Raw genomic sequence first — 72,089 nt, 5'->3', positions numbered from 1 at the left:
TATTAGACCACGTTATGAGCTTAATGGAAGGAGACAAGATTTTTTCGCTAAGAAAATGTATAAGACTGTTGAGGTCACGTGGGAGGAAATAGTCCGCTTGTTGGAGCGTTGCTGTCTTACTCTATCACAGCCACTAATAAAAATCTGACACGGGGTGAGTCAGAATTGTCTGTCGGAGATGAGTTAGATCTGGCTCATGTTCGTACAGACATGAAAGCCAGGAACGAAGAAGGAGGCTTTGGAAGCCTGGGTGGAGGAGGCGGTGTGGTTCACTGCCATGAGCTAAGTGCCCAGGGCCACCGGCAGACATGCGGGCCTGTGTCCTTCCTTTGTTCTGGTGTCCCTCTTGCACCATGTGGTGAGGCTGGTGGCTGGGAGCAGCTCAGGACAGGTCCCGGTGGCATCTTACCTCTCCCACCTTCCTGTGGGCTCCAGTGGGCTCCAGTGGGTCCCAGGGGACAGCCTGCCTTCCTTGCAAAGCCCAGTAGCACTGGGAGCAGAAACTGGGACCAAAGAGTGAGCACCCTGTTTGACCAGCCACCTCTTCTTCAGATGCAGGGGGAGCCCTGGCGTGCTGACCCTTCCCTTTTCCCTTTCCCCTTTCCTCTCTTCCTTCCTTTTCCCTTCTCCTCTCTCCTTCCCTGGTGGTGCCCTTTCCCAATGCCCACTTCATCCCTTTTCCTTTCTTACATGCCTGTCTTCTAGATTTTCTTCTCTTTCCTCCCAATTACTTCCCTTCGTCTGAATCTCCTATTTGGTACCTCTGTCCCCGCTCTCTGCTCCTCCTCCCCTTCCCTGGCCCCTGTTCAGCTCCATCCCGACTGCAGGCAGAGCTGGACTAACACGCTCACTCGCTAGCTCAGCCACCCTCCAGAGAAGTCACTCTTCGGTGGCCACCTTCCTGACCCCCTGGTCCTTTCTCCACTTGTACAGCTATTGCTCTGAAGTCTGAGGAGGACAGAGCGGGGCTGCCGCAGAATCAGGCCAGAGGAGAAACCAAACCATGTGTCCACACTGTCCCCCAGCACTGCTGCTCTGAGAGCTTTCGGAGTCCTCAACAGGGTTAGGATTTAGGGGCTTCTTCAGAACCGGGAGTGAAAACAGCCATAGGTCAAAAGAAAAGCTATGGCCCCCACACAAAAATAATAATCACAAATGAAAACTAAGTTAACTCTGAAGTCCCAAATTCGAAGAATTGCCTTGAATCGGTCACTAGAAAGCACCCGAGGCCTCACTCTCTGGGTTCTGGGTGCCCTGGGAATGGCAGGAGGCTCTGACCGCCTTCCCTCTTCATTCACTCCCAAAGAACGTCCTCTGAGGTGGTCTTCAATCTTCCTCTGAGAAACTGTCTCTGGGAACTGTAGGCCCTCGGCTGCTGGGACGAATGAGGGTGACGTCAGGACCGGATGGGCAGCTTTACCAGGAGATTGTGGCTTCTGGATGCAGTCCGCAAGTCCCATGGTCTGGGTGAGATCTGGGTCTTTGAGTGGAGGAGGACAGATGAGATTTCAGATTTTGAGTTGATTCTGGAATGATTAGAGCTTTGGGGGGCATTGGGTGAAGGCATTTTGCACATGGGAAGGACACGAATTTGGGGGGCCAGAGAGTGGACTGTTAAGAGCTGACCTGCATTTCCCCCAGAAACTTTGCTGCTGTCCTTATCTCTGGTACCACAGAACACGACCTTATTTGGAACTAGAGTCCTTACAGATGAAATCACATTACAATTAGGTCCTTAGAGTGGGCCCTAATCTCCTGTAACTGACCTCCTTATGTAAAGGGAAAATCTGGACAGAGAGATGCCCCTACTCTCAGTGGTGGGCAGTGCGTGAACTTCTAGAACCCTGACAGTAGTGGAAAACAGACACAGGCTGGGAACTAGGTAAATGGGAGCTCTAGCGGAATTTCAAATGAAGATGCTGTGGACCTCGGCTTCCCATGTCATAGTGACGTTAGCCTGAAGATGCTCTTTTGACCCTGCGACCCCCGCTTTTTACCATTCACTGACTTTTAAAGCTGGAACGACTCGTGGAGGCTCTCTGTTCACCCCTGAATATTACAGATTAGGGTCAGGAGCCCAAGAGAAATAACTGACTGCACAGCCCGCCTAGTTGGCTCTCACCTGTGGTCTCCAAGAGCGAGGCTGGGTGCCCTCTCCAGGGACCACTGTGTGAGTTTACCCTGGGCCTTTCTCATGCCTTTTGAGAATTGTCCAGAAGATGTGCGTATAAATTAAACATCATTCTTTTTTTTTTTTTAATATCTGACTCACCAACAGGCAGTAATAGCTATGTCTATTTTTTTGCCCATCATAGTAGCCACAATACCTGATTTCTAATAGGTACCTCTTGTATATTTATTTATTTAAAAAATTTTTTTTAAAATTTATTTTCAGCATAATGGTATTCATTATTTTTGCACCACACCCAGTGCTCCATGCAATCCGTGCCCTCTATAATACCCAGCACCTGGTACCCCGACCTCCCACCCCCGCCCCTTCAAAACCCTCAGATTGTTTTTCAGAGTCCATAGTCTCTCATGGATCACCTCCCCTTCCAATATCCCCCAACTCCCTTCTCCTCTCTATCTCCCCATGTCCTCCATGCTATTTGTTATGCTCCACAAATAAGTGAAACCATATGATAATTGACTCTCTCTGCTTGACTTATTTCACTCAGCATCATTCTTGCTACCATCAGGGAGATCCTTGTTGGTTAGTTGCCAGCTAATTTGGGGTGGCCTGTGCCTTGTTTGGAGTCCCCAGTCCAGGAGAGGTGAGGTGGCTTTGGGAGGAAGGGACCTCCTGGGACAGTAGAGCCCTGCCTGCTGTTTCCTGGGGCCTGTAAAAATAAACATTTTAATGCTTCCAAATGATTTGACTTCAGACTTAATAATATTATACCGTGCAGCTCCAAGAGCTCTCAGAAATCCTTTAAGACAACTTCCTCCTTCCAGACCAGTATCAAATAACCAGGGTGAGCCCTCTTCCAAATGATCTGTTCGGTACACAGCCATCTGGGCCTCGAAAACAAAGGTGATTGAGTACGAACCACGAGGAAGGCGCAGGATCAGGCAGAGCACGTTGGGCACCACCTGGGTCTGGGTCGGTGAGCGAACTTGGCAATGATGCGCCTGGAAGAACTTCCTCCAGGGTCTGATCCCCACCAGAGGCTCCAGCAAACATGATTCAAAGTCCTGAAGGTGCCTCCCTGGCTGGTCACGAATCTGTTTCTTTCCCCAATTGCCCTTTGGCTTTGCGGCCGTGACTCAGAAAATGAGAAGCCGGAATTCATTGTCCCCTTCCCATCAGAACTTCCATCTATTATCAGAGATTTCAGACAAAGCGAGAAACTTTGGGTGGCCAGATAGGTGCTGTCGTTGGCTTGGCTCTTCCTGTTCGCCTGACAGGAGACATGCTCAGGTGTGATCCAGAGTGGGGTCAGGGTCAGAGGGTCAGAGCAGAGCGGATAGGGTTCCCACTCCCAGCCTCACCAGAACATCTATCCTAGGTCCCCTGGACTGCAGGTTACAGGGGAAGGAGGCTGAAGCAGCAAACACGTACGTGAGTCATCCAAGGTCACACTGCAGGCCTCATCCAAGGTCACACCCTTGGACTTGTTCAAGGTCAGACCGCTGCTCTCCACAGTGGCATGTCAGGGAGAGCCAAGGCCTTCTGCACCCAAGCCCACTGTGCCTTCCTTTTGACTTCCTTTTGACTCCAGCGCCCTCTGAATGCGCAGGCTTGGGTGGGTGGGACCGCAGATCAGTCCAGGGAGGAGGCAAGGGTGGCACCCAGGTGCCCCCGGTGCCTGAGGGCAGGCAAGACCTGCAGGGAGATCCCCATGGGACTGCTGGAGCTGCTGCAGGGCTTCAGGCTGCACTTGCGAGGCACCAGCCTGTGGACCCTGCCCTGCATCTGGCTCTTTCCTTAGCAGGGAGCCCTGTTTTCCCATCTCTCTCTCTGCCCGTCTTCTCCCTCCTTCTCCTCTCTGATTGTCAAAGTTATAATGAAAAACTTAAAAAAAACTCATCAAACAACCCACCATATTCTTGTCGTTCATTAGGACCCCATACGTCAAAATTTGATTTTTACTTCTTGAATGGAAGGATTTGGTTGACTGATTGACGGTTTTGACAGAAAGACAGAGACATTGAGAGAGAGAGCCCAGTTGGAGAGGGAGTACAAGCAGTTGAAGTGGGAGAGGGAGAAGCAGGCTTCCTACTGAGCAGAGAGCCCCAGGCAGGGCTTGATCCCAAGACCCTGGCATCAGGACTCCAGCAGAAAGCAGATGCTTCACAATGAAGCCACCCAAGTGCCCCACTCTGTGATTCAATCAGTTTTTCTTTATTCAGTCCCTTGGATTTAGCAACACTTCTTTGGGTCTGCCTTCTCTGTGCTAACCACTAACACATTTTGTTTTCCTTGGCTCTTTTGGGATCCCTGAGGAATCTTTTCATGTGTTTATTGGCTGATGGCTTTCTCCTTAGATACTGCTGTTCAAGGATTTTCATTGTTTGAAAGTGACCTACCTTTCTTTCTGGATTCCTAGTTATCCTATCTCAATTTGTATCCAGTTCCTTAGCTGGGATCTCGATAGAGCCTTTCATCGTTTTAGTCTTGTCATTTGGTGGGCAAGATCTTTGGTTCTTAAACTGGGAATGAGTAGAGTCCAACTTCCCAACCTTTCTTGTGCTTCCCGTTTTTGGTGTCCTGTTCCGCTCATCTCTGCCACCTCCCCCACATCCTAAAAATGTTTTCCTTTTGTATCTTCCAGAGAACTTCTGATGTCCTCTTTCGTATTTAGGCGACATCAGTCTGGAATAGCGTTTTAGTCTCTAAGGTTCCATGTGGATATTCACGCCGTTGAGCACCACTTGTGTGTGTGTGTGTGTGTGTGTGTGTATGCATATAAAATATCCCAGTCCTAAACACCAGCACCTGGTAGAGTGATGTTATTTGGAAATAGGGTCCCTGGAGTTGTAACTAGTGAGGATAAGGTCACATTTGAACAGACTAGGCCCCTCATTCAGGAAGACTTGTGTCCGTCGAAGATGGGAGACTGGGGACATACAGATACGCCCTGAGGGAGAAGGCCATGTGAAGAAGTCCAAAGCCAGGGCAAAACTTCAAGCTGGGAGAGGGGCTTGGAACAGATCCTTCCTTAATACCCGCAAGAAGAGCGTGGCCTACCAATATTATAGCCTTTAGAACTGTGAGACTCTCCACTTCTGTTGTTTCAGGCTCTAGGCTTGTGGTATCTTGTAAAAGCAACCTTAGGAAAATAATAGAAACCTGGTTAGAAGAAAAGAAACCCACCGGAAGCCCATGGGTATTGGAAAAGAAAAAAATATCTCTATCTCTCTATCTATCTACCTAAATTTTTAAAATATTGAAAATGAACGCACATTTGTGAAGCCTGTGAAAAGGAAACGCAGCAAAGACACAAACAAAAACACTGAGCCCCAGGACACACTCGGCTTTTCACCTTGGAGGAGTTCTGGATGGTGGGGATAGGGAGGAGATTCCAAGGAAAAGTGAGGAATCTCCCGGGTGTGAGGAAAGAGAGATTGGAATTCAGGAAGGCTGGAGTGAGGAAAAGGCCATGGGTTCCAGAAAGAAGGAAGTCAAGTAGAAAGCAAGCTCTTAGAAATACACCCTGGAGTCCTCTTGAGTCGTTGCTCAATAGGAAGCAGTGTGTGTCTAAGAAAATGCCCCAGGTTCTAACAGAGTGTCAAGGCAACTGATCCAGATGGTTGCCAAGACTCCTCCAAGGCTAGAGGTCATTGGAGTTAAAACCAGCCAGAGGGAAGAGTTCTTGTGGCTAAGTCAGAATCTTCAGTAGAGACCCGGTAAGGATTATGAGTTAGGAGCAGGATGAAATGGTCCCTCCAAGAAAGATTCCTCAACATATTCCCTAACCAAGTGGGAGAACAATTTGAGAAAGAATCAGTATTACCTACTAAGATCTCACTGCCTGTGGGACAGCCCATCCTAGAAGGCAGAGAGCAGCCTCCCAATGACTCAGGTCATCGAAAGGAAGGCAGTTCCAAAGGGAAGAAGGAATTGACGGGAACAAGAAAACATGAGTAGCAAGGTAGTAGACTTCAACTTCGACATTTCAGAAATTCCCTTCAGAGTGAATGACTAAAATGCTATTGAAAGAAAGACCTAAATATGTCAGTGAAAAATCAACTCCACATAGAAGGATGCAGAGGATAGTATAGATTTTGTGAAAAGAAAAAAACGATGAAAACGGCTAGACCGGACCCAAGCCAATCCTAAAAGGCTGATTTTCCTAGGTCTTGACAAGAGACAATGGAGAGACACCGGACAGAATGCAGAGAGAAAGAAGGCATTTCAGAACAACAAAGCATCCATTTAGAAAGCCATGACCATCCTCAAGGTGTGTGCATCTGATGGGAAAACTCATTGAGCTCAACCACATTCAAGCCCATCAAACAAGGCTCAAGACATTTGTTTGAAAGATTTTCTTTCTTTATTTGAGAGAGAATGAGTGAGAGAGAGCAGGAGAGAGGAGAAGGTCAGAGGAAGAAGCAGACTCCCCAAAGAGCTGGGAGCCAGAGGCGGGAGGAGATCCTGCAAGTCCGGGGTCATGACCTGAGCCTAAGGCAGTCGCTCCACCAATGGAGCCACGCCCGAGCCAGTCTCCGTAAATTGATCAACAACGGCTGAGGGGCACCTGGGCGGTATGCTCAGTGAAGTGCCCAACCCTTGGTCCTGGCTCAGGGGGTGATCTCAGGCTCTTGAGATTGAGCCCTGAGGCAAGCTCTGGGCTCAGGGCAGAGTCCACTAGGTCTCTCTCTTGGTCCTGGCCTTGCCACCTCCCCCAATCACGTGTGCTCTTTCCCTAAAACGAACAAGGAAAGCCCTTCACAGAAATGAACAATGGTTGAGAGTGGGAGGGGTGGGGAGAGAAGCAATGGGCCCCGAGGCGAGCGGGAGGAGCCAGAGATGCTGCCCGCCCTCGCAGGGCTGTTGCTCCCTCAGCCGCTGCCACCAGCCGCCGCTAGAGGGTGCAGCTAAGCCCCGGAGCCCTGGCGCTAGCTGCGAGTAGCGCCTCCAGCGCCCTCTGAGCGCACTCGCTTCGGGGGGTCTGGGCCGCAGACCAGTCCAGGGAGGAGTCGAGGGTTTCCCCCAGGTGCCCGCACGGGGGAGGGGCAGGCAGGATGTGCAGCGAGATCCCCATGGGACTGTAGGAGCTGCTGCAGTTCTTCAAGTTGGCGTAGCCAGCCACCAGCCTGCCCACCTAGCCCTGCCTCTGCCTCTTTGCTTAGCAGAGAGCCTCTTTTCCCCTCTCTGCCACCCTCTCTGCCCAACTGTAAAAGGAAGAAATAAAATCTTAAGAAAGAAAAGTTATTAAAACAACCCTCAATATTCTTATTGTTCCTTGGGACCCCATGGGTCAACATGGTATTTTTCCTTATGAATGGAAGGAATTGGTTGATTGATTGACAGATTTGACAGAAAGAGAGAGACAGTGATGACAAGCAGGTGAAGTGGGAGAGGGAGAAGCAGGCTTCCTGCTGAGCACAGAGCCCCAGGCAGGGCTTGATCCCAAGACCCTGGCATCAGGACCCCAGCAGAAAGCAGATGCTTCACAATGAAGCCACCCAAGTGTCCCACTCAGGGAATCAATCAGGCGCCCCTGGCGGTGGAGGGGCAGGCAAGACCTGCAGGGAGATCCCAAAGAGACTGTTGGAGCTGCTGCAGGGCTTCACGCTTCACTTGGCCAGGCACCAGCCAGCGGACCCTGCACTGCATCTGGCTCTTTCCTTAGCAGGGAGCCTGTTTGCCCTTCTCTCTCTGCCTGTCTCTCTCCCTCCTTCTCCTCTCTGTCTGTCAAGGGAAGAAAGAAAATCTTAAAAAAAATTCATCAAACAATCCTCCATAATCTTGTTCATTAGGACTCTATGCGTGAACATTTGATTTTTGCTTCTTGAATAGAAGGAATTAGTTGATTGATTGACGGATTGGACAGAAAGACAGAGACAGTGAGAGAGGGAGCCCAAATGGAGAGGGAGTACAAGGAGTGGAATTGGGAGAGGGAGAAGCAGGCTTCCTGCTGAGCAGAGAGCCACAGGCAGGGATTGAGCCAAAGTCCCTGGCCTCAGGACCCCAGCAGAAAGCAGCCATCCAAGTGCCCCACTCCATGATTACATCCATTTTTCAGGATTCAATCCGTTTGAATAAGCAACATTCTTTGGGGTCCTTCTCCTCTGGGTTAACACCAACACATTGTGTTTTCCTGGGCTCTTTTGTGATAACTGAGGATTTTAGGAATCTGTTCATGTGTTTCTTGGCTGATGGTTTTCTCCTTGGGACATTTCTGTTCAAGGATTTTCATTGTTTTGAAGTTACCTATTTGCAAATACCATTTGATAGTTACCTACCTATCCTTTTTGATTCCTAATCTGTAATATTCAGGGGTGAACAGAGAGCCTCCACGTGTCCTTCCAGCTTTAAAAGTCAGTGAATGGTAAAAAGCGGGGGTTGCAGGGTCAAAAGAGCATCTTCAGGCTAACGTCACTATGACATGGGAAGCCAAGGTCCACAGCATCTTCATCTGAAATTCCGCTAGAGCTCCCACTTACCTAGTGCCCAGCCTGTGTCTGTTTTCCACTACTGTCAGGGTTCTAGAAGTTCACGCACTGCCCACCACTGAGAGTAGGGGCATCTCTCTGTCCAGATTTTCCCTTTACATAAGGAGGTCAGTTACAGGAGATTAGGGACCACTCTAACGACCTCAATGTAATGTGATTGCATCTGTAAGGACTCTAGTTCCAAATAAGGTCACGTTCTGTGGTACCAGAGATAAGGACAGCAGCAAGGTTTCTGGGGGAAATGTAGGTCAGCTCTTAAGAGTCCACTCTCTGGCCCCCCAAATTCGTGTCCTTCCCATGTGCAAAATGCCTTCACCTAATGACCCCCAAAGCACTAATCATTCCAGAATCAACTCAAAATCTGAAATCTCATCTGTCCTCCTCCACTCAAAGACCCAGATCTCACCCAGACCATGGGACCTGAGGACTGCATCCAGAAGCCACAATCTCCTGGTAAAGCTGCCCATCAGGTCCTGACATCACCCTCATTAGTCCCAGTAGCCGAGGGCCTACAGTTCCCAGAGACAGTTTCTCAGAGGAAGTTTGAAGACCACCTCAGAGGATGTTCTTTGGGAGTGAATGAAGAGGGAAGGGGGTCAGAGCCCCCTGCCATTCCCAGGGCACCCAGAACCCAGAGAGTGAGGCCTCGGGTGCTTTCTAGTGACCGATTCAAGGCAATTCTTCGAATTTGGGACCTCAGAGTTAACTTAGTTTTCATTTGTGATTATTATTTTTGTGTGGGGGCCATAGCTTTTCTTTGGACCTATGGCTGTTTTCACTCCCGGTTCTGAAGAAGCCCCTAAATCCTTACCCTGTTGAGGACTCTGAAAGCTCTCAGAGCAGCAGTGCTGGGGGACAGTGTGGACACATGGTTTGGTTTCTCCTCTGGCCTGATTCTGCGGCAGCCCCGCTCTGTCCTCCTCAGACTTCAGAGCAATAGCTGAACAAGTGGAGAAAGGACCAGGGGGTCAGGAAGGTGGCCAACGAAGAGTGACTTCTCTGGAGGGTGGCTGAGCTAGCGAGTGAGCGTGTTAGTCCAGCTCTGCCTGCAGTCGGGATGGAGCTGAACAGGGGCCAGGGAAGGGGAGGAGGAGCAGAGAGCGGGGACAGAGGGACCAAAGAGGAGATTCAGATGAAGGGAAGTAATGGGGAGGAAAGAGAAGAAACTCTAGATGACAGGCATGTAGAAAGGAAAAGGGATGAAGTGGGCATTGGGAAAGGGCACCACCAGGGAAGGAGAGAGGGGAAGGGAAGAGGGAGAAAGAGAGGAAAGGGGAAAGAGAGAAGGGAGGAGTCAGCACACCAGGGCTCCCCCTGCATCTGAAGAAGAGGTGGCTGGTCCAGCTTGTCAAACAGGGTGCTCACTCTTTGGTCCCAGTTTCTGCTCCCAGTGCTACTGGGCTTTGCAAGGAAGGCAGGCTGTCCCCTGGGACCCACTGGAGCCCACTGGAGCCCACAGGAGGGTGGGAGAGGTAAGATGCCACCGGGTCCTGTCCTGAGCTGCTCCCAGCCACTAGCCTCACCACATGGTGCAAGAGGGACCCCAGAACAAAGGAAGGACACAGGCCCGCATGTCTGCCGGTGGCCCTGGGCACTTAGCTCATCGCAGTGAACCACACCGCCTCCTCCACCCAGGCTTCCAAAGCCTCCTTCTTCGTTCCTGGCTTTCATGTCTGTACGAACATGAGCCAGATCTAACTCATCTCCGACAGACAATTCTGACTCACCCCATGTCAGATTTTTATTAGTGGCTGTGATAGAGTAAGACAGCAACGCTCCAGCAAACGGACTATTTCCTCCCACGTGACCTCAACAGTCTTATACATTTTCTTAGCGAAAAAATCTTGTCTCCTTCCATTAAGCTCATAACGTGGTCTAATAGTATACATGTGCCTTCGTTAGATGTGAAGCGATACAGAGGTCCTTTTTTTTAAAATTTTACAAGGTAAAGTCAGTGAACACATCTAACTTGACGAATAGGTCTCTAAAGTGTCAATCCAGGCAAAGCTTTTTCTGCCTACAGTTTGAAGCCTACGTGGTGACATTATTAAAATGCTTTCAGTCCCTCAGTGAGGCTCTTAGAAGCTAGCCAGGGCTTACTACGTGCCAGGCACTGTATCAGGTGTTGGAGCTAAACGGACGGAGAGCTTGGAGGCTGGCTGGGGAGGGACATCCGTGACACAACCACAGCTAGAAACGGAGGCCAGTGCTAGAAAAAAGAGAGAGCAGGCTGCATGGAGAGTGTGTACCATGGGGCTTGTGAGCTCACGAATAAGTGGGAGTACCTGGAGTGGGGAGACGGGGGAGAGGAAGAGGGTCTTCCCATCAATGGGAATCACCTGTGCTTGGAGGCAGGTGCCATGAGGGGTCTCCACAGGAAGAGGGAGGCAGCGTGGTTGAAGGGCAGAGAGACGGGGCAGAACAGGCATCAGTCAGTTGGAGGGGTAGGAAGAGACGGATGGGAGGATTATGGATGCCTTTGGAGGACTGATAATTTGTTAGAAGATCAGTGCAGATTTCTATGGAGACAAATGCCAGGAACTGATAGGTCTTTGAAAGGTCACTCTGGCTGCCTTTTGGCAAAGCGGTTGGTAAAAGGCACGTGCAGGTGTGAACACACCAGGTGGGAGGTGAGTGCAGGAAATCAGGTGAGGGAGCATGGGAACTTGGTCCGGGGGTATATAAGGGAAAATAGCCTTTAACGAGTTCCACAAATTGGCACCAGCTGTGGCTTCATTACAGCGCTGGAAGGGGTAGGTGGGTGTGTCCTGGAGGTTACAGAAATTACATGAGAAAGGGAAGTCATTTTAGATCTTTTTTCCAACTAGAGGAACTCTCACCTCATTGATAGAATTCCAGAGTGGGAACGGATGGACATGAGAACATCTTAGAAATGTCTGAATATGTTCTTCGAAATCTTTGCAAGTGACGAGGAGACCTTGACCTTAGGAGCCCTCGGCCCTCATTGTAGCCAAAAAGATTTCACCTACAGATTGGGGTTCTCCCTTTTAAAGTCAAAGAGACAGTCCTTCCAAAGGACACCTCCTATCATTTTACCCTCTCATCATAGCTCACGTGCTGGGATCTCCATACCCCTCAGTTCCAGGTTGTGAGTATCCACTTTGGTGGGGCTGGTCCTGCCAAGAACACCACCACAGGAAATCTAGAGCCTATAGTGCTACTAATAAGATCATCTAAGACTGTATTTGCTGCCCTGATGGCCTGTTCCCACCATGACTCACTGAAGCTTTTTACACGTTGTATCCATTAAGCTATAGTTTCCAAAGCTCATCTTCTCTAGTGCCATTAATTTGTCGGGGACCAGGTCAGTAACTTTTCTCCCCACCCCCCCTCTCAACCATTGTTTATTTCTGTTAAGGCTTTTCCTAGTTGGTTTCAGGGCAAGAGCACTCTTCATGGGGAAGGGGGGAAAGGGCAGGACCCGAAGAGAGACCTAGTGGACTCTGCCCTGAGCCCAGAGCTAGCCTCAGGGCTCAATCTCAAGAGCCTGAGATCACCCCCTGAGCCAGAACCCAGAGTTGGGCACTTCACTGAGGGTGCCGCCCAGGTGCTCCTCAGCTGTTGTTGACCCATTTCTGGAGACGGGCGCCTGCGTGGCTCGGTTAGTTCAGCGACTGCCTTGGGCTTAGGTCATGACCCCGGACTGGCAGGATCTCGTCCCGCCTTGGGCTCCCAGCTCCTTGGGGAGTTGGCTTCTCCCACTGACCATCTCCTCTCTCATGCTCTCTCTCACTCATTCTCTCTCCATGAAAGAAAGACAAGCTTTCCAAAAAGTGTCTGCAGCCTTGTTGGATGGGCTTGAATGTGGTGGATCTCAGTGAGTTTTCTCATCGCATGCAGACACCTTGAGGATAGCCATGTCTTTCTAAAAGGATCCCTTGTTGTTCTGCAATGGTTTCTTGCTCTGTTCACGGATCGGGTGTCTTTCCATTGTCTCTTCTCAAGACCTCGGAAAAGCAGCCTTTGAGGATTCCTTTGGGTACGGTCTAGCCCTTTTCATCCTTTCTCTTCCCACAAAATCTATACTAGCCTCTGCATCCTCCTATGTAGAGTTTATTTTTCACTGACCTATCCAGGTCTTTTCTTTCAATAGAATTTCAGTCATTCATTCTGAAGGTCATTGTTGAAAAGTTAAAGGTGAAGTCTACTAACTCGCTAGGCGTATTTTCTTTTCCCCGTCTATTCCTTCCTCCCTTTCTATCTATACACATAGATATATATAGGAATACATATACACACACACTTGTGTGTGTGTGTGTGTGTGTGTGTGTGTGTTTATGCATATGAAGTATCCCAGTCCTAAACCCCAGCACCTGGGAGCATGACCTTATTTGGAAATAGGGTCCCTGGAGATGTCACTAGCTAGGATGAGGTCATATTTGAGTAGACTGGGCCCCTAATTCAGGAGGACTTGTGTGCTTCTAAGAAGGGAGAGTGCGGATACACAGATATGCACTGAGGGAGAAGGCCCGGTGAAGAAGTCCAAAGCCAGAGCAATACTTCAAGCTGGAAAAGGGGCCTGGAACAGATCCATCCACAATACCTACAAAAGGAGCATGTCCCTACCAACATCGTAGCCTCTAGAAATGTGACACTGTCCACTTCTGTGGTTTCAGCCTCCAGGCTTCTGGTATCTTGTAGTAGCAACCATAGAAAACTAGTATATATATATATATATATATATATATATGACCATGATTATATATATTATAATGTATATATATATATAATACATTCTTTTACCTAATAAAACATTTTTGTTCAGAATCTCAGTCTTCCTTCCTTTCAATAGAATGTGATTCTCATTCTTTTGGTGCCTCCTGAACAATTCGACCACGTCTACCTCTTCAATTTGCATGAAAGTTATTCTTACCTAAAGTCGTCTGCCATTTCTTTAAAAACAGTTGGCATCTTTTTGCAGTTTCCAGTGTTTTTGGTTTGAGTATCTGTTTATAGGCTGATGAAGGTAACTTTCATCCTACACTTTCCTTCTGAGTTTGTTTCTTTCTGGGAAAGTATATTTTCTACTCTTTAAAAAGAAGGACCTAGAAAAGCGAAATGGTTCTTCTTTGTAAGTCTACATTCCCTTTCCCCATTTTCTGTGTACTTTCTGAGACCGCAGATTTGGGGGCCGACAGCATGTATCAGCCTTTAAAAAAATTTTAATAAAATTTAAATGAAGTTAAATTAAATATATTTAATTCAATTGAAACTTGAAAATACAAATGAAAATTTAGAATTAAAAATGTAAATTAAATACATTGGAAGGGGAGGTGAAACATGAGAGACTAAGGACTCTGAAAATCAATATGAGGGCTTTGAAGGGGCGAGGGGTGGGAGGTTGGGGGAACCAGGTGGTGGTTATTAGAGAGGGCCCAGATTGCATGGAGCACTGGGTTTGGTGTAAAAACAAGGAATACTGGTATGCTGAAATGAAAATTAAAAACAAAAGAGAAAAATGAAAAAAACATAAATAAAAACATTTAAAGAAAAAAACAGGGATTTTTAAAAAGAGATCTATGAGGGCTGTGAGTTGTGTCAACCTGGTGAATCACAGACCTGTACCCCTGGAGATAAAAATATACTCTATGTTTTTCTAAAAAAATAATTGAAATAAAATAATAAATAAATAAATGTACACAGGGATGAAGCAAAGGAAATGCAAGACGATGGGCATCATTTGAGGGGCTCAGTCGTTTCATGAAATGCCAATGGTTTCTCTACTCTAATGAAAAGATGAACTTGGTTAGATTGCATCAATACCCACAACCACACAGAACGCTGTGCTGCTTCGAGGAGGGACAGAATCAGCTCACGAAGGCAGAAACAAAATTCGGTAGTATTGAAAACCTAAAATTGAACAAGACTTCTACCAACCTAGACGGGGACATCATAGCGAGTATAAGAAGGGGCGGGGGAAACACTGAAGGTACAACAACTGGAAAAAAAACACAGAGTGAAATGTGTAGAGAAAGATATTCTCAGAGAATGGACAAAGTATGAGAATCAGGAAGTAAATTCCTCCAAGTCATCAGATAGAAGTTAAAAATTCAGGAAAACTAAATGGACTCCTGGGACATACAAACAAAGCTTGAAAATCCTATTAATGAGAAGAGCAAAAGGAGGACCTCGTCTCTCCAAAGATTTTATACCGTCTCTACCCAGCAAGGCTCCAGTCAGAATACCATCCAAGATGACTGAGGGGAATTTAGGATCTCAATCCATGGGATGGCCCATAGGTTCATAGGTTACCTAGGTGAATAGAACACGTACAGAGATTGGATGAACGGTAGTGTACAGTTTCAATGGACCCCAACTGGATGGAGGGATTCAATGCAATGCAGTTTCTGATCTAGCAAGTGCCTGTGTCCGTGGCTAATCCAGTTCTCCTATTGCCCTGGACACGAAAAGGGCTCGTCATTCCCCGGCAAATCTGAAGAAAGAAGCGAGAGCAAGACTGAGGGAGAAAGAGAGTGAGAGGAGAATCTGATGGGATAGGATGTCTTACAAAAGGTCTCTTGAAATGACCCGAGGAAATAGACCAACACGAAAGGGCAGACTTTGAGCAAGCGGTGCTAAACGACGTGAATATCCACGTGGAACAGAAGAGGTCCGAACGCTATTCCAGACTGATGGAGCCTACATACGAAAGAAGACATCAGACGTTGTCTGGAAGATACAATAGGAAACCCTTTTGAGGATCTGGGGGCGGTGGCAGAGATGAGCGGAGCACACCACCAAAAACGGGAAGCCCAAGAAGGGTTGGGAAGTTGGACTCTACGAATCCAAGGTTCCAAACACAAAATCTTGCCCAGCAAAGGACAAGACGAAAAGTATGAAAGGTTGTATGGAGATACCACCTAAGGAACTGTATACAACTCGAGAGAGGATAACTAGGAATCAAGAAGGATAGGTAGGTACCTTCAAAACAATGAACATCCTTGCACAGAAATATGGCAAGGAGAAAATCATCAGCCAAGAAACCCATGAAAAGATTCCTAAAATGCTCAGTGATCACAAAAGTGCCAAGGAAAACACAACCTCTGGGTTAGTGTTATCCCAGTGGAGGAGGACCTCGAAGCGTGTTGCCTAATGCAACGGACTGAATCGTGAAAAACGGATTTAATCCTGGAGTGGGGCACCTGGGTGGCTGCTTTCTGCTGGGGTCCTGATGCCAGGGTCTTGGGAGCAAGCCCTGCCTGGGGCTCTCTGCTCAGCAGGAAGCCTGCTTCTCTCTCTCCCACTTGCACTTCTTGTACTCCCTCTCCAATGGGGCTCCCTCTCTCACTGTCTCTGTCTTTCTGTCAAATGCGTCTATCAAACAAGCAATTCCTTCCATTCAAGAAGTAAAAATCAAATGTTGACGCATGGGGTCCTCATGAACGACAAGAATCAGGAGGGTTGTTTGATGATTTCTTGGAAGTTTTTCTTCCTTCCTTGGACAGACAGAGAGGAGAAGGAGGGAGAGAGACAGGCCGAGAGAGAGGGCCAAACAGGCTCCCTGCTCAGGAAAGAGCCAGATGCAGGGCAGGGTCCTCAGGCTGGTGCGTCGCCAAGTGCAGCGTGAAGCCCTGCAGCAGCTCCAACAATCCCAAGGGGATCTCCCTGCAGGTCTTGCCTGCCCCTCCCCCGCCGGGGACGCCTGGGCGCCGCCCTCGCCTCCTCCCTGACGGATCTTTGGCCCCGCTGCCCCAAGAGAGCGCGCTCAGAGGGCGCTGGAGGCGCTCCTGGAGGCTTGCGCCAAGGCTCCCTGGGCTCAGCTGTTCCCTGCGGCGGGGGCTGCAGCGGGGGCGGCGGGGCGGCAGGGGCGGCGGGGCGGCGGGAGTTGCTGCCGCGGTGGCTGCGACGGCGTCGCGAGGCGGTGGCGGTGGCGGCTGAGGGAGCCCGGCCCTGGCAGGGCGGGCAGCATCTCGGGCACCTCCCGCTCGCCCCGGGTCAGTCGCTTCTCTCCCCACCCCTCCCCCTCTCAACCATTGTTTATTTCTGTGAAGGCTTTTCCTAGTTGGTTTCAGGGCAAGAGCACTCTTCATGGGGAAGGGGGGAAGGGCAGGACCCGAAGAGAGACCTAGTGGACTCTGCCCTGAGCCCAGAGCTAGCCTCAGGGCTCAATCTCAAGAGCCTGAGATCACCCCCTGAGCCAGAACCCAGAGTTGGGCACTTCACTGAGGGTGCCGCCCAGGTGCTCCTCAGCTGTTGTTGACCCATTTCTGGAGAAGGGCGCCTGCGTGGCTCGGTTAGTTCAGCGACTGCCTTGGGCTTAGGTCATGACCCCGGACTGGCAGGATCTCGTCCCGCCTTGGGCTCCCAGCTCCTTGGGGAGTTGGCTTCTCCCACTGACCATCTCCTCTCTCATGCTCTCTCTCACTCATTCTCTCTCCATGAAAGAAAGACAAGCTTTCCAAAAAGTGTCTGGCAGCCTTGTTGGATGGGCTTGAATGTGGTGGATCTCAGTGAGTTTTCTCATCGCATGCAGACACCTTGAGGATAGCCATGTCTTTCTAAAAGGATCCCTTGTTGTTCTGCAATGGTTTCTTGCTCTGTTCACGGATCGGGTGTCTTTCCATTGTCTCTTCTCAAGACCTCGGAAAAGCAGCCTTTGAGGATTCCTTTGGGTACGGTCTAGCCCTTTTCATCCTTTCTCTTCCCACAAAATCTATACTAGCCTCTGCATCCTCCTATGTAGAGTTTATTTTTCACTGACCTATCCAGGTCTTTTCTTTCAATAGAATTTCAGTCATTCATTCTGAAGGTCATTGTTGAAAAGTTAAAGGTGAAGTCTACTAACTCGCTAGGCGTATTTTCTTTTCCCCGTCTATTCCTTCCTCCCTTTCTATCTATACACATAGATATATATAGGAATACATATACACACACACTTGTGTGTGTGTGTGTGTGTGTGTGTGTGTTTATGCATATGAAGTATCCCAGTCCTAAACCCCAGCACCTGGGAGCATGACCTTATTTGGAAATAGGGTCCCTGGAGATGTCACTAGCTAGGATGAGGTCATATTTGAGTAGACTGGGCCCCTAATTCAGGAGGACTTGTGTGCTTCTAAGAAGGGAGAGTGCGGATACACAGATATGCACTGAGGGAGAAGGCCCGGTGAAGAAGTCCAAAGCCAGAGCAATACTTCAAGCTGGAAAAGGGGCCTGGAACAGATCCATCCACAATACCTACAAAAGGAGCATGTCCCACCAACATCGTAGCCTCTAGAAATGTGACACTGTCCACTTCTGTGGTTTCAGCCTCCAGGCTTCTGGTATCTTGTAGTAGCAACCATAGAAAACTAGTATATATATATATATATATATATATATATATATATATATAATATATATATATATATAATACATTCTTTTACCTAATAAAACATTTTTGTTCAGAATCTCAGTCTTCCTTCCTTTCAATAGAATGTGATTCTCATTCTTTTGGTGCCTCCTGAACAATTCGACCACGTCTACCTCTTCAATTTGCATGAAAGTTATTCTTACCTAAAGTCGTCTGCCATTTCTTTAAAAACAGTTGGCATCTTTTTGCAGTTTCCAGTGTTTTTGGTTTGAGTATCTGTTTATAGGCTGATGAAGGTAACTTTCATCCTACACTTTCCTTCTGAGTTTGTTTCTTTCTGGGAAAGTATATTTTCTACTCTTTAAAAAGAAGGACCTAGAAAAGCGAAATGGTTCTTCTTTGTAAGTCTACATTCCCTTTCCCCATTTTCTGTGTACTTTCTGAGACCGCAGATTTGGGGGCCGACAGCATGTATCAGCCTTTAAAAAAATTTTAATAAAATTTAAATGAAGTTAAATTAAATATATTTAATTCAATTGAAACTTGAAAATACAAATGAAAACTTTAGAATTAAAAATGTAAATTAAATACATTGGAAGGGGAGGTGAAACATGAGAGACTAAGGACTCTGAAAATCAATATGAGGGCTTTGAAGGGGCGAGGGGTGGGAGGTTGGGGGAACCAGGTGGTGGTTATTAGAGAGGGCCCAGATTGCATGGAGCACTGGGTTTGGTGTAAAAACAAGGAATACTGGTATGCTGAAATGAAAATTAAAAACAAAAGAGAAAAATGAAAAACACATAAATAAAAACATTTAAAGAAAAAAACAGGGATTTTTAAAAAGAGATCTATGAGGGCTGTGAGTTGTGTCAACCTGGTGAATCACAGACCTGTACCCCTGGAGATAAAAATATACTCTATGTTTTTCTAAAAAAATAATTGAAATAAAATAATAAATAAATAAATGTACACAGGGATGAAGCAAAGGAATGCAAGACGATGGGCATCATTTGAGGGGCTCAGTCGTTTCATGAAATGCCAATGGTTTCTCTACTCTAATGAAAAGATGAACTTGGTTAGATTGCATCAATACCCACAACCACACAGAACGCTGTGCTGCTTCGAGGAGGGACAGAATCAGCTCACGAAGGCAGAAACAAAATTCGGTAGTATTGAAAACCTAAAATTGAACAAGACTTCTACCAACCTAGACGGGGACATCATAGCGAGTATAAGAAGGGGCGGGGGAAACACTGAAGGTACAACAACTGGATAAAAAACACAGAGTGACATCATACCTCACGTGCTGGGATCTCCAAGACCCTCTGTTCCAGGTTGTGAGTATCCACTTTGGCCGGGCTGGTCTTGCCAAGAACACCACCACAGGAAATCTAGAGCCTGTAGTGCTATTAATAACATCATCTAAGAGTGTATTTGCTGCCCTCATGGCCTGTTCCCACCGTGACTCACTGAAGCTTTTTACACGTTGTATCCATTAAGCTATAATTCCCAAAGCTCATCTTCTCTAGTCCCATTAATTTTTAGGGGACCAGGCAAACCTTAAACTTGTCCCCCTTAATTGGATCCCTGTGCCCCCACAATCTCTTTGAATGCCTTTCACCATGATCCTTGAATGAGCTCTGAGACCACTGCTGGTACCTAACACTTCTTGGCACCTTGTCCGTTAGGTTCTTGGAAGAGGAGGTGGCTATGGAGGTGAGTGGGGATGGGAGTGGGAGGATTTCTCCCTTCACTTCCCTTTTTGTTTTTTCAAATAATGGGTTTTGAGGGGGAGGGAAAGGTTAACCAGACAATTTATTTTCCATGTCCCATCGATAAAATGTTTACCACTCCCCACTGGAAGAATTTAGATCTTTCTTTTGAATCTCCGGGAAAATCTCCTAAACCCAGCCCACCACCATGTGGATTCAGCCATCTTCTGATTCACCTCCAGATTGTCTCCTCCTAACTGCTCAAGCCACAGGTTAAGGGTGAAATGCTCAATGCCCAAGCAATTAAGTGGGGAACACGTTTATCTAAGTAATTGCGTGCAGCTCTGTATCTGCATACAGGGGGTCTCTCCCAAGCCTTTCCAACCTCAGCAAAACAAGAAAAAGCCCCAGTGATCTGGCGGTATCTATCATTCATTCATTCCTGTGTTCAACACTCATGGCGGATCCCCACCAAGACAGTGGGAGAGCAAGGCGGGGAGAAATCCTGGAAGCTGAAGTCTGAGGAGGATTTCAAATTCAAGTCAGAGATGAAAGAAACGTCTGGACTCGGTCCACAGGTACACGCAGTATTCTGAACTGAGGCTAGAACCCGAGACCATTCTAATGAAAGGCCTCTACAGGTGGGCTCTCACAGGTGGGCTCCGGCTCGGTTTCGTGTATATTCGTTCATGAAATAGCTCTGCGGGTCAACATGCAGAACAAAACCATTTAATAAAAGTGAAAACGAGGAGAGGAAAGGGACACGAGAAGGCATGTGAGCAGGGAGAGAGGAAGAGCCAGGGCGGAAAAACCGAGAATCCCTCCCTGCGCTCCTTGCTGCCAGGGAGGTCTGAGGGACTAGTTTCCACCTGGGATCCCAAGTCCAGAACAAAAGCGGCAGGGCGGGCCACGGCGCGGGACGAGGGAAGGGGTTCCTCCGCACGCGCGCGTGGGGGTGCCGAACGATGGGGGCTAGCGCGCCCGCTGGCGGGGGGCAACTCGGGCGGCGCCATCCCCAGCCCGACCCCGTGCGGACCCGGGTGCGGCGCGGCGTCCGGGGTGGTCCCGGTGCCCCGGGGGTCGCGGGAGGCTGGGCCCCGACACCCCCGCGCGAGCTCTCGGCCCGCGCTTCCCGCTCCAGGTGAGGGCGCAGCGCGGTGTCACTTTACTGTGCGCAGAGGGTCTCTGGAGAAGCCGTGGGGCGGGGAGGGGCAGCGGGCCGCTGGAGCGGGCCGGCGAGGCCTCGGGGGCTGGGCTGGAGCGCGGGAGCGCACGGGCGGCGAGTCCGGGGGTCCTGCAGTCCCGACTGGGCCGCAGAACAGCACCGCGGCGCGCCCCTCCTCCGGCAGCCCCTCCACCTCCTCCCAGACGCTCCGAGGGGACCTCCAATTAGCAAAGCCCCTTCTCTGCGCCGCCCCTGCCCCCCTCCCTCCTGAGGCGCGGGCCCGGGCCGGGGCGCGGGTCAAAGCCCCCGGGGGCTGTGAGCGTCGCCAGCGCCGGCGCTGGGCGGCCTCCTAGCCTGGCTCCCCGAGCGGGTGTCACCTCGTGGGCTGGCTACGAAAAGATCATCAGCCCTAAACCCCAGCTGCACTCTCGGGTCGGTTTGCTGGCTTCCTGAGTGCGCTGGAAGCCGGGAACCAGCTTCCCCAGCACAGGCCTGGGCTGAGATGCCTGCCCTCGATCTGTTTGAGCAGTCTCCTCCTCTCCAGGCAGGGTCTGCCCTTGCATGATGGCACGCGCAAATAACTTCGACCTGGATGTTTGGGTTTTTTGTTTGTTTTTTGGTCATTGGTTATTACATGACCTCCAGGGTAGTTGCTCCACAAAGGGAGTGAAAAGAGGACGCCTGATATATACGCATACGGCCATTCTAGAAAAATAGCTTGGGGTTCTCTCTGAAACGCGGCATTGGTCCTTGCACTACGGTTTAATAGAAAAGGGATCATGCACCAAGTTACTTAAGTGAGCATAGTTTGAAATCGTTTACCGAGAGTAAATATTTAAAATAGTTATATTTTAACTAAATCTATCATCAATCATAAATCTATTACACGAAGGTTACAGGCAATTTAAATGCCTGTCTGTCTTGGCACATGAGAATGCAAAGATAGGAAGTGGTTTGTAAAAGATCATATAATAGCTTTTACTATACGGTATCAGCAATTTATCATAAAGGAGCGGCCTCCAGCTAAAAACTCAGCTTTGAAAATTGCAGAAAAGCAGCAAACGTTTCCATACCCTCTTGGTGACCAGAGGCATGCTTTGTGCCCCTCATCATTCTTTCTCGTGGTTCTGAGGCCCATGGCGCTCAGTAGTTTAGTGTCTTATTCTCTGGAATAGGCCATTGAAGAAATACCAGGCCCAGAGAAGAAGGTCCTGCTGGGCGTCTGAAGAAAGTACAACCTTTTAGATGAAGCTTTCTGGAGAATTTGTTAGTGGTTTGGTCTGCTTCTGATAGGAAGGGAAATTTTTTTTAAAGATTTTATTTATTTATTTATTTATTTATTTATTTGACAGACAGATCACAAGTAGGCAGAGAGCAGGCAGAGAGAGAGAGAGAGAGAGGTAGAAGCAGGCTCCCCACTGAGCAGAGAGCCAGACATGGGGCTCAATCCCAGGACCCTAGGATCATGACCTGAGCCAAACGCAGAGGCTTTAACTCACTGAGCCACTGGGGTGCCCCAGGAAGGGAAATTTTTTAAAGAGTATTTTCTCTTTGAATCTATTTTGAGGTTTGGTTTGTGGTTCTTTCTGACTTCTCATGAAGATGGAATTATTTCTGAGGTTGGTTGTCAGGAACCGCATATCAAATCGAACTATCTTGTTAGCAAAAATTAAATAAATAAATAAAAGCTCAAGTGTTGGTATAAAGCTATTATGCTTTTCAAAACCCCGAACTATAATTCATGTATCGTGGCCATTCTTTATCATCTCAAACAGGAAGGAGGTGGCAGAAACGCACTTTCAGGTTAATTTTTTTTTAATTTTTTATTTTTTTATAAACATATATTTTTATCCCCAGGTCTGTGAATCACCAGGTTTACACACTTCACAGCACTCACCAAAGCACATACCCTCCCCAATGTCCATAAGCCCACCCCCTTCTCCCAAAGCCCCTCCCCCCAGCAACCCTCAGTTTGTTTTGTGAGATTAAGAGTCACTTATAGTTTGTCTCTCTCCCAATCCCATCTTGTTTCATTTATTCTTCTCCTACCCACTTAAGCCCCCATGTTGCATCACCACTTCCTCATATCAGGGAGATCATATGATAGTTGTCTTTCTCTGCTTGACTTATTTCGCTAAGCATGATACGCTCTAGTTCCATCCATGTTGTCACAAATGGCAAGATTTCATTTCTTTTGATGGCTGCATAGTATTCCATTGTGTATATATACCACTTCTTCTTTATCCATTCATCTGTTGATGGACATCTAGGTTCTTTCCATAGTTTGGCTATTGTGGACATTGCTGCTATAAACATTCGGGTGCACGTGCCCCTTTGGATCACTACGTTTGTATCTTTAGGGTAAATACCCAATAGTGCAATTGCTGGGTCATAGGGCAGTTCTATTTTCAACATTTTGAGGAACCTCCATGCTGTTTTCCAGAGTGGCTGCACCAGCCTGCATTCCCACCAACAGTGTAGGAGGTTTCCCCTTTCTCCGCAACCTCGCCAACATCTGTCATTTCCTGACTTGTTGATTTTAGCCATTCTGACTGGTGTGAGGTGATATCTCATTGTGGTTTTGATTTGTATTTCCCTGATGCCGAGTGATATGGAGCACTTTTTCATGTGTCTGTTGGCCATCTGGATGTCTTCTTTGCAGAAATGTCTGTTCATGTCCTCTGCCCATTTCTTGATTGGATTATTTGTTCTTTGGATGTTGAGTTTGCTAAGTTCTTTATAGATTCTGGACACTAGTCCTTTATCTGATATGTCGTTTGCAAATATCTTCTCCCATTTCTCAGTTGTCTTTTGATTTTGTTAACTGTTTCCTTTGCTGTGCAAAAGCTTTTGATCTTGATGAAATCCCAATAGTTCATTTTTGCCCTTGCTTCCCTTGCCTTTTGCGTTGTTCCTAGGAAGATGTTGCTGCGGCTGAGGTCGAAGAGGTTGCTGCCTGTGTTCTCCTTTTGATGGATTCCTTTTGCACATTGAGGTCCTTCATCCATTTTGAGTCTATTTTTGTGTGTGGTGTAAGGAAATGGTCCAATTTCATTTTTCTGCATGTGGCTGTCCAATTTTCCCAGCACCATTTATTGAAGAGGCTGTCTTTTTTCCATTGGACATTCTTTTCCTGCTTTGTCGAAGATTAGTTGACTGTAGAGTTGAGGGTCTATTTCTGGGCTCTCTATTCTGTTACATTGATCTATATTTCTGTTTTTGTGCCAGTACCATGCTGTCTTGATGATGAGAGCTTTGTAATAGATCTTGAAGTCCGGAATTGTGATGCCACCAACGTTGGCTTTCTTTTTCAATATCCCTTTGGCTATTCGAGGTCTTTTCTGGTTCCATATAAATTTTAGAATTATTTGTTCCATTTCTTTGAAAAAGATGGATGGTATTTTGATAGGAATTGCATTAAATGTGTAGATTGCTTTAGGTAGCATAGACATTTTTACAATATTTATTCTTCCAATCCAGGAGCATGGAACATTTTTCCATTTCTTTGTGTCTTCCTCAATTTCTTTCATGAGTACTTTATAGTTTTCTGAGTATAGATTCTGAGCCTCTTTGGTTAGGTTTATCCCTAAGTATCTTATGGTTTTGGGTGCAATTGTAAATGGGATTGACTCCTTAATTTCTCTTTCTTCTATCTTGCTGTTGGTGTAGAGAAATGCAATTGATTTCTGTGCATTGATTTTATATCCTGACACTTTACTGAATTCCTGTATAAGTTCTAGCAGTTTTGGAGTGGAGTCTTTTGGGTTTTCCACATATAGTATCATATCATCTGCGAAGAGTGATAATTTGACTTCTTCTTTGCCGATTTGGATGCCTTTAATTTCCTTTTGTTGTCTGATTGCTGAGGCTAGGACCTCTAATACTATGTTGAATAGCAGTGGTGATAATGGACATCCCTGCCGTGTTCCTGACCTTAGCGGAAAAGCTTTTAGTTTTTCTCCATTGAGAATGATATTTGCGGTGGGTTTTTCATAGATGGCTTTGATGATATTGAGGTATGTGCCCTCTATCCCTACACTTTGAAGAGTTTTGATCAGGAAGGGATGCTGTACTTTGTCAAATGCTTTTTCAGCATCTATTGAGAGTATCATATGGTTCTTGTTCTTTCTTTTATTGATGTGTTGTATCACATTGACTGATTTGCGGATGTTGAACCAACCTTGCAGCCCTGGAATAAATCCCACTTGGTCATGGTGAATAATCCTTTTAATGTACTGTTGAAATCTATTGGCTAGTATTTTGTTGAGTATTTTCGCATCTGTGTTCATCAAGGATATTGGTCTGTAGCTCTCTTTTTTGATGGGATCCTTGTCTGGTTTTGGGATCAAGGTGATGCTGGCCTCATAAAATGAGTTTGGAAGTTTTCCTTCCATTTCTATTTTTTGGAACAGTTTCAGGAGAATAGGAATTAGTTCTTCTTTAAATGTTTGGTAGAATTCCCCCGGGAAGCCGTCTGGCCCTGGGCTTTTGTTTGTTTGGAGATTTTTAATGACTGTTTCAATCTCCTTACTGGTTATGGGTCTGTTCAGGCTTTCTATTTCTTCCTGGTTCAGTTGTGGTAGTTTATATGTTTCTAGGAATGCATCCATTTCTTCCAGATTGTCAAATTTATTGGCGTGGAGTTGCTCATAGTATGTTCTTATAATAGTTTGTATTTCTTTGGTGTTAGTTGTGATCTCTCCTCTTTCATGCATGATTTTATTTATTTGGGTCCTTTCTCTTTTCTTTTTGATAAGTCTGGCCAGGGGTTTATCAATTTTATTAATTCTTTCAAAGAACCCGCTCCTAGTTTCGTTGATTTGTTCTATTGTTTTTTTGGTTTCTATTTCATTGATTTCTGCTCTGATCTTTATGATTTCTTTTTTTTTTATTTCCAGCATAACAGTATTCATTATTTTTGCACCACACCCCCTGCTCCATGCAATCCGTGCCCTTTATAATACCCACCACCTGGTACCCCAACCTCCCACCCCCCGTCCCTTCAAAACCCTCAGATTGTTTTTCAGAGTCCATAGTCTCTCATGGTTCACCTCCCCTTCCAATTTCCCCCAACTCCCTTCTCCACTCTAAGTCCCCATGTCCTCCATGCTATTTGTTATGCTCCACAAATAAGTGAAACCATATGATAATTGACTCTCTCTGCTTGACTTATTTCACTCAGCATAATCTCTTCCAGTCCCGTCCATGTTGCTACAAAAGTTGGGTATTCATCCTTTCTGATGGAGGCATAATACTCTATCCCCAGGGGTACAGGTCTGTGAATCACCAGGTTTACACACTTCACAGCACTCACCAAAGCACATACCCTCCCCAATGTCCATAATCCCACCCCCTTCTCCCAAACCCCCTCCCCCCAGCAACCCTCAGTTTGTTTTGTGAGATTAAAAGTCACTTATGGTTTGTCTCCCTCCCAATCCCATCTTGTTTCATTTATTCTTCTCCTACCCACTTAAGCCCCCATGTTGCATCACCACTTCCTCATATCAAGGAGATCATATGATAGTTGTCTTTCCCTGCTTGACTTATTTCGCTAAGCATGATGTGCTCTAGTTCCATCCATGTTGTCACAAATGGCAAGATTTCATTTCTTTTGATGGCTGCATAGTATTCCATTGTGTATATATACCACATCTTCTTGATCCATTCATCTGTTGATGGACATCTAGGTTCTTTCCATAGTTTGGCTATTGTGGACATTGCTGCTATAAACATTCGGGTGCATGTGCCCCTTTGGATCACTACGTTTGTATCCTTAGGGTAAATACCCAATAGTGCAATTGCTGAGTCATAGGGCAGTTCTTTTTTCAACATTTTGAGGAACCTCCATGCTGTTTTCCAGAGTGGCTGCACCAGCTTGCATTCCCACCAACAGTGTAGGAGGGTTCCCCTTTCTCCGCATCCTCGCCAGCATCTGTCATTTCCTGACTTCTTTATTTTAGCCATTCTGACTGGTGTGAGGTGATATCTCATTGTGGTTTTGATTTGTATTTCCCTGATGCCGAGTGATATGGAGCACTTTTTCATGTGTCTGTTGGCCATCTGGATGTCGTCTTTGCAGAAATGTCTGTTCATGTCCTCTGCCCATTTCTTGATTGGATTATTTGTTCTTTGGGTGTTGAGTTTGCTAAGTTCTTTATAGATTCTGGACACTAGTCCTTTATCTGATATGTCATTTGCAAATATCTTCTCCCATTCTGTCAGTTGTCTTTTGATTTTGTTAACTGTTTCCTTTGCTGTGCAAAAGCTTTTGATCTTGATGAAATCCCAATAGTTCATTTTTGCCCTTGCTTCCCTTGCCTTTTGCGTTGTTCCTAGGAAGATGTTGCTGCGGTTGAGGTCAAAGAGGTTGCTGCCTGTGTTCTCCTCAAGGATTTTGATGGATTCCTTTTGCACATTGAGGTCCTTCATCCATTTTGAGTCTATTTTTGTGTGTGGTGTAAGGAAATGGTCCAATTTCATTTTTCTACATGTGGCTGTCCAATTTTCCCAGCACCATTTATTGAAGAGGCTGTCTTTTTTCCATTGGACATTCTTTCCTGCTTTGTCGAAGATTAGTTGACCATAGAGTTGAGGGTCTATTTCTGGGCTCTCTATTCTGTTCCATTGATCTATGTGTCTGTTTTTGTGCCAGTACCATGCTGTCTTGATGATGACAGCTTTGTAATAGAGCTTGAAGTCCGTAATTGTGATGCCACCAACGTTGGCTTTCTTTTTCAATATCCCTTTGGCTATTCGAGGTCTTTTCTGGTTCCATATAAATTTTAGCATTATTTGTTCCATTTCTTTGAAAAAGATGGATGGTACTTTGATAGGAATTGCATTAAATGTGTAGATTGCTTTAGGTAGCATAGACATTTTCACAATATTTATTCTTCCAATCCAGGAGCATGGAACATTTTTCCATTTCTTTGTGTCTTCCTCAATTTCTTTCATGAGTACTTTATAGTTTTCTGAGTATAGATTCTGTGTCTCTTTGGTTAGGTTTATTCCTAGGTATCTTATGGTTTTGGGTGCAATTGTAAATGGGATTGACTCCTTAATTTCTCTTTCTTCTATCTTGCTGTTGGTGTAGAGAAATGCAATTGATTTCTGTGCATTGATTTTATATCCTGACACTTTACTGAATTCCTGTATAAGTTCTAGCAGTTTTGGAGTGGAGTCTTTTGGGTTTTCCACATATAGTATCATATCATCTGCGAAGAGTGATAATTTGACTTCTTCTTTGCCGATTTGGATGCCTTTAATTTCCTTTTGTTGTCTGATTGCTGAGGCTAGGACCTCTAGTACTATGTTGAATAGCAGTGGTGATAATGGACATCCCTGCCGTGTTCCTGACCTTAGCAGAAAAGCTTTCAGGTTTTCTCCATTGAGAATGATATTTGCGGTGGGTTTTTCATAGATGGCTTTGATGATATTGAGGTATGTGCCCTCTATCCCTACACTTTGAAGAGTTTTGATCAGGAAGGGATGCTGTACTTTGTCAAATGCTTTTTCAGCATCTATTGAGAGTATCATATGGTTCTTGTTCTTTCTTTTATTGATGTGTTGTATCACATTGACTGATTTGCGGATGTTGAACCAACCTTGCAGCCCTGGAATAAATCCCACTTGGTCGTGGTGAATAATCTTTTTAATGTACTGTTGAATCCTATTGGCTAGTATTTTGTTGAGTATTTTCGCATCTGTGTTCATCAAGGATATCGGTCTATAGCTCTCTTTTTTGGTGGGATCCTTGTCTGGTTTTAGGATCAAGGTGATGCTGGCCTCATAAAATGAGTTTGGAAGTTTTCCTTCCATTTCTATTTTTTGGAACAGTTTCAGGAGAATAGGAATTAGTTCTTCTTTAAATGTTTGGTAGAATTCCCCCGGGAAGCCGTCTGGCCCTGGGCTTTTGTTTGTTTGGAGATTTTTAATGACTGTTTCAATCTCCTTACTGGTTATGGGTCTGTTCAGGCTTTCTATTTCTTCCTGGTTCAGTTGTGGTAGTTTATATGTTTCTAGGAATGCATCCATTTCTTCCAGATTGTCAAATTTATTGGCGTAGAGTTGCTCATAGTATGTTCTTATAATAGTTTGTATTTCTTTGGTGTTAGTTGTGATCTCTCCTCTTTCATTCATGATTTTATTTATTTGGGTCCTTTCTATTTTCTTTTTGATAAGTCGGGCCAGGGGTTTATCAATTTTATTAATTCTTTCAAAGAACCAGCTCCTAGTTTCATTGATTTGTTCTATTGTTTTTTTGGTTTCTATTTCATTGATTTCTGCTCTGATCTTTACGATTTCTCTTCTCCTGCTGGGCTTAGGGTTTCTTTCTTGTTCTTTCTCCAGCTCCTTTAGGTGTAGGGTTAGGTTGTGTACCTGAGACCTTTCTTGTTTCTTGAGAAAGGCTTGTACCGCTATATATTTTCCTCTCAGGACTGCCTTTGTTGTGTCCCACAGATTTTGAACCGTTGTATTTTCATTATCATTTGTTTCCATGATTTTTTTCAGTTCTTCTTTAATTTCCCGGTTGACCCATTCATTCCTTAGAAGGATGCTGTTTAGTCTCCATGTATTTGGGTTCTTTCCAAACTTCCTTTTGTGGTTGAGTTCTAGCTTCAGAGAATTGTGGTCTGAAAATATGCAGGGAATGATCCCAATCTTTTGATACCGGTTGAGTCCTGATTTAGGACCAAGAATGTGATCTATTCTGGAGAATGTTCCATGTGCACTAGAGAAGAATGTGTATTCTGTTGCTTTGGGATGAAATGTTCTGAATATATCTATGATGTCCATCTGGTCCAGTGTGTCATTTAAGGCCTTTATTTCCTTGCTGATCTTTTGCTTGGATGATCTGTCCATTTCAGTGAGGGGAGTGTTAAAGTCCCCTACTATTATTGTATTATTTTTATGTGTTTCTTTGATTTTGTTATTAATTGGTTTATATAGTTGGCTGCTCCCATGTTGGGGGCATAGATATTTAAAATTGTTAGATCTTTTTGTTGGACAGACCCTTTGAGTATGATATAGTGTCCTCCTCAGTCTTATTATAGTCTTTGGCTTAAAATCTAATTGATCTGATATAAGGATTGCCACTCCTGCTTTCTTCTGATGTCCATTAGCATGGTAAATTCTTTTCCACCCCCTCACTTTAAATCCGGAGGTGTCTTCGGGCTTAAAATGAGTTTCTTGGAGGCAATTCATAGATGGGTTTTGTTTTTTTATCCATTCTGATACCCTGTGTCGTTTGATTGGGGCATTTAGCCCATTAACATTCAAGGTAACTATTGAGAGATATGAATTTAGTGCCATTGTATTGCCTGTAAGGTGACTGTTACTGTATATGGTCTCTGTTCCTTTCTGATCTACCACTTGTAGGCTCTCTCTTTGCTTAGAGGACCCCTTTCAATATTTCCTGTAGAGCTGGTTTGGTGTTTGCAAATTCTTTCAGTTTTTGTTTGTCCTGGAAGCTTTTAATCTCTCCTTCTATTTTCAATGATAGCCTAGCTGGATATAGTATTCTTGGCTGCATGTTTTTCTCGTTTAGTACTCTGAAAAAATCATGCCAGCTCTTTCTGGCCTACCAGGTCTCTGTGGATAAGTCAGCTGCCAATCTGATATTTTTACCATTGTATGTTACAGACTTCTTTTCCCGGGCTGCTTTCAGGATTTTCTCTTTGTCACTGAGACTTGTAAATTTTACTATTAGGTGAGGGGTGTGGTCCTATTCTTATTGATTTTGAGGGGTGTTCTCTGAACCTCCTGAATTTTGATGCTCGTTCCCTTTGCCATACTGGGGAAATTCTCCCCAATAATTCTCTCCAGTATACCTTCTGCTCCCCTCTCTCTTTCTTCTTCTTCTGGAATCCCAATTATTCTAATGTTGTTTCGTCTTATGGTGTCACTTATCTCTCGAATTCTCCCCTCGTGGTCCAGCAGCTGTTTGTCCCTCTTTTGCTCAGCTTCTTTATTCTCTGTCATTTGGTCTTCTATATAACTAATTCTTTCTTCTGCCTCACTTATCCTTGCAGTGAGAGCCTCCATTTTTTATTGCACCTCATTAATAGCTTTTTTGATTTCAACTTGGTTAGATTTTAGTTCTTTTATTTCTCCAGAAAGGGCTTTTATATCTCTCGAGAGGGTTTCTCTAATATCTTTCATGCCTTTTTCGAGCCCGGCTAGAACCTTGAAAATTGTCATTCTGAACTCTAGATCTGACATATTACCAATGTCTGTATTGATTAGGTCCCTAGCCTTCGGTACTGCCTCTTGTTCTTTTTTTTGTGTTGAATTTTTCCATCTTGTCATTTTGTCGAGATAAGAGTATATGAAGGAGCAAGGAAAATACTAAAAGGGTGGCAACAACCCCAGGAAAATATGCTTTAACCAAATTAGAAGAGATCCCAAATCGTGAGGGGGGACACAGGGGATAAAAAGAGATTCAAAAAGGAAGAAAGAAAAAAAAAAAGAAAAAAGAAAAACAAAAGAAAAGAAAAGAATTAAAAAAAGAAAACAAATAAGAAAAATATAAAAAAGAAAAAATATATATATTAGATAAATAGTTAAAAAACGTTAAAAAAGAAAAAGGTAAAAGTTAAAAAAAAAATTACCAGAAGGCGAGAAAAAAAAAAAACAAAAAATGAAAAAGAAAAAAATTAAATTAACTGCAAGACGAAAAAAAAAATCACAGGGAAAAAACCATGAGTTCCGTGCTTTGCTTTCTCTTCCTCTAGAATTCTGCTGCTCTCCTTGGTATTGAAACCGCACTCCTTGGTAGGTGAACTTGGTCTCGGCTGGATTTCTTGTTGATCTTCTGGGGGAGGGGCCTGTTGTAGTGATTCTCAAGTGTCTTTGCCCCAGGCGGAATTGCACCGCCCTGATATCAGGGGCCGGGGTGAGTAATCCGCTGGGGTTTGCTTTCAGGAGCTTTTGTTCCCTGAGCGCTTTCCGAAGAGTTCTGGAGGACGGGAATACAAATGGCGGCCTCCTGGTCTCCAGCCAGGAGGTGCCGAGAGCCCAGGGCCCCACTCCTCAGTGCGCCCTCAGAGAACAGCGCCCAGTTACTCCTGTCTGCCTGACCTCCGGCCGCGCTCCGAGCTCACCGAGCCTGCGACCAGTTCAAGGTAACACCGAGCTGTGAGCTTACTGTCGGCTCTGTCTCTGTAGCCGGCTTTCCCGTTCCAATACCCACAAGCTCTGCAACACTCAGACACCCCCCATCCTTCTGTGACCCTGCGGGACCTGAAGCCACGCTGACCCCGCGTGGGCTTCGCCCCGGTTTAGCCTCTGGAGCGATGTCCCTCAGCGGAACAGACTTTTAAAAGTCCTGATTTTGTGCGCTCTTGCTCCGCCGCTTGCTGGGAGCCGGCCCCTCCCCCCAGGGTCTATCTTCCCGTCGCTTTGGATTCACTTCTCCACCGGTCCTACCTTTCAGAAAGTGGTTGTTTTTCTGTTTCCAGAATTGCTGTTCTTCTTCTCTTCGATCTGGCAATGGATTTTCAGGTGTTTGCAATCTTTAGATAAGCTATCTAGCTGATCTCCGGCTAGCTGAAGTAGTCTCAACCTGCTACTTCTCCGCCATCTTGACTCCTCTGTAGTGAGGTTTTGATGTGCATCAACAATAATGACAATAATAAATACTGTGGATTATATTCCATTCATTTTGCTAGGTCTTTAGGTGTATATATTATCTAATCTAACTTTTAGTTATAATAGTGGAATTGGCATTATTACCTTATTTTACCAAATTAAAAAACCAAGTAACAAAATAATTTGTCCATAGTTGTATACCTTAGGAAGCAGTTACCATGACACCAAAGTTGGGTGCTTGGGCGGCTCAGCAGTTAAGCGTCTGCTTCAGCTCCAGTCATGCTCCCTGGGTCCTGGGATGAGCCCTTATCAGGCTCCCTTTCTCCTTCTGCCTCTGTACCTCTGCCTGCTTGTACTCTCTCTCTCTCATGCTCTCTCTCTCTCTCTCAAATGAATAAATAAAATATTTTTAAAAAACCTATGACACCAAAGTCTATCATGTTAGCTCTACTGTGTCATTTTAGTAGATTGAGAGGGAGCCTAGCTATAACAGAGGTATTATTTGGTTGCCAGGGAACCATGAAAAGGGAGCATCCAACCATGGTGGAGGAAATTGAGAAGTCTTCATGTATGCAATAGTATTTTAAGTGATATTTGATAAAAGTGTTATGGTTAAATAGGAGGCAAAAACAAAGAAAAAAGGTATGCCAGGAGATTCTTGCTTATTAATTCAATTGAAGGAATTGTTACATGTTTTGGTTTCCTAAGAAAAGATTTAGTAAACAACATAAAGAATCATCTGGTGATCTAAAACCATATTCACATTTCCTGATATGGAATTCAAACATTGTAGCTAGTAAAATATGTAAAAACAGACGGTTTGCCTAAACAATGTGTTGTGTATACAGTATACAATGTGTAGTGTATACAGTAATACTTAGACAAATCAGGGAAAATCATACCCATATTTGTCCACTCTCTGGTTTCACTGGCTTACAATATCTTGAGAATTATACATCTCTTTAACTTCAATTTGCTCATGGAAGCATGACTTGTCCTAAATGAATGTGACTTTGGTTGGAAAGGAAGAATTCAATTTTCTATACTTGGTTTTCTCAGCTGAGAAATGAAACTATGTAATAAAATGTGTTGCACCTGATATTTAGAGAGGAAATTTGTTTAACATAAACATTTTTCTGGGCCAGTTTTGTATGTTAAATTAGTGATCACACATGTTTTATTGCCAAGTTGGTGTAACAAATCTCTCAGATGCCAATACCATCTGGCCATCTATGCCCACTTGCGAATTCCATGTGTCATTTTGTACCTTCCGTAGTTCCATATTCATGCTGCTCAGCATCTGCCCTGAGTTAAATGCCTCCTTTACAAATCACAATTAATGGGAACATCCTGAGTTGTGAGTTAAGAATTTGTGAAAAAAAAAATCATCACACATCCTAAAATATAGCCTGAGATGTCATTGAACAGATGTTGAACTGAAGTTAAGTGTGATAATATAAAGAAACAAACATACGGTATCTTTCTGAGTTGACTAGCTTCATTTTATTTCTATTCCCTATTTCCATGATAACTGTTTAAGAACTTCTTTCATAATGCATTTTAGGAACTAACAGTGGTATAAAGAGTGTAAGTGGCAGTATAAAAGTACAATTGGAACACAAGTTTATCTGTTTTCTAAATTAGGCAAGGAAAAAAATTTCAGAATCGCTGGCTCTTACAGTCTTTCTTCCTTGCTTTGGAAGCCTATAGAGACATTTTTGTGAGCTCTTTAGAAATGTGAAATATTTTCAATGGGTTCTAAAGCTGGTATTTCCACTTTTAACTTGTTAGGTAGCCACTCAGCAGCCAGAACCATTTAATTAGCACCCACTGTATACAAATCATTTTCAAGGTTCAAAAAAGTATAAAATATATATTGTCTTTAGGAGTTTACAAAATGAAAGCATATTGGAAAGTTAAGTTTTATCAAATACAAAAACATGGTTAGTATGATTCCTGAAGTGAGACTCTAGGGATCAGAACTACAAAGTTAAAGTTATGCTGGGTGCACATCATGGCAAATTAAACTGTGAGTTATATGTTAAAAAAAAAGTCAAATGTAAGCTTGGTTTAAACAATTATAAATTCAGAAAGTATAGTTATGATATTAACTCTATTAATCCTTTTTGAAATTCTCCTTCAAAAAGGTAAGATGACCTGGTAGAGGAGGTGTGTGTCAAGTTTTTCCATGGAAACCTTATCATTATACCTGTATGCTTCATGGACAAAGATGCATTTGTGCTGTTTTTGTGGGACAAAAACTAATTTAACATGAGGAAACATCAGGCAAAACCAAGTTGAGGAACATTCTGAAAAGTGACTGACAGGTATACTCAAAAAGTGTCAAGGTCATATAAGAAAGGAAGGATTAAAGAAGAATAAGGAGACATAACTCAATGCAATGTGTGATCCTGAACTGAAGTCTGGGTTATAAAGAGACATTAAGTGACAATTGATAAAATGTTGATAAGGTAGATTGACTATTTATGATATTTTATCACAGCTATTTTTCTGTGATTGATAATTGTTCTTTGCTTAAGTAAGATGGTAATCATTGGGAGAGCTGAGTAAAAGATTATATGAGTTTTTTGTACTATAGTTTTTGTAATTTTTTGGTAAGCATATTATTTTACAATAAAAAGTGAAATAAAAATTAAAAACATTTTATGTATATTTTAAATACAAACTTAAAAAAATTAAATAAATATTGACGTCTAGTTAATGATTTGCATTCTAAAATATATAAGGTGATAGTAGTAATCTGTGATTTACCATAAATATGGTAAACACACAGACACACAGTGACTTAATAGATGGAAGGAACAATGGAAGTCAATAAATCAAGTGTAATACAATATTAATGGTATAATCTGCATGGTTGGTGTAAAGATGCTTTCTGTAAGATGTTGCAATCTTTGCTATATATTTTTTAAGTTATCATAATAAAAAGTTGCAGAAAAAGATAATAGTTATAATATTGAAACATCCAATAACAAACTGGAAGTTAGATTAATTCATGCAAAGAATGTCATTTATTTCATTTTGCTGCATTTATCAAAGATGTTTTTGCTTTGTTCTGTTTTGTCTTTCATGCTTGGTGAACACAATATACTGCTTCACCCACAAGTAAGTACCTTCACAGAAGAAGGAATTCACTTTATTTTACTCTTCATCTACTGTTGGGATTTCATTCTCAAAATTGTCCTTTATTTATTTTCCTGCATTGCTGACCTACTTCAGAAATATTGTATTATTCCCTGAACCTTGTATCATACCTAAATATCACTGTTGGGAATATATGCTCCAACTAGTGAATGTATTATTTTCCAGAGCAAACATTTTATTTCTATATTTATATGAATAAAATTGTGGACAAGTATGAAAGTTGTAAAATAATCTCTAAAAAATTCCTCTTGTAAGTTTATTTACTTGAATATTCAATTCTTTTTATTTATTTATTTATTTATTTATTTATTTATTTATTTGACAGAGAGAGATCACAAGTAGGCAGAGAGGCAGGCAGAGAGAGAGAGAGGAAGGGAAACAGGCTCCCTGCTGAGCAGAGAGCCTGATGCAGGGCTGGATCCCAGGGTCCTGGGATCATGACCTGAGCCGAAGGCAGAGACTTTATTCCACTGAGCCATACAGGTGCCCCTGAATACTCAATTCTTATTACACAACTTAAACTTTACAGAAATGATTTATCATTACCCAAGTTACTAAAAGACTATGTGAAAAAAATATCTGAAGAAAATACAACATATTTTGCAAATACATTTTTTAAAAGATTTTATTTTATTTATTTGACAGAGAGAGAGAGAGAGAGAGAGATCACAAGTAGGCAGAGAGAGAGGAGGAAGAGGGCTCCCTGCAGGGAGCCCGATATGGGGCTCAATCCCAGGGCCCTGAGATCATGACCCGAGCCAAAGGCAGAGGCTTAACCCACTGAGCCACCCAGGTGCCCCGCAAACACATTTTTTGAAGGAATTTTTCAGGGTTGACCCTTGGATGATGAATTGGGATATTTTGTAAATTATATCACTTTCAATAATTTGGGTTGCACTTAGAGTCTAAATTTTGCAGTAATGTTTATGTAACATACTGTGACTTATCTCTTTGTCAAACCATTTTCAAGATTTGGTATTAAGCATACAAGCTTATGCTACTTGGGTTTAAAACATACTTAATCCTATTCTAAAAATGCTACACAATTTATTTCTTTACTTTTTACAGCTTATGGGGTGGGGTGGGGCTGACTTATGGCAATCCTCATTTTACTGGACCCAGAGTTTAAAGGACTTTTCAAGTTTCTAAAGCCACTATTTAGCAGAAACAGACTTTTACACCAAGTCAATATAACCCTTGAACTCTTAAATGTTCAGTAGAATTGTTAGTTCTTGAAACCATACGTTCTTCATTTTTTTTCCCCTAAAACTTTCCCATACATGAGTTTTTCAATCATTATTTGCCTTTTTGAAGAATAGTATGTTTTCAAATAATCATGCCAGGAAGGATAAATGGGCAATAATACATCTTACAAATCCTTTTATATTTTTATAATATTATTCTATCTTTTCCATTTGAAGAGATACTTTATTATTACAATAATACCAACATTGAATCCTACTATTAGTATAATAACAGGCAATTAACCTGCCCGAAATCAGTCTTCATCTACAAATGATAAAACTGATATCCATCTAATCCATAGGATTGCTTTAAGAATTTAGTTATAGGGGCGCCTGGGTGGCTCATTAGGTTAAAGCCTCTGCCTCCGGCTCAGGTCATGATCCCAGAGTCCTGGGATCAAGCCCACATCAGGCTCTTTGCTCAGTGGGGAGTCTGCTTCCCCCTCTCTCTCTGCCTGCCTCTCTGCCTACTTGTGATCTCTCTGTCAAATAAATAAATAAAATCTTTAAAAAATAATTTAATTATATATCCTTATGAAGAAGACATGTAATCAACTGTAGATCACAATAATTATTTTTCCAATGTATTATTATCTTTGTCCATAAAAGTAACACAGCTGTTGTTCTCATTATTTTCATTAATATCTTGTTAGAGAATTCTTCAGTTATTCCTCAAAACTCTCAAAAGTTTCTCCATTTGCTTCAGGTAATGTAAATAATAGAATTCTGAAACCCTTTGTTTTTTTTGAAGATAGCTTTGTCTCTACCTTCTATTGTTCCCTGGACACTACCTACAGAAAATTTTCCTCTGTTTTTCTTTATTCTTTTTTTCTTTTCCCCACCATGATGCATTTATTTATGGCTTGTTTATAAATTTTATATTTAATATTTTTACACTATACACTAAGAACTATTATTTTTAATTAAGGAAAATTTTCCTTTATTTTAAGTATCATAATTGCTTTTATTTAAATTGATATAGATGCTTCTACTAATATTTTTCACAGGCTGTATTTAAAATTTCTCACCTAAATATCTGGCACCCACTTTTTTTTCATTCTACGTTTTTATTTAAATTCCAGTTAGCTAACATACAGTGTAATATTAGTTTTAGGTGTAGAAATTAGTGATTCATCATTGACATACAACATCCAGTGCTCATCACAACAAGTGCCCTCCTTAATCTCCACCACCCATTTAACCCATCTCCTCAACCATCTCCCCTCTAGCAACCTTCAGTTTGTTCTCTATATTTAAGAGTCTGTTTTATGGTTTGTCATTCTCTTTTTTCCTCCCTATGTTTATTTGTTTTGTTTCTTAAATTCCACAGTCATATGGTATTTGTCTTTGTCTGACTTAATTTACTTAGCATAACACTCTCTGGCTCCATCCACATCCTTACAAATAACAAGATTTCATTCTTTTTGATGGCTGAATAATATTTCATTCACACACACACACACACACACACACACACACACACATTTATTTATCCATTCATCAGTCAATGGACATTTGGGTTCTTTCCATAATGTTGGTATTTTTAAAATTTTTTTCTTTTTTTTAATTTAAATTCAATTAATTAACATATAATGTATTATTAGTTTCAGAGGTATAGATCAGTGATTCATCAGTCTTTTATAATACCCAGTTCTCATTATATCATGGGCCCCCCCTTAATGTCTATCACCCAGTTATCCCACTCCCCACCTCCCACCCCTCTTCCAGCAACTCTGTTTCCTATGATTAAGAATCTCTTATGGTGGGGCGCCTGGGTGGCTCAGTGGGTTGAGCCGCTGCCTTCGGCTCGGGTCATGATCTCGGGGTCCTGGGAGCAAGTCCCACATCTGGCTCTCTGCTCAGCAAGGAGCCTGCTTCCTCCTCTCTCTCTGCCTGCCTCTCTGCCTACTTGTGATCTCTCTCTGTCAAATAAATGAATAAAATCTTAAAAAAAAAAAAGAATCTCTTATGGTTTGTCTCCCTCTCTGGTTTCATCTTGTTTTATTTTTTTTCTCTCTTCTCCTATAATCCTCTGTTTTCTTTCTTAAATTCTACTTATCAGTGTGATCATATGATGATTTTGTTTCTCCGATTGACTTATTTTGCTTAGCATAGTATGCTGTAGTTCCATCCATGTTGTTGTAAATGGCAAAATGGCAAGATTTCTTTTTTGGATGGCTGAGTATGTATATAGATATAGATATAGATATAGATATAATATATATAAAATATATTATATCTATCTCTATATAGATATAGATATAATATATTTTATCTATATCTATATAGAGATAGATATAATATATATAAAATATATTATATCTATCTCTATATAGAGATAGATAGCTATATATATGATCACATCTTTATCCATTCATCTGCTGAAGGACATCTGGGCTATTGTGGACATTGCTTCTATAATCATTGAGGTGCCGGTGACTCTTCAGATCACTATGTTTGTATCTTTGGGGTAAATACCAAGTAGTGTAATTCATGGGTGATAGGGTAGCTCTACTTTCAACTTTTAGAGGAAACTCTGTACTGTTTTCTAGAGTGGTTGACCCAGCTTGCATTCCCACCAACAGTGCAGGATGGTTCCCCTTTCTCCACATCCTCACCAATATCTGTCAATTCCTGGCTTGTTAATTTTAGCCATTCTGATTAGTATGAGGTAGTATCTCATTGATGCCAAGTGATGTTGAGCATTTTTTCATGTGCCTGTTTGCCATTTGTATATCTCCTTTGGAGAAATGTCTATTCGTGCCTTCTGCCCATTTCTTAATTGGATTATTTGTTCTTAGGTGTTGAGTTTGGTAAGTTCTTCATACTAGCCCTTTATTTGATACATCATTTACAAATATCTTCTCCCATTCTGTTGGTTGTCTTTTGGTTTTGTTGACTGTTTCCTTTGCTGTGCAAAAGTCTTTTGTCTTGATGAAGTCCCAATAGTTCACTTTTGCCTTTGTATTCTATACCACTAATTCTCTCTTCTGCCTCATTTATCCTAGCAGTTAGAGCCTCCTTTTTTTATTGCATCTCATTAATAGACTTTTTAATTTCAACTTAGTTAAATTTTAGTTTTTTTATTTCTCCAGAAAGGGATTCTCTAGTGTCTTCTATGCTTTTTTCCCCCCCTATGCTTCCCTTTTTCTATGCTTTTTATCTGTATCTTCTAAATATACAAGCTGGTATCTTTATAATCATTATTCTGAACTTTAGTTCCAACATCTTACTAGTGTCCATATTGATTAGGTCCCTGGCAGTCAGTACTGCCTCTTGTTCTCTTTTTTCAAGTTATTTTTTCCATTTTGTCATTCTGTCAGAGAATAGATGAACAAGCAAGCAAAATTCTAAAATGGCAACAATGACCTCAGAGAAATATACACTAAAAAAAAATAGAAGGGACCCAAAACCAAAAATAAATGAATAAATTTTTAAAAAACAATAGAAAGGAAAGAAAAATAAAAGAGAGAATACAATCAGATAGATGAACCGAGTAATACAATTGCTCTTGTATGTATTTTGGTCTGTTTGTTAGAAAATTAGATCCCAAAATTGTAATGAAAGAAAACTTGTATATGTACAAAAATACAATTAAATATAATGAAAGGATACAATGTAACAGAAGAAATGAAAATTAAAAGACAAGAAAAAAACAACATAAACAACAACAGTAACAGTAAAAAGATAAGGGATATAAATAGGTGAACAGAACAGAAAAATACACTATATCCTGAGTTATATTTTGGTCAATTTGTTAGAAGAAATTACGTCTCAAAATTGTAAAGAAAGAAAAACTTGTATAGATATATATCTTATATATATGTATAAATATGATATATATATAAAACTTACATATATCAAAATAAAAGTAAATATGTTGAAAGGATAGAATATAACTATGAAGATGAGAATAAAAAAAGATGAAAACTTTAAAAAGTCTTCAACAAAACAAAAGACAAAGAAAACAAAAAAACAAAACAAATACAAAACAAAACAAAAAAAGAGAATATGATCGACAGGTGAATAGACCAGAGCCATACACTAGATTTTGGGTCTATGTTGGTCTGTTAGAAGAAACTGCATCCCAAAATTGTAAAGAAAGAAAACCTCATGTATATGTACAAAAATAAGATAAAATACAATGAAGGGATAGAATGTAACTGTAAAAATGGAAATTGAAAAGAAGATTTAGAAGAGAGAATTGATAAAATAAGAAATTGTTTGAAAAAGGAAAGAGAAAAAGATTTTTAAAAGTTAAAATTGAAAGACGAAAGAGTCATGGCTGGGGGCAGGGGGCAAGCATGAATTCTATGTGCTGTATTTTCCTGGACCTGGAGTTTTGCAGTTCTCATTGATTTGTAAACTTGGTCTTGGCTGAACGTTCTTGCTGATCTTCTTGCAGAGGGCCTGTTGCTTTGAATCTTGAGTTTATTTGCCCTGGCCAAGGGGGCAGGCCAAATAATCTGCTTCAGATTGCTGTATGTTGATTTTTTTTCCTTGAGGGCTTTCTGCTGAACTTTAGAGGATAAGAATAAAAATGGCAATTTCCCAATCTCTGGCCCTGGAACCGAGAGCTAGGGGTCCAACTCCCCAGTGCAACCTGAAAGAAGAACAGTCAATCACTTCTGTCTTCCTGGTCTCTCTCACACTCCATGCTCAACCAGCCTGTGACTTGAGAGTTTCTATCTCAGGCACATGGCCCTGTTTTGAGTCTCCAAACCCTGCAGACTCCTGTGGCTCACTTCTATGCTGCTCCTCCTTCTGGGGGCAAAGGGAGGGTCTTGCTTATTTTGCCACTTGTTGGGTCCCTACTCACACAGCATTGGCCCAACTGTGTATGGTTTGTGTTTTACGACAGCCCTGAGCTGAGATCCCATTCCTGGCCTTACTGATTGCAACCATCTTCTCCACTCCAATGCCTGGAAAATCTGTAGCACTCAGGTATCCTCCATCTTCCTGTGACCCTAAGAATTCTTTGACCACACGGTCCCAGCTAGGGTCCTGCCTCCACTTAACCATCTGGGCAACATCCCTAACTGGGGCAGATTTCTTAGAGTTCTGATTTTGTGCTCTGCTAATATATCACCTTCTGGCAGCCAGTTTATGGAGGCTTCTTCCGCCCATGGTCTATCTTCCCATGTACTGCCTCAAATTCACTTCTCTACACTCCTAACTTGCAGAAAGTGGTCACTTTTCTATTTGTAAAGTTGAAGGTATTCTTTTCTTATATCTCCAGTTGAGTTCCATAGGTGTTCAGAATGTGATAGTTATCTAGCAGAATTCCTGGTATCAGATGAAAATAAGGTCTCCTATTCCTCCTACATATTGGACTCCTCCCCCTAATGGTGCTATTGTTGATAATGCTGCTATAAACATCAGGGTGCATGTCCATGTCTCCTTCAAATCAGTATTTTTATATCCTTTGGGTAAATATTAGTAGTACAATTGCTGGGTTATAGGGTATTTTTATATTTTACCAGTCATTTTTCATTTTGAATATCTAATAAAATAGTTTTCAGTAACTCAGTAGGACTTTTAAAGTGGCCCATTTCTACTTTGTTTTTTCTTTAACAATTAAAAAAAAATGCTACTGCTTATATAATGCTTATCACATGTCAGCTGCCATTCTGAATGTTTTGTTTTTATTAATCTAGTTTAACACCTTGCAAGAAATAGTAAATTAAAAACCTTGAGTTTAACATTATACTGGGTATGTACACTGCCCTTGTCTCCCCTTCAATGTCTATTTTGCTTTTGATAAAATGATAAAATTAGCTATTATATAGATTTCATAGTCAGAAGATAACTGGTAGACTCTGCTTACCTATTGAGGTTGTGTGATTTACTTTTCCTTTTGCAAATTGATTCAGTCATGAAAAAGAGTGAATTTACTTATTTGTTTTTTGTTTATCCTGAATTTATCTTCGATTAAAGAAAGCTATAAAAACAATATAGAAAACTGTTTTGTACCGCTCTTTCTTAGGCTAAGAATAGCATCTTACAAAACCTTAGTAACTTGATCAAGACAAAGAATTTCACATTGATTTAATACAATTAACTACACTACAGACCTTATTGAAATATCAACAATGTTCCTCCTAGTGATTCTTTCTTTTTTTCCAGGATCTTATGCAGAATCCCACAGTCCATGTAATTGTCACCTCTCTTTTATTTCCTTCTATTCATCACATTTTATCAATCTTGGCTTGTCTTTAATGATCTTGTTATTTGTGAAAAGCAGTAGTCAGATATTTTGTTAAATGTCCCTGAATTTGTGTTTGTCTGATATTTTCACCTGATTTGGATGAAATTATTTACTTTGGGGCAAAAATACCATAGAAACTATAGTGGATTCTTCTTGATGTATCATGTTTACAATGTGACTTGCTTTTTATTACCTGTGATGTCAACTTATCATTGGGTTAAGGTGGTATCTGCTGGTTGAGAATTTATGTCTTAGGGGAATTTGAGATGGGAAAATGTTTTTCAAAAATCAGGACTTGAAAAGTTTACCTTCTTTGATCCTTTATGTTAGCTCACCTCACTTTCAAAGTGGGAATGAGACAAGATGCACGTACAAGACTATTTCCATAATCTCCACATTAGAGCAACCCTCCCCATCTCCCACACACTTTATCCTATCTTTATTGTGAAACCAAAGCCATAACAGAGAGAGGATGAAGACAGAGTGGTTCAGGTTAGGCATGGAGGCATAGAAGAAACAAATGTATATCAAAGATGTCCAAAACATGCTATTCATAAGAATAACTTGGGGAACTTTTTGAATCCAGGGTCCTGAGAACATTCCATGAATATCCAGATTCATTTCATCTGGTCCAGATCTGAAAGCCACCCCTCTAATTAGAACAGCAACAGCTAAGGGAAAAAGAAATACCAGGGCTGTGTGATGAATAAGAAAATAACAAGGAAAGGCCTCTGGTTTCCTGGCTCGTACAAGTCCTTTGGCAAATGCAGTGTCACAAGGTTGTGTAGGGCTGAGAGAGTAAGAGAATCTTCCTCTATGAGCCCTATTTATTTCCTCAATTTTGGCACTGATCTTTTTTCCCATTATTTTTAATAGAGATTTTAATTGGTAACCTTCATAACATTCGAACTTTATTTTATTGACCAGAAATTTGCCATAAGAGATGCAGCAATGCTGTTAGTTGAGACAAAAATATGCTGGGGGGAAAATAAAGCTTTATAAGCACCCATAGGAATTATTTGTTATTGTTGAATATAACAAAAATAAATCCATTAGTGAATAACAAGTTTTGTTTTCTAAATCTGAGTTGAGTACAATATTTGAGTTGAGTACAATAACTGATGTTCTGAAATCTCACTATAGCAATACGAAATCCTCTAAGCTTAAATAAAGTATGGTTTCTTCAAATCTGGTTCAGGAATTCTGTTTGTATAGGTCATAGGCTTATCATTAGGACTAATTGCTTAAAGAGAATCTGACAAGGGAAAGGGGATAGTTAGAACTAAGCAAAAATGATTTCTGAGGGCAAAGAATGTTTCAGATGAAAGTCAGAGTTCAATAACATTTTATTTTTGAGAATTAGAATTAATGTAATTTTATTAAAATATGTTTTATGATTTTAAAGTAAATAACTCCATCTGTTCATTCTTTTACACACACACACACAAACACACTCTTCCATTAAGTGTCTTAAAATAAGAAATGTTTCCTTAATTCTTACCAAGTTGGAAATTAACATGAGTAGTGAAAGCAAATTGATAGTTATAATTTATTATTTTTATTTATAAAACAATTTCAAAGTATTCAATAATAATTGGCACTCAAGTATTTTTATCAAGGGAATTATATATGGATAGAAATATTAATACACAAAAGCAATTAAAAAACATTATTTTCCATTATTTTAGTGCAGAATAATGCCATATACTACTCATATTTTCCTTATGTACCTGCCCATTACTTTAGAATATCTATTTGCTAAATTCTTGTTACATTTCCAGGTTTTTCCCCTCTATTTTGAACTGCTAGAACTTATTCTTTTATGTCTTCTTTTACCATATCTTTGTTACAGAATTAACTATAGGATTAAGGTATCACAAAATGATTTTTTTAATTTTTTATTTTTTATAAACATATTATTTTTATCCCCAGGGGCACAGGTCTGTGAATCACAGGGTTTACACACTTCACAACACTCACCAAAGCACATACCTTCCCCAACAAAATGATTTTTTTAATGAAAGCTTTTATACCTTAAAATATTACAGCATAACAAATATATCTGTCTTTTTCTTTTCCCCATATAAACTTCTACTGCCTAACCCTAGTGACACATCTTCCATGAGACAGAAATTTTCTTGCCAGTTCAGATGTCTTTAAGAATTATTGAACTCCTAAATACCTTCATTTTTATTGTCCAGTCACTGATAATTTTTTTTGGTCATTTGTTCCAATTTGTCCCTGAATAACTACTAGATCTTGGTGATTAGTTAATTAAGCTCTTCTCCTATAATGAACAATTCTAGAAGATTTAGTGGAGGTAATCTTCTACACCTTTATGTTGACACTCCTTGTGTATTTTGAAGCTTTATTTTAGATTTCTCTTAGTGAAAAATCAGTAAAGTATAGGGAAAAATTACCTAGAAGAAAAATTACCTTCTGATATTATTTGTTCATATCTTCATATAACTACTCCTTTCTGTATGATTTGGTGTAAAGGGCTTATCCCTCTGATGTTTTGTTTTTGAAACTAAGATATTTGTTATGATAATTAATTGAGATAACAAATGTAAAACTTATAGCATAATATCTAGGCCATAGTAAGTGTTCAGTAAGTATTAATATATTTTCCAGATTATTTCAGCTGCTTACTAAGGAGCCCAAAATTTAATACTATGGACTACAAATAACTATAAAGAACTACTTACTTAATACTAAGAACTACAAAGAGCAGAGCAGCATATGTGGTGTTCAACAATTATGGCATGCAAGGAAGCAATGTCAGCAAACAATGTGAAGTTGTGTGCAAGCCATGAAAGTTGTGCTGATGAGCTCTGGATATGCAGCAGTGACCTAGGTAAGGCCTTTCCTTAAGTAGTGAACTTTGCAAAGTTTGGGTATAGAAAAAATCCTAAAAACACAATGAATAAATTTCAAAGTATATAACCAACTTTACTGCACAATAAACTTTTTAGAAGTATACAAATATGAAGTAGAGTTTGTAAACTAGATGAACTTACTTCAAACAACTTAACTCAACAATATTTATTACACCTCTGTATTATAAAGGGAAACATCCACAAGAAACCTAAAATATTCAAATTTAACAAAATCCTTGTATAATCTCTTCTGGATTTATCACATGTTGCTTTCCACCAATAAATATATGTCTTATTTTGCCTTTAATGTTATACGTCTGTATTTAACTTCTATCATTTTTGCTCAAATTGTTCAGTTTGCTCTTTTTCCTTATTTCTGTTGGGAGAAATCCTTTAAATTTCCCCATAACCTTAAAAGGTCATGAGTGATTAAAATGTCCTTAAAGTTCAAAAACACCATGATAGACTTTTATAAAACCATTGGGTGGTATAAAAAACAAGAGTTTACAACCCATGATAGAATGGTTCTTAGTATGTCTGAAAGAACAAGAGTGGATTTTCCAACTGTGGAGATTCTGATATCTTTCTGCTTTTGTAGACAGCAACAAATGAGCTAAATGTGGGGGAAAAAAAGAATAAGAGAGGGAGAGACAAATAAAAATATTTGTGTGTGTGTGTACATGCATGCATGCATGTGTGCACACATGATATAAACATAGAAGTGGAAAAATACGGAACAAGGATCACTGGTAATAAAAAAATACAAAGATGATTACTTCATATTGAAATTAGTGCCACCTTAATATATATAACATTTTTTGGCCTGAGTTTCTCAAATAATAAAAAATCTGAAAAAATTCTCAAATAATGAAAAATAGTGAAAAAGATAATAATACTTAACATTTATAGACCTATAGATTTACACTAACAGTTTATACATGAAGATCAACTAACTTAATGTTTCTAAGTAATGAGTCTTATTAAATACTCTAAGAGTCATAGAATACATTTAATTCATCCATGGGATTTTAGAAATGTTTGTTCAGGCATCAGTTTCTTATATTTAGTTCATTTTATTTAGTAAGCCAATGTGTCATAAAAATAGATTATGTTTTGGTCATATCAGCTTATAATTTTATAGAGAAAAAGTGGGTTGTATACATTTTCAAATGATATATACAGAAAAAGTGTTGTGTGTGCAATAACAAAAATCTCTGCTGTTCTCAGTTTTCAAAGGAAAATCTTATGATTAAACATCCTGAGGCATTTTTCCCACAGTTACCCAGTGTTACTTATTTATTTATTTGGCTCTCAGTATATTGTAGCCCTTTGTGTATATCTATAAATTTCGAAATTGTTTTTACCCAAGGATGTAAACTCATCTCACAATATTTTCTGGAATGTTGAGTAATAATTTAAATTGTGATAAACTATAGTAATATATCAAGATATAAGTCATGATTGTTGACAAATTATGTCTAAGGAGGAAGATAAACTTTCAGTGTATACGACAGTGTTGACAAATGTAGAAAATAATCAACCTAGAATTTAGGGTAAGAGTTGAAGCTGAATATTTAAAAAATTCTTACATGCATTCAAAATACTCAACACATATGACACTCCACCTGATAACTCAATATTTTCCTCATAAAGAGCTCATGTAAATTCAAAAAAATACATTAAATTTATGGGGGTGAACAATGCATTTGTAGGTCAAAGGAAAAACTGCATAGTCAATGCTTGAAATAAAATTATGGCTTTTTACCTTATAATCTCATATAAAAGTATAAAATATAAAATTTATCATAAAATTTATATTAGATAATACTTAATGTCCCATGCCTTCTTATTTACTTTTTCCTTTACTATAATCCCATGTTGTTATTTCTGTGCATTTTATAAATAAAAATGTCCATCATAAATTTGAAGGTATTGAACAAAAGAAAAGTTATTCCTAGCATGTCTAGTACAATGTATGTTTAAGAACATTTGGATGCATGAGAACACTCTAGGTTATATCTAATTTTTGGCAGAACAGAAATACAAATTCAAGACTCATGAACTGTATTTCTCAATCATTTTCTATATAAATTATCACTATTTTTAAAGTAACTTTAAATCATGGAACATTGTGTGAGGAATTCTTCTGAATTGTAGTTTTCAAATATAAAAATTATTTCAGGACAAAAGCATGTTTAGGTTGATTTTGATTATGCTAGTAAGTTAATGTTTTGGCAACTCAGTAGGCTTAGGATCATTGTTTTTGACTGACAAACAACCAGAAATTTTTATGGACTCAAAATTGCTTATTGAAAGGGCATACCCATATGATTAAGATGGCATTATTCTATGTTAATTTCCTTTTTTACATAGATTTCCTGAAGAAAAGAGATAAGTATTATTTACAGTCTTCTCATACATGCACAACACTCTTTGGGGGTATTATGTAAACATACAGGCACAACACTCTTTGAGGGTCTTATGTAAACAGACATGTTAGAATATGGAAAAAAAAAAAGAAAAGGAGTTTGAGGCATACTGAGGTGTTACAGCAAAGATTAACAATATTGATGATGATGACCACTATATTTATATATTTTTTTACTCTAAATTGAATACTTTCCCAAGACTTTTGTCTCCAATATCTCTTTCATTTATTCAACTATCTTTTGATGTTGTTATTGTTAATTCAATTTACAAATTATTAAACTGGGTCACCAAGAGGTGAGTGACTCATCTCAGGTCACACTGCTAGTTATTGGTAGAGCTGGGATTTGGACTCTGGTAGCACTAACTCAAAGACCCACACTCTTCACCACATGACAGTACCATCTCTCATTAATTATATGGCCTACAGGAGTTGTAAGAGAGAACAGAGGCAGGGCGCCTGGATGGCTCAGAGGGTTAAAGACTCTGCCTTCGGCTTGGGTCATGGTCCTGGGGTCCTGGGATTGAGCCTTACATCAGGCTCTCTGCTCGGTGAGGAGCCTGCTTCCTCCAATCCCTCTCTCTGTCTATTTGTGATTTATGTCGTCAAATAAATAAAGAAAAATGTAAAAAAGGAGAGGGAGAGAGAGAGAGAGAGAGAGAGAGAGAGAGAACAGAGTCCACTGATATGTTTATTTGGCCAAAACATTTGTTATAATAATTATAGCACTCATGTGACGCTTTCATTCATGTTTTGTACAATAATGAGCAGCACCTTATTGTGGCCAAATGTACTCAGGAAAAAAAGAGAGAGAAAGAGAGAGAGAGAGATTGAGATTCTGCAGCCTTTTAAGTTTTTAAACAGCTCTATTTACTTACATTTTCTTCATTTCCTATGTCAGGTTCTGAAATAATATCTTTTTTAGAACACAAAAGCTTTTTGGAATTCAAAGTAATATAGCTAGAAAACGATTTATTAAGTGTCGATTGTGTACCAGGCAATGTGCCAGTTAAATTACTTGTCTTATTTTATTTTCATCAATCCATACTCTAGAGGTAAAATTAACTCAATTATAAGGTAAAGAAAGAGACCAAGAGAAGTTCAGTCACTTACACTAAGATTTAAGATTAAATTTCTGGTAAGTGGAAAATTCTACAATTGTGCCAATGCATATATAATTCCAAACACTTTTACTACTGTCAGTATCACTCAGTGATGAAACTCAAATTATCTATATTTGAATTTCCAGCTCAAGTGAACCTCATGTCAAAGATCATGCCATGAACCAATACATATGAAGCCACTGTTCACAAACCACAAAAGCAATATTCTAAAGAACCTCACAAGCCTAGTAGAAGAGATAGAGAAGATTAAATGTACATACATATAAACAATTTTATAAGGTCAAAATGACAAATGCTACAATAATGACAGAGATATAATGATAGTGATTTCTTCATTGTAACTCAGATCATTGAAACATAAATGCTGGAAAGAATAATGCACAATAAATCATTCTGATATACGTATTCTTTCCTATCTCCTTAATAGTGTTATTAAATCTATATATTTCTGTACCTTTAAAAACTACTTTATGAAGTTATAAGCATGTTTTAGCTAGAAGAGTAGAAATTGGAGCAAAAATGGCATTGTACTTGTATTTTATTTTGACATAAATCCAACATTTTAAAATGTACATATATTTATCAGAGTCCCAGAACCACCAATATCCTCTGATGGAAGCCCTGAGGACATATGAAGACTGAAAAATTAAAACAATAATAAGTAGACATGATTAGATTGCATGTGAAGAAAAAAGAGATCTTACCCTGTTCAGAACACCAGGTTAAATGAATTACATTTCTTCAGTTTTATAACATATTTACAAACATTACTCTGTTATTTGTTTGGAAGACACAACTGACAGAGGTGTGTAGGAAGAAGATTTTGAGATTGGATATATCTATATATCTATATATAGATATATAGATATGGCTACAGTTACTCAGTATAATTATAAAAAGTTATACTTCTATACACACCTTTTGTAGAAGGTACTCCTAAACACAGTCTTCTCTGAAGTTCTAGGAAAGAACTAGTGGGACTTATTGTGCCAGATGGGTAACCTGACACATAGGATTAGATTTTAGGGAATGTTGATTCTCATGAATCTGGCTATATACCTGGGGTAGGTAAATGAAGTTACATCACACAGACTAAGAAGAGAGAGATGAAGAAGTAGAATTACTTTAGATCCTGATGTCCTTCCAGTCGTTAGCTCCCAGTTCTTAGAGTCCAAAATATATTTAGATTCTGTGACATCGTGTTGTCTTGCTAACATTTATTGCACAACAACTATAAGGCAGGTTTGCTGATTTTACACAGGAGGAAACAAAAACTAAGAGTGTGTAGACACTGCGACAAATTTTTCAGAACAAATAAATAGGAACCAGAGTTCAGAAAAGTTAGCTTTCATACTCATACTTAAAATGGTTGGTCTATGATTCTTCTCAATCTCACAAAATCAATGTTTCTCTCCTATTGATATTGTATATTCCCTTGAAACTGAACATTTCAAACCAAACAAAATTTTGCAAGAAGAATGAGAAAAGGAGTAAGAATACAATGCTGGATAATCTTACACTTCTAGTTGTGAATGACAGAAGGATTTTCCGAAAAGGAGAAAATTTAAAGGATGCCTGAATATATGAACCAAAGGATAAGATTAAAAAACACAGTCACATTCAGTACTGCCCTGAATCAGTGAGGTCATCTATGCAGTCATTTTTCCAGCCTCTGCATTTGGGTTTAAGCTGGAACATTATAGGATATTCCCCTATGATACAGAAAAGAAAAAAATATCCCTTATAGAAGGGGTAGAAGTCCATCTTTTTTTAGTGAAAGCACAGAAAATGTGTGAAAACAGGGCAAGCACGTGGGAGTTATCATCAGTGCTTGTGCCACAAGTTCCAGTTCAGCAGTTATAACCATAACTCTGATTCTCCCTATTTTAACTATGAATTCACATCTACATCTCTTCCTTTCTCCTCCCTGCCAGCTTTGGAATGTCCCTTCTTAGGGTTATCACCCTCCATTCTCATTGAATAAGGTCAAATAAAGCAATGTTTTATTCATCTGGGGGGGATTTCTGGTCATGAAACTATCTGAAAGGTTATCAATCTTTCCCCTACTCCCTGACTCTTCTGCTGACAGGCTAAATCAACAATGTTGACTGCTCTGTGAATGACAGCTTCAAATTCTCCAAAGGAAAGACATCTCTCCACTCAATGCATCTCAATGTAGCACATGCTCATAGAGCTAATCTTGCCTATCACAGTGAATTCTGTAGGTTACTAAGCTCATAATTAAAAGTCTTCACTAATGACATGGTAATTGTTTTAATGGATTTCAAATGAAGTGTGAAGTTCCCTGCTGATATGTCAACAAAATATGAAGCATTGTGAGAAAATGATGTAAAGCTTCATAGAATTTAGAGTTAGAAGAGACCTTAAAATTATCTAGGGTAACCTTTCCATAATAGAAAAGAGGGAACAAGCCCCAGAGACGTGAAGTGTGTTGCTGAAGGTCATTACATGAAGTGGAAACTCTGTCTTCTTAGTACAGTGATTTGTTTCCGTCTCACTGCTTATTAGTTTTGACCAGCTTTTTATTTATATTGTTGCTGTTATCAAGAAGCCCTTGCCTTCAAGTTTTTCATGTTACCAGTGGCAACATTTAAATAATATTAATTAAACATTTAAATTATATCAATAAAAGAGTACATATAAAATAGTTTTTATTACATTACTTTTGCGGGAAGATTGCAAAGGCGACTTTGGGGTTGAAAATCTACAGAGCTGAGAATTTCTTGGTTGGGCGCCACCAGAATAAATATCTTGAGAAGTCAATGAACCAGGATAGATTTGAGGAAATCTTAGTGTAATCTCATAGTTAGAAGCATGGTACATAAAGTAACTAAAATTTGTTTATATTTGTATAATATTAAAATGCTTAAAAATATTTTCAGATATTTTAGTCTTGCAACTGTGAGACAAAATAGGCTAGATATCAGATCTTTTCAGAGCAGAAAATCAAGGAAAAGTTAAGCAGTTTATGAAGCAAAGCCAAAACATGGATTCCTCCCTTGAAGTGCAAGCCATGCAAAGTGACATGGCTTACAGATACACAGAACCTATATAAGACCTAGTTTCAATTCATAATCATTAGTGAAGGAATATGACTTTCTCCAGTGTGAAGTCATATTATATTTCTTAGATCTAAGTGAAGACGATGGGAATTTTATTTTGCTTTATCTTTGATCACCAAATAATAGTTTCTATTATTGATTCAGAAATGCTTTCACAACATGAGATAGTTTGAGTATTCCTTACAAGCCTTTGGAATTTCAAAAATTACAAGTTCAAGTCAAAGGTTGTGCAATCAACTATTTCCAAAGTAGGTTAAAATATATATTCTCCAGGAATTTACAGATACTTGTCAGTTTCCCAAAGAATTTAACAGATAATTGGCACCAACTCTAGGAAATACAAGCCCCAAAGTATTAAAATTGGTAAGAATATTAGCTCTATTAACCTACTGTGAGTTTTATTGGAAGACATGAATAATACTGTTCTTACCTATCTTCGTTTCAGTAGCATTCTAAGAATGATAATTATCATTAACATTTTTTTTTGCAATGTAAGACAACATTTAAATGCAAAATACTCTTCTTATCACTGTGCTGGTACCCTAACTCATGTATAGAGTAAGCAATGTTACTGTTCCTTTACTTATATCTAGTTTTCGATGGTGTCTCATGCTGTTAAGCTAACTGTTAGATAGTTTCCTTTTCCCACTTGATGAGGAAAAGTGATGTTAATTTTAATTGGATTGTCGTATGTCACTACTTTGTTAATTCCACTCTTTATATTTCTTTTCTGATAGATTTTATCACAAATCAGCTTCAAATAGACTTTATAATGGAGCTTCTTCTATGGTTTGCCAAATGTAATATTATAAACTTGGAGGATCTGTTGAAGTTCTTGAATGAAATGAAAAAGGAAAAAGAAAAAAAAAGTGTTATGTTTGATTGCATTATACAGCCTAATAAAGTAGATATTCTCCAAAAGATAAAAATCCAGTGTCCTTACATTCTGTTCAATGCAGCTTCTTCCTTTAGGCACAGATGGTCCCAAAATGTACAAAAGCACCAACTACCTTCTGGCTAGCTACATGTGCTTTGTCTTATCTTGATTCATCTTAAATTCTTTATCTTTATTGGAATTACCACATTTAATAAGTGACTCTATTAAACACTGAGGAGAAAATAACCCACATGATTAAGTTTATAAAACAAGTAAGAAAATATGAAATACATTTCAAATGTTATATAATTGTGTGACGTGGATACATTATATTGTCATGTAGTGTCACTCAAATTCAGGGGTGTGGACTTTACAATACTAGAGCCCTTCTCAAAGATAGGCACAAGGCCCTATGATAAGTCTGCATCTCACATAGAATAGCTGAAAAGGGGCTCAGCAAAATTGCTGGATATGGGCACAGGCCACTTCTGTTGGATGGTTCTCAGGCATAGGCAGCAAAGGGTTTTCATTAGCCCAATTCACCCTTCCCCACCACACACACACACACACACACTCACACACACGAAGCTCCTCAATATGACATCTGATATTCATCTTGTCGAGCAATGTCTACTCCTACCTATGTCTTCATTCAGCTTTGGTATAGTTGCCTAGAACATGCTAGGCTATAATGAATGACTCTGCTCCTTTCATTCTAGAAACTGAAAATCCTTATAAGCTTAGGGTTGACTCACCTAGAATAACCAAGACCCTTTTCAAAATATTAAAAACAAATATCATCAATGCACCATGGTTTTTATAAATCATGAGAAAATTTTACATAACTTTTCACTGTTTTTCAAAAACTTCTTCAAGAAATAATAAAATATTGAAATTCTCAAATATCTTCTCCTAACTTTTTACTCTAATCAAAACCTTTAGCATGTACACTGAACCAGAAAGAGAGGAAAGTGATTGTGGTCAATTGCAAAAATGATTGCAATTCTTTGTAGTTTGTCCCTGGAACCTATTTCTTCTCTGCCGGAATCTAAATTGGCTGTGTGTTCAGTTTTGTCCAATAGCTATGGCATAGAATTGCTTTGTATTAATTCTAAATCTAAGCCCCAAAGGTTTGCGTGTCTCTGCTCTCACTCTTTGCATTCTGAACTAGTCACATGAAGAATAGGCTAGCCTGCTGCAGGGTCTTAGACTCAACTTGCAGCTGATCTGTAGTTTACTGCAGCTTCTTGAGGGAGTGCAGCAAGATCCACCAACCTAGCTCAGCTCAACAAAATGCCCAGCTAAACCCAGACCCATTTTGCAAGCCGCAGAATAGCAAACTAAAATATTGTTGTCATTTCATGACAACAAATTTTCAGTGAATGGATGTATGACAATATGCAATGGATATATTGAGTAGGTCCAGAATTCTAAGGCTTGCACTGTATAAATAGTCAGGTCTCTCAAAGATGTCTAATGTAAGCAAAGAGCAAGGCAAAATCTCTTCTCTTCTCCACACTGAAAAAAAAAGAAAAAAAAAGAATAAATGAAGGTACTTTCTTTTAGAAAAAAAAAATATTTAATAGAAATGTACTCAAATGGTGTCTGTGTGTCTCAGTCAGTTGGGTGTCTGTTTTGGCTCAGGTCATGATCCCAGAGACCTGGGATCAAGCCCTTCATCAGGTACATCAGGTTCCTTGCTTGGTGGGGATTCTGTTTCTCTCTCTGCCACTCACCCCACTTGTGCTTTCTTTCTCTCTCTCTCTCAAATAAATAAATAAGTAAATCGTAAAAAACAATTTAAATAGAAAATAACATTTTAAAAATTAAAAAAATAGGGGTACCTGGGTGGCTCAGCCCATTAAGCATCTGCCTTCAGCTCAGGTCATGATCCCATTTTTGGGACTGAGCCCTGCATTTGGCTCCCTGCTGAGTAGGAAGCCTGCTTCTCCCTCTCCCTCTGTCTGCTGCTCCCCTGCTTGTTCTCTTTCTCTCTTCCTCTCTCTCTCTGTGTCAAATAAATGAATAAAAAATATTTTTTAAAAAACTAAAATTAAAAGAAAATAATAAATCAATTTAGAATATATTGTCTACAAATTGATAGTAACATTCAAAAGATTTCTGAAATAAATTTCTGAGAGCTTAATCAGTTTAATTTCATGGAAGCATAATACTGGACAACAACACAAAGCAAAAAACTTTACTGTGAGACTGACACTCTGTAAGTTAAGAGTGTACAGTATTATATAAAGTACAAGGACTTTATATTAATGTACAACAGTAAGTCTAAAAAATTCAGTGAAAGTACAAGGGGAATTTAGGTGTGGAGACTCTTACTATATAAACTGGAAATTGCTTATGATGATAGTTAATCAACTCCATTTGCACCAGTGGTGTAATGAGATATTTAATACTGGAAAGTTCTCAGATTTCAGGTTTTCTATTCCCTCTAAACAATACTCTCTCAGTTAATCTAACTCCTTGATGGGAAATACCAGAAGTTGCTTGAGTCTTTTGAAGTACCCAACTATCAACTGGCAAAGGTTTCCTAAGAAAGTGAGAACCAGGAAGAATAAAAATTCTTTGCACTGTTATATTGTAGTGTCTGGATACTGTTCTTCCAGAAAATTTCCCCCAAATTAACAGCCAACTATAACATTTTATAGGTAGGGTAATATGTAAAGGTTGTTATTTAAGGATCTTTAAAAAGAGTGAGAGTGGATCATTAAACCCTGAAAATGACAAACCATTCCATTGATAAGTTCATAACAAAACTTTCCTGAAAAAGAAAAGATTGTCATTAAATGTAATAAGTTGTTGATCATCATGAATCTATTGAATGTCAGCATTTTTAAACTTGGGAAGTTGCTACTCATTCTTAATGGCAAGTAAAAAGCTGAATAGACTGAAAAAATAACAACTCTTCTTGGAACTGTGGGAGAAGGAAGGACACCAGGCAAACTGCCAATACCAAGATCAAAGAGACAAACATGTGAATATAGGGAGTCAAAGTTTATGGGAGCAGAGCAAAAACAACCCAAAGATTCAGTGTGAGGGCAGGAAAACCTGAACTGTAATTGACAAGTTGCTGGAATCTTAGTGCAGATGAGTCTCAGTTAAGAACTCCAGGAGGACCCAGTTATGGGGAGGCCCCCAAAGTATTAGGAGATTTACCTTCAGGAACTTGTCCAGGTTCCCACAGTATAAAATAGAGAAAAAACACTTCATGCTCTGGCAGAGGGACAGAAAAAGGAACATTTAAATATATACCAGAGCACTCTGTTCTTCTTAACAAGGTCTGACCTCAGGAAAAGCTAGTTAACCACAGTTTAACCTGCTGGAGTATTATTAGAATTTAAAGATTTGGGGGAAAAAACATACCCAATTCCAGCCTCCCTAGTCATCCTCTTCTATGTAAGAGGAGAAAAGATAAAACAGAAAATCTTTTCAACTTCATAGTTCAGAAGCACAAGTTCACTAAAAGACAGTCTGGATCATAGGATTATAGAACACTTCACTTCCCCCACACATCATCGCCACATTAAAGGCCTCTTTACAGCAATTCCTTTTACCCAGGACATCATATCCAACTATCAACAAAAAAATTACAGGTTATAACAACAACAACAACAACAAATATATATATATATATATATATATGTGTGTGTGTGTGTGTGTGTGTGTGTGTGTGTGTGTGTGAGTCTGTGTGTATATATACATATATGTACATGTATATATATGTATATATTCAATAAAAAAATTACAGGTCACATAAAAAAGATATATATGTGTGTGTGTATGTATGTGTATATATATATATATATATATCTTTTGTTATGATCTGTGTGCATACACACACACACACACACACATACACATACACATCCCTACACAATTTGTAGAGAAAAAACTTCAGAAGCTCACATGGCAAGAATATCGGAATTACTAAACTGGGGATTAAAAACAATTATGATTAATGTGATAGTGGCTCTAATAATAAAGCAGACAATGTGCAAGAGAAGATGAGCAATATAAGCAGAGAGATGGAAATACTATGAAAGAATGAAAAGCAGTGCTAGAAACAAAACAAAACAAAACACTGAAACAGAAATGAAAAATGTCTTTGAAGACTTATTAGTAGACTGGACTTGAGGAAAGAATACCTGAGCTTGAAGGTCTATAAATAGAAATTTCAAAAACAAAAAAGCAAAGATAGCAAAGACTGAAAAAAAAAAGAACAGAATTTCCAAGAATAGTGGGGCAAGTATAAAAGGTGTAACATTTGCATAGTGAGAATACAAAATCCAACACCTTTTCATGACAAAAATAATTCCAATAAAATAAAAATATAGGGTAGTTTCCTCAGATGGTAAAGAATATCTACAAAAACCTACAGTTAAATACTTCATGGTGAGAAACTTCCCCATTAAGATCAGGTACAAGGCAGGAATGTTTGGTTTCACTATTCCTTTCAAACATCATACTTGAAGTTCTAACTAATTCAATAAGTAAAGAAAATAGAATATAGATAACAATATTATATTATAATAATTTAACTTCTTATGAGACTAGATTTTAGCTCTTCCTACCACACCCACACCCCTGATAGTTATGTGACATAGTAGAGGTGCTAACTGTTACAAAAGTGGCAATCATATTACAATATATAAATGTATGAAATGGATATATTTTACACCTTAAATTTACACAATGTTATACGATAAATGTGTCTCAATAAAAATAAATAAATGGTATATGGAGGTGAAAGAAGAAATAAAAATCTTTGTCCACACATGACATGATTCTTTATGTAGAATATCCAAAAGAATCAACAGAAAACATCTTGTAACTAATAAGTGATTATAGCAAAGTTGCAGGATACAAGGTTAATATATAGAAATCAATCACTTTTATTTTACATACCAGCAATGAACAAATAGAAATTGAAATTAAAAACATAATACCATTTACATTAGCTTTCCCTTAAAATGGAATAGGAATAAATCTAAGATTTATTTGAGAAAAACTATAAAAAACCATAAACTTCTGATGAACAAAATCAAAGAAGAACTAATTAAATAGAGTATTCTTTGTTCATACATTGGAAGATTCAATATGGTGAAGATGTCACTTCTGTCCAACCTGATCTACAGATTAAATGCACTCCCAATCAAAATCTCAGCAAGTTATTTTGGAATATTGACAAACTAATTCTAAAATTGCTGGTTTTTTAAAGTTTAAATTCAATCAGCCAACATATAGTACATCATTAGTTTCTAATGCAGTGTTCAATAATTCATCAGTTACATATAACACCCAATGCTGATCATATCACATGTCCTTCTTAGTGCCTATCACCCAATTGTCCCATCCCCCCACCTATCCCACATTCTGCAACCCTTAGCTTGTTTCCCAAGGCCAAGAGTCTCTAATTTTCTCTCTCTCTGATTTCTTCCCATTCAGTTTTCCCTCCCTTCCCCTATGATCCTGTGCACTATTTCTTACATTCCATATGAATAAAATCATATGATAATTGTCTTTCTCTTATTGACTTATTTCACTTAACATAATACCCTCCAGTTCCATATACATCGATGTAATTGGTAAGTATTCATTCTTTTTGATGGCTGAATAATATCCTATTGTATATATAAACCACATCTTTATCCATTCATCCACCAAAGGACATCTCAGCTCCTTCTACAGTTTGGCTATTTTGGATGCTATGAACATTGGGTGTAGGTGTCCCTTTGTTTCATAATATCTGTATCTTTGGGATAAATACCTAGTAGTATGGTTGCTTAGGTCATAGAGTAGCTCTATTTTTAACTTCTTGAGGAACTTACATCCTGGCATAAGGTGGTATTTTCCTGACGACAAGTGATGAGAATTTTTTCACGTATCTGTTGGCCATTTGTATGTCTTCTTGGGAAAAATGTCTGTTCATGTCTTCTGCCCATTTCCTAACTGGATTATTTGGTTTTGGGTATTGAGTTTGATAAGTTCTTCATAGACCTTGGACCCCAGCCCTTTATCTGATATGTCATTTGCAAATATCTTCTCCCATTCCATAGGTTGCCTTTTAGTTTTGTTGACTGTTTCCTTTGTTGTGCAGAAGATTTTATTTTAAAGATGCCCCAATAGTTCGTTTTTCTTTTGTTTCCTTTGCCTTTAAAGATGAGTCTTGTAAGAAGTTGCTGCAACTGAGGTTGATCTGAAGTTTTTACTGAAAGAGAAAAGACTAAACATAGCCAGCACAGTATTGAAAGGGAATAAAGTTGGGGGACTAATGCAACCCAATTTCAAGACTTACTGGCATGCCATCGCAATCAAGACAGTATTATTTCAGCAAAGGAATAAGCAGCTAGATGTATGGAATAGAATAGAGGGCCTAAAAAAAGGTCCACATAAATACCTCACAAATATAGCTAAGAAATCTTTGAAAAGGGAAAAAAAGGAAATAAAATGGAGCAAAAATAGTCCTTCAACAAAAATGCTGGAACAACTGGACATCTCTGTGAGAAAATAAATAAATAAATAAATAAATAAATAAATAACCTAGGCCTTCCATCTGTCACAAAAATTAACTCAAAATTGACCAAGATCAAAATGGCAAGCATAAAACTATATAATTCCTAGGAGATAGAAAAAAAATCAACAGATGATTATTTTGGAGATGACAGTGACTTTTTAGGTAGGATAATGAGATATGAAATAATTGAAAAACTATAGTAAACTAAAATTAAAATCCTCTACTCTGTAGAAGACAGTGTCAAGAGAATGAGAAGGGAAACCACGGACTGTATGAAAATATTTGCAAAAGACACATCTGATAAAAGACTGTCATCCAAAATACACAAAGAACTCTTAAAACTCAACATTAGAAAGTTAGCAACCTGGGTTAAAAACAAGAAAATGGTTTAGGGAATCAATAGACACCTCACCAAAGAAGATATTCAGATGGCAAGCAAGTTTTTATTTTATATTATTTTTTAAAGATTATTTATTTATTTATTTGAGAGAGAGAGAGAGAGCATGAGCTGGAGGGAGAGGGAGAAGCAGGATCCCTGCCTAGCAGGGGTGGGGTTGGATCCTAGGACCTTGAGATCATGATCTGAGCCAAAGGCAGATGCTTAACTGACTGAGCCATTCAGGCACCCCAGCAAGAAAGCCTTTAAAAAGATGTTCAACATCATATGCCTTCAGGGGAAATGAAAATTAAAACAAAAATGAAATACTACTCTATACTTATTAGAATGGAAAAAATCTGAAATACTGCCAACACCAAATGCTGGGGAGAATGTGGAACAATAGGAACTCCCATGAACTCTAGTAGGAATACAAAATGCTATAAACACTTTATAAAATAGTGGTTGATTATGGCTCTTTTTTATAAAACCAAACATACTTTCACCATATGTTGTGGCAATTGTGTCCCTTGGTATTTACCCCCTAATTTGAAGACTTCTGTCCACACAAAAACCTGTACATGAATGTTTATAGTGGTTGTATGCATAATTGCTAAACCTTAGAAATAAACAAGATATCCTTTCATAGGAGAATGGTTTTTAAAACACCTGTTTATATGCAGATGGGTATTACGCTTTATTCCTAATACATACGTTTGTGATAGCCTTGGCCTTTCTATGAATACTTTATATTTATAATATGTATGTGACATAATTTGGAGCATGAATTTCCATGGAAGTTGTTGGGACAAGAGATTGGGGGGGTGAGATAATAACTCTAATTTTCAGGAAATTCTTTTTTTTTTTAAGATTTTATTTATTTATCTGACAGACAGAGATCCAAGTAGGCAGAGAGGCAGGCAGAGAGAGATGAGGAAGCAGACTCCCTGCTGAGCACAGAGCCTGACACGGGACTCGATCCCACGACCCTGGGATCATGACCTGAGCCGAAGGACAGAGGCTTTAACCCACTGAGCCACCCAGGTGCCCAATTTCCAGGAAATTCTTGAGGAAAAAGAAGATGATACAACTTTGTCTCTTTTTATTAGATATAACTTGGTATATTCCAGTGTCATTTAGAATGACATAATAATTGACAGACAGGATAACTCTAGTGAAGTCGAGTTTTCTTGTAAATTTATTGATAGCCTCATTGCTGCCTACTTGAAGGTTAATAATGGTTTTTCTGGACGAGAAGTGTGACTTCTGCACAACCAAGTCAAAATAATGATCAACCAAGTCTTCAGATATAAATGGGCAAACAGACAATATTCTGTTTTATCCAGACAGCCTACCTTCTCCTGTCACCAAATCCATTCCCAGATGGATACATTGAACAGCAATAAAATCAATTTCCTTTTTTAGCTCCAGCAAAGTACCTCTTACCTTCAAGCATAGAAAGTCAACACAAAAATGTAAAATTATCATTTTACACCCCACCTGCTATTATTAGCAAATGTACTTTCAGCAATATGTTGTCTTGATGCTTAAGACTAGCACCTTGGTGGCTCAGTCAGTTAAGCATCTGCCTTCGCCTTGGGTCGTGATCCTAGGGTCCTGGGATCAAGCCCCACATTGGGCTCCTTACTCAGCAGAGAGCCTGCTTCTCCCTCTGCTTGCCAGTCTCCCTGCTTGTGCTTGCTCTCTCTCCCCACCCTCTTGTGTCAAATAAATAAAGAAAATCTTAAAAAAAAAGAAAAAAAAAGAAAAGGAAAGGAAAAAAAACAACTAGCAAAGGATAATTTGCTTTTTAAATTTGGGAATTTGCCATGTTCTTATTAATTTAATAATTAAAACTTACTTTAAAATGTGTTATATATTTCACACAATTAGAAATACTAACATTGTCAGATACAGTTCAACATAAAAATGAAAGATGTCCAAAACAAGTTAGGCTAAATAACATGTATTCCAATTGGGCAGGTTTTACCCTTTATGATAGGTGATATCTGACATTACTGTCAATTATAAAACTTCTCTCATTAAGCTCAATTGCAAATAGAAAAAGATAAGTTCACCCTTGAAAATATTCATTAAAAATGTGTCTCTAGTAATGTTGATCATTATTTTCTAGTCCTTCCTTCAAAGTCAATAGGCACACCCAAGTGCCTGTTACACTTAGTTTTCTTTGGTTGCCTTTACCTCAGTAGGGAATTGTGCAATGTCGCAACAATGAAGGGAACAAGGGTTTGCACAGCACGCTTTACTGTGATCTGGGGTAATTTTGTCTACAGCCCAGAGATATGTGGGAGTAGCAAAATAAGTTTTTCAACAAGGGCTGGAATGGAGCCAAAGCTCAGAGACTTGTAAGTCACATAAACTATTTTGTTTTTCTCAAAGAACAATGGAAAGCCATTTTAGGGTGTATTTTTTTTAACTTTTTAAAAAAGATTTTATTTGTTTATTTGACAGAGGGAGACACAGTGAGAGGGAACACAAGCAGGGAGAGTTGGAGAGGGAGAAGCAGGCTTCCCACTGAGCAGGGAGTCCAGTGGGGCCTGAATGAGGGGCACAATGAAGGGCTCCATCCCAGGACCCTGGGATCATGACCTGAGCCAAAAGGCAAATGCTTAATGTCTGAGCCACATGAAACTGTCATGATCAATTTTTTATTTAAAAAGGACATTTCTGCATATACTGGAGAGAGTGGTTTGGAAGGATAGCCAGGTCTCATCCAGGAAGACATTTAGAAGCAAAGGCAGTAGTGCAGGTAAGAGGTAGTATTGGCTTATGAGTTTGGTTATAATGGAAAGGAATAGAAATTTGAGATACTTGGGAATTATTAGCAAAAATAGTTCTTGTAATATGGTGATCTGAGCTAGTGTAACACATTTCAGATAAGTCCTAATCCTTACTTTTACATGGATTGTGTTATTATTGAGGTCAGGAATGCAGAAGACCTCCTTTAGAAGAGAATAGCATGAGTTTTGTATGAATTTGTGGAGTTTGAGGTTCCTGAATTTTTAAATGTATATTGTATAGTAGAAGTAGAATACATGGGTCTGGGGATAAGAAATTTAGATTGGTGGGTGGAAGGGGAGCATTGAAAATTATTGATATACTCAGATGCCAACCTGAGGGATAAAATTCCCTAATTTCTTGACTGAATTTGCATTCATTTCATTGTTAGTGAAAATAGCCTTTACAAAATATTTGTTTATTATTTTTTATTAGAATTGCTACACCATATGTTATAGTTATTTTTATTGAGTATAATTTTTCTATTGATGCATATCAAAATAGAACAATGTTTGGCATTCAGTGCTTATTTGTTAAATTGAAATAATGAACTTTTATAACTAAGCCTTTATACCATGTATTTATAATATTTCTCATAATACATTTATTTACTTAAACTTTACTTGTAATTTATTTGTACCATGAGTGTTGGGTGTTTGATATAAATATCTTTAAAACTCTGGGCTTAGAACTTTTGGAGACATAATTTTAACTAGATTTGCTCTTTCTTTTATGGTTTTATTTTACACGTTTTTGTTTTAAATCTCAGTGTTCTGAATTCCAAAAGTATCAATATTTTTTCAGTTATTTCAGTAATTTAATATTAATGAAAAATACATAGAATTTTGATAAAACTATTATCTAGGACACCTGGGTGGTTCAGTGGGTTAAGTCTCTGCCTTCGGCTCAGGTCATGATCTCAGCATCCTGGGATCCAAGCCCTGCATTGGGCTCCCTGCTTGGCAGGGAGCCTGCTCCCCCCGCAACCACCTGCCTCTCTGCTTACTTGTTATCTCTCTCTCTGTCAAATAAATAAATAAAATCTTTAGAAAAATGTTGTTATCTCTTTAATATTGTCGTTAAATACATTTTTCTCATTTGAAGTGAAATTATTTGCATGTGTATGTTTTGATCAGGTGGCCAGAATCTAATTAATTATACAGATTTTTTTTAAAGAACAAGACCATAGTTTTATTTATTTATTTTACAGTTTTTATTTTCAGGTTCTTCCTTAATTTATATAGTCATGCAGTTATCCTCAGTTTTTTTTTAAGAACCTACTTAAAAAGTTATGATTATCATTTAATTTAAATATTTACAACATTAATTCTATTAATATTGGGTTCATAACATATTTAACACTGTAAGTTTTATTTGAACAGATTTATGCCCATGTAACATGGATCTTAATATGTGCTATTTTTAACTTTCATTATTTCCTAGTCAAAAAATAACTTTACATTTTCTTTACAATTTAAATGATGTTTAGAAGATTGTTAAATTTTTTAAAGTCATTATATTTTTATAGTATTGATTTGTATTGATTTCTGGGTTTCATACTTTTTTGTTAGAACAAATTATATCTAATTTTTATACTTTTTGACACTTAAAATTTTTTTTTAAGATTTTATTTATTTATCATAGAAAGAGAGTGGGAGAGAGCGAGCACAGGCAGACAGAATGGCAGGCAGAGGCAGAGGGAGAAGCAGGCTCCCTGCTGAGCAAGAAGCCCGATGTGGGACTCAATCCCAGGACACTGGGATCATGACCTGAACTGAAGGCAGCTGCTTAACCAACTGAGCCACCCAGGCGTCCCTTTTTGACACTTAAAATTTTTATCTTGTTAGGCAATGTATGCTGGTGTCTGTGAATGTTTATATATATATTATGAGGATAACATCATTTTATTGTGTACATTTTGATCTCATTAATTATTAGGTCAGAGAGGGACTTGGAAAATGAAAGAAACATGTAACAAACAATGGGAAAAAAGTACAGTCTAACTATACTATTCATTTTCCCATTTTTACTGAGTTGAACTTAATAAACAGGTATGAAAATGGATCAATGAACTAAGGGAAGTCTTATAAGTATACTTAAAGTTTTATAATATCACGTTTATATATATATATATATATATATATAACAAAGTTTTACAATAGCACAACAATTTATATATAGCCTGCCTTAATTAACAAGTCATCTGGAAATAGACAGTTCGCTGGTATTGGCATTCTCTTGTTTCTATCAGTCTTGTGATTGCCACAGATTCAGGTATTAATTTATGTTCAAGGCAGGAAGAAAGCAGGAATCTGTCTCTTTAATATATTAGGGAAGCTAAAGCTTTCCTAGCATGCCTACAGTAGAGTTCCACACAGATTTCATTGTCCAGGGTCATGGTACATACTTATTCTTATCTTAAAACATTTCACTTTTCAAACTATATATTGAGGTTGTGAAGAAAGGAATGGGAATTATCTAACCAATGAGCTGTGGGTTGGAACTCTTTTTAATGTGTGCTGCATTGAAACAAATTAAATTGATATTCTAGTTACATATGTTCCTGAACCTTATCATAACTTTGGAGAAATAAGGACAAAGCATGGAGGAAATTGTGATTTCAACACAATTTAATAAATACTCATTTAACACCCACTATATGCTATAAAAATATTTATTTCTGTGTGATCAAAACGATAGCTAAAATAAGTCTCTTAGTTCAATTCTCCTAAATGACTATTCTTTTGCAAATGATTTCACATGAGACATTTTGTGCACTAAGTGAAAATAAAGTTTCTTCACCCTATTTTGTCTTTATTTCTCCAAAGTGCATTCACAAAATAAAGAGAGTTTATAATACTGTTATCTTACTTGAATAAGAAGAAATATGCAATGTTAATGTAACATAAATGCTTAATTTCACTTCAGTCAGAACACTGCAAATGTATCTAGCAACTCTTCTGCCTCATTGGTATTTAAAAAGTCTGAATACTCAGTACTTTTCACAATTTGCTGATCACTTAGAATAATATATTCATCAAATAAGTGTACGCTTGGTTCAGCACCAAATGGCAAATTCAAAAAGGAGGTATTAGAAAACATCTTTAAAATGTTTGCAAATGGCACATATAAATTTTTCTTGTTCCCTTGTTTATCACCTTGATGAGTTGCTATACATATCCATCTAGGAAACCACCTAAGAATAGTGGCTTAATCACATCTTATATAAGTGTGTGTGTGTGTGTGTGTGTGTGTGTGCGTGCGTGCACGCACGCATGTGTTGTTATAGTTTAGTTTCATTCATCCAAGAAGCACCAAATATATATTTTTATCTTCAGAAATATGTAAAGATTCATAGATTAATGAGACATTGGGACTATTCTTATGGAATGACAAATTTGGAAAAATAAATATTTGAAACCAAGGGACTAGTTTGATAAGGGTGATACTAGTTGATTATTTAAAGCACAGTTTGACAAGTATCCAAATCACATTACTCAGTTGTTTAGTGACTTGAAAGTAGTGGACATTCTGAAATGAGACATATTTTATTTCAAATGATCTAGTGTTGTAATTATATCCTTTAAGCCCTTCCTTTACCCCTAGGGTATATAAAAATCACAGAGAAGATTGAAATGATATGGTTTCTTCATTTTCCTTATATGTATATGTTTTTAATATGAAGAAGGTTTTAGTAATGCTGTTAAATTATCGGTTATTTTTTTAATCAACATCCTCTATGTCCTCTTAAACTATATTCCACACTACCCGTGTTTTGTCTTTTTGTTTCACAGACTAAAATTGTTATTGTTGTTGAATTTGCAAAAGGTGAATTGAATAAAAATAGTGACCTGAAGTTACTTATTGTCATCTGTGCAATTCAATTTTTTAAGTAAAGAAGAAAATCTATCTAGTAAATGAAAAATAGATTCTCATTCTTAGTTTATTTTGAAGAAAGAAAGGCTACAAAAATGCTAAACAATATATAACTGGCTGGAATTCGAAAATTCTCCTCAAAGGAGTCACCAAATATTGATTTTCATTTCATTTCAGTTAACAACATAAAAAGAACAAGGCACATCTTCTGATTATATTCGCATATTCTGGTTCTAAAACCATACATCTCCTTCAATTCAAGAAACCTTGGGATAGACGCATGATTTCTTTCCAACAGAAATAACTGTCCAAATAAATGTGTTAAACTGGTGTGCTCACTTAAAGAAAGGTTTCCAGCTGATACAGGCGATAGTTCTAGCTGATATGTTTGATTGCTCTCATGTAGGCAATTATAAAGCCAGAAGAAGAAGCACATGGAATCTGACTTCCAACCACAGCCTGACTGAGGGTATGCTCAAATGTGACAGTCTTTGATGGAGGACACTTGTAGTGAAAATCTGCTAAAATAAACCTAGAAAGAAAATAGCAAGAGTGGTTATTCATAAACACACACACACACACACACACACACACACACACAGAGGCAAAGAACAAAGGGACACTGACTAAAACTGGAAACATGGATTAGATTTTTCATAGAATGTCTCTAGGTCAATTTTATTTCTACTTATAAACTTCTATGTTCTCTATCTTCATCTCCTCTCCCTCCTTACTTTTATACATCCACTTAAGGTTTACTGCCTTCACCAAGAAAGTGCTCAATAAGCTGTCGATGTTTAAGATAAGCATAGTAGGGGAAACAGGTTTTTCTCCCAGCTACCATTTATCACAGTCCACTGAATTAGTGAAAATTGAGTAAACTAGGCAGAATTTGTATTTTTTTAAATTTATGCTGTTCATTTGATTTTATTTTGAGTTTGATATTTCACAAATTATAACCTGATAGATTGTAAAGAAAAGATATAATAGACACCTCTCAGTATTTTATTTATAATATGAACTTCTGAAACATTTCCTATAAACATATAAAACAAGACCACTTAGCAGGAGAAAAAACGAGCTTATATTCTCAATTATATTATAAGTAGCTTAAGCTTTCCAGTTTTCATATGTATTTGTTGCTGTTGTTGTTTTGCTTATATGATGTCACTATATTATTCTTAATGCGATATATTAATTTTTACTGATATTTCTCACATAGAACTTAATGAATGGAAAACTCCACTGTTTTGGAGTATAGAGCATGAACTATGTCAGGCAATTCTGTAAATCTCATTCTTAACTTTTATTTCTATGCCTGAGTTCAGAAGCCAAAACAAGCATTGAAAATAGAATGAGGAGAATTTCATATTTTCAAAAAATAACCTAGTGGTTAAAATCAAATGTAAAAAACACCAGAATATAAAGTAAATTTTGAGATTTTGCAAACGGCTAAAACTATAATAATCCACTGAAGCCCTGACATAAAGTATTCTCACAAATAAAGGTTAAAAGATGTCACCTTCAGCATTTTCTGAAGGCACATTCTGTCTGGGTAAATATATGAAACCATCAAAATGAATAGGAGCCCCATGTGACAGCTTAAATTAGTTGGCCATCCCACTTTTGGAGTTGTTGCTCATCATGAACTGATATTTTCCATCATTTGCAACTGACAGGAAAAAATACCCAGAAATGACCTCAATATGTTGGTTTGTAGAACCACAGAGCATGGAAATTCCAGCTGGTGCTGATCTGAACCAATGAATGCAATAGGGATAAATGCTTTCATGTCAACTTTAATGGGATTCTTTGGCCATATGTAGAAGAAACAGTTGTAAAGTTTTTCACAAAGCTAAAGTGAGAAAAAAGAAGGAAAGGTAATGTTTCCAGGAGAATCACACTCCAAATACAGCCTTGTTCAATAGTCACCATGTAGTGTACCTCACTTGATGGTAGTAGTATCCATGTGTATGCTTGTGGTCCATTTTCAAGTAGGTGGTTTTATAAAGGAAACATGGGAATTAACAGCATTAAGTTAATAAGGACATAAAAATGATTATCCCACTATTATGAAGATCTGAAATTCATCTTTGATTTGTCCAGGAGAGTAAATACCTATTTCACAGCCACAAATATCTATAAATGTATCTTGCTCTGCATGTTATTGTAACTAATTTTACCACTTAGGAAACAAAGGCAGAGGAAAATTATTGTGAAAGATATACCTGATAATGATAATTATTGATGGACCAACTGAGACCAATTTCTGAATTCCATAAATTCTTAGCCAGGAGTTTTGTGTTGCAAAATGTGACTGCTCTTCAGAAAATATGCTTGTTTAATTGCTATAAGAAGTTAGGAAGAAAGCAGTTTTTTTATGTACAATTAACAGTAAGAACAACACTTAAGTTTTAAACAGAAGAATCTCTAAATACACTGATTCTGTTCACCACTGTATAAGATTGGATCACAGAAATTTTCCCCAAATTGTCATTACTTATGCTTATGGCTGGGTTTATATCTACATGGTAAGTAACGTAGTAACAAATGCCATGGTTTCTTTGTTTACCCACAGAATATTTTGATTTTGATTAATGGATTTTAGTGCCACATTAATATTATCATGCCTGATTTGAAGTTTTAAACTATTACTCATCCTTATAACTAAAAATATCTTGACTTATATTATTTCATCTTTGACCTTGATTTTCAGTAGAACAGTATTTTATAGAATGGATTGAGGATTAAAATGTATTCTTGGCATTACATAGGCAACATATTATTTTCATTTTGAAGCTATGTAAAATTTCAATGACTCATAAATCTATACATGGCTCCCTATGGTATAGAAGTTATGATGAACCTTCTAAGAAATTTAGGCATATGGTGTTAAAATATGACCTGTCATACTGCACTGTATTATAGATTAAGCAGGACGAGTTTCTGGTAAGTTTCTATAGAAATTTAATGTAGTATTCAATAAAAAATCTATCAAATGCTTTTAATTCACAAAAATATAGCTTTTTTGTATTTCTGTACAGTTTTATAAATAGAATAAATGTTGAGATTGAATAAAAATGATGAAAACAAAGGAATAAATTTAACAACAGCTTTTAAGATGAAATATGCATTCTTTTACTTTGAAATTGTCCTGATAATGTTTATTTATGGTGCTGTCCAGTTCACAGAAAGCCATAAAACTTACATAAAGTAGTGAAGCAGACAAACTTTTCTTCAGGAACTCTCACTTCTACTGATTTTGATATTGAAAAATGCCTCTTTTTTGGTCAACTGCTATGTTGTCTCACTCAAGACTTCTTAGCGACATGTTGCATTTGATGCTTTTTCTTATATTTTTATCAATATCAGAATGACACATTTTTTTCTCTTGGAATGTTGGTCAATAGACAAGTATACCATAAAAAAATAAGACTTGAAAAACATTTTCAACACTATGTCTGACATCTGAATTTTGAGTATTTAATCTCAAATCTTTTAGTTCTGAGATATTTTATTAACTATTTCATTGTTATGAATCTCAGTTTCCTTGTCTTTGGAATAGGTGTAAAAGTCATCACCAGGCAAAGTTGTATTGATAACTAAAACATAATAGCAGCAAGTAAATAACTTATATAGAAAAATTGAACTTGTAGCCATTTACACTTTGTAGCAGTGGATTAGTTTAATTCCAAAAATCCATAATTGTTCCATTATGTCATGTGTGGCACAGACTTGTTATATGTCTATTAATTCCCTTACTACAAGCATGGGGCACATTATTAATGTCAAGTTGTCTTTTCTGGTGAACTTTGAAATAATGCTAGAATCTTTTTCTGCAACTGTATATTAGAGTTGTCACAAGGAAAAAAAAAGTCAAGAAAAGCAAGATTAATATATGCACTATATCCTGCCAACATTCTCCAAATTTTCCTTGTCACTTCCTAAATAAAAATGTATTTTTAATAGAAAAAATGTTGAAGTAAAGATAGTATTTCATTAATCCTTTAATCAGTCTCTATTCTTCCTAAGTGAATTTTTTATTCCACAATTTTTAAACCTCAAGAATCTTTATTGTCATGTGTTATGTGTTTATTGTTTTGTGAAGCAGGACACTTAGCAGAGTGTCAGAAGTCCATTTCTCACCAGTTTAATGGGGGAAAAATAAATGCATTTTCTCATGATATAGAATATATGGAGTAGGGGTGCAACACTGATTTTAGGATTTGAAGCAATGTCATTAGGATTCTGTTTCTTCTCTGTCTTCCATTTGTTTCCCTTTTCTTCTGAGGTGTATTACCCATTAGCAGTGAACATGTTTCTAGAAAGTCCCAGGCTTTTATAATCTTAAGGGTTATGACCTCAGTAGTAAGTTCTCATTTTCTCTAGAAGCCTCATAATATCTGGAAAGGGAACTTGACTCTATGCAGGTCATAAACCTACTCCTGGACCAATCCCTGTGTTGAGGGTGATAACATACCCCTGGACCTGCAAGTCACTTCTATGGCTTACTCAACAAGAACACAGAAGACAGTTCACCACTCCCCCTCCAATAAAAGAAGTCCATTTTGACACAACAAGAGGGAAAATGACCACTTCTAGTCTTCTTAAAAATCTCATTACTAATTTATTTTTCATAAAGCAATGAAACATTTTTATTGAGAAAAGCCATGTAAAAAAATATTGGGAAGATAGAACCTTTTAAATCATTGATTTTAGCAGTTTATCAGTGACATTGTTTTTCAAAATGTACAAATTCTCCACTGTGGAATTGTCTTGCTCTTGTAATATATGCCCTTCCCTATACCACTTAAGGAATCTGGACAGTAATATAACCAGTTACAGATTGAGTGGGTTAAGTAGGCAGAGGCAAGCAGAGAGAGAGAGAGGAGGAAGCAGACTCCCATTGGAGCAGAGAACTTGATGTGGGGCTCAATCCAGGACCCTGGGATCATGACCTGAGCTGAAGGCAGAGGCTTTAACCCACTGAGCCACCCAGGTGCCCCTAAATTTTCTATATAAGTTAAAGACTAAATGTCTTTTTTTTTTTTTTTTAAGATTTTACTTATTTGACTGACATAGAGATCACAGGTAGGCAGA

General features: G+C 39.0%; 1 long non-coding RNA gene across 1 annotated transcript; it reads left to right on the top strand.

Annotated features, from left to right (window-relative positions):
- The first annotated feature begins 21,283 nt into the window (after window positions 1–21,283).
- LOC116582467 lies at window positions 21,284–39,428 on the top strand. Its single transcript, XR_004282435.1, has 3 exons — window positions 21,284–21,358; window positions 21,756–21,758; window positions 39,398–39,428. It is a non-coding gene; the product is annotated as an uncharacterized LOC116582467 (long non-coding RNA).
- Window positions 39,429–72,089: the final 32,661 nt, after the last annotated feature.

This window comes from Mustela erminea, chromosome X (genome assembly GCF_009829155.1).
Source record: "Mustela erminea isolate mMusErm1 chromosome X, mMusErm1.Pri, whole genome shotgun sequence".
Taxonomy (NCBI): Eukaryota; Metazoa; Chordata; class Mammalia; order Carnivora; family Mustelidae; genus Mustela; species Mustela erminea.
This window is presented reverse-complemented; position numbering and strand designations above follow the sequence as displayed.